This window comes from Schistocerca piceifrons, chromosome 2 (genome assembly GCF_021461385.2).
Source record: "Schistocerca piceifrons isolate TAMUIC-IGC-003096 chromosome 2, iqSchPice1.1, whole genome shotgun sequence".
NCBI classification, from domain to species: domain Eukaryota; kingdom Metazoa; phylum Arthropoda; class Insecta; order Orthoptera; family Acrididae; genus Schistocerca; species Schistocerca piceifrons.
In genome coordinates, this window is record NC_060139.1 from 922,597,967 (window position 1) to 922,670,055 (window position 72,089).

At 41.2% G+C, this 72,089-nt stretch overlaps 1 protein-coding gene across 1 annotated transcript; it reads right to left on the minus strand.

Annotated features, from left to right (window-relative positions):
- Window positions 1-13,013: 13,013 nt before the first annotated feature.
- Window positions 13,014-53,459, minus strand: LOC124777852 (dehydrogenase/reductase SDR family member 11-like). The gene is made up of 6 exons (XM_047253389.1): window positions 53,259-53,459; window positions 47,262-47,424; window positions 42,467-42,596; window positions 35,734-35,863; window positions 26,103-26,249; window positions 13,014-13,368 (listed from the first exon to the last, which is right to left on the minus strand). Exons 1-6 carry the CDS (start codon window positions 53,442-53,444, stop codon window positions 13,327-13,329), a joined length of 798 nt encoding a protein of 265 aa, XP_047109345.1. The 5' UTR covers window positions 53,445-53,459; the 3' UTR covers window positions 13,014-13,326.
- Window positions 53,460-72,089: the final 18,630 nt, after the last annotated feature.

Consider the following 72,089-nt stretch of genomic DNA (forward strand, 5'->3'; position numbering starts at 1 on the left):
TCTACATCTGCATCTACATGGATACTCTTCAAATCACATTTAAGTGCCTGGCAGAGGATTCATCGAACCACCTTCACAATTCTCTATTATTCCAATCTCGTATACTACGCGGAAAGAATGAACACCTATCTCTTTCCGTACGAGCTCTGATTTCCCTTATTTTATAGTGGTAATCGTTCCTCCCTATGTAGGTCGGTGTCAACAAAATATTTTCGCATTCGGAGGAGGAATTTGCTGATTGAAATTTCGTGAGAAGATTCCGTCGCAACGAAAAACGCCATTCTTTTAATGATTTCCAGCCCAAATCCTTTATCATTTCTGTGACACTGTCTCCCATATTTCGCGATAATACAAAACGTGCTGCATTTCTTTGAACTTTTTCGATGTACTCCGTCAGTCCTACCTGGTAAGGATACCACACCGCGCAGCAATATTCTAAAAGAGGACGGACAAGCGTAGTGTAGGCAGTCTCCTTAGTAGTTCTATTACATTTTGTAAGTGTCCTGCCAGTAAAACGCAGTCTTTGGTTAGCCTTCCCCACAACATTTTCTATGTGTTCTTTCCAATTTAAGTTGTTCGTGATTGTAATACCTAGGTATTTAGCTGAATTTACGGCTTTTAGATTAGACTGATTTATCGTGTAAGCGAAGTTTAACGAGTTCCTTGTAGCACTCATGTGGATGACCTCACACTTTTAGTTATTCAGGGTCAACTGCCACTTTTCACACCATTCAAATATTTTTTCTACATCGTTTTGCAATTTGTTTTGATCTTCTGATGATTTTATTAGCCGATAAACGACAGCGTCATCTGCAAACAACAGAAGACGGCTGCTCAGATTGTCTACCAAATCGTTTATATAGATGAGGAACAACAAAGGGCCTATAACACTACCTTGGGGCATGTCAGAAATCACTTCTGTTTTACTCGATGACTTTCCATCAATTACTACGAACTGTGACCTCTCTGACAGGAAATCGCAAATCGAGTCACATAACTGAGACGATATACCGTAAGTACGCAATTTCACTACGAGCCGCTTGTGTGGTACTGTGTCAAAAGCCTTCCGGAAATCCAGGAATACGGAATGGATCTGAAATCCCTTGTCAATAACACTCAGCACTTCATGTGAATAAAGAGCTAGTTGTGTTTCACAGGAACGATGTTTTCTAAACCCATGTTGACTGTATGTCAATAGACCGTTTCCTTCGAGGTAATTCATAATGTTCGATAGCAATATATGTTCTAAAATCCTGCTGCATATGGACGTTAACAATATGGGCCTGTAATTTAGTGGTTTACTCCTACTACCTTCCTTGAATATTGGTGTGACCTGTGCAACTTCCCAGTCTTTGGGTACGGACCTTTCGTCGATCGAACGGTTGTATATGATTGTCAATTATGGAGCTAATGCATCAGCATACTCTGAAAGGAACCTAATTGGTATACAGTCTGGACCAGAAGACTTGCTTTTATTAAGTGATTTGAGTTGCTTCACTACTCCGAGGATATTTATTTCTACGTTACATATTGGCAGGTGTTCTCGATTCGAATTCTGGAATATTTACTTCGTCTTCTTTTGTGAAGGCATTTTGGAAGGCTGTGTTTAGTAACTCTGCTTGTGCAGCACTGTCTTCGATAGTATCTCCATTGTTATCGCGCAGATAAGGCATTGATTGTTTCTTGCCGTTAACGCTTGAATCTCTTTGGATTTTCTGCCAGGTTTCGAGACAAAGTTTCGTTGTGGAAACTGTTGTTGACATCTCGCATTGAAGTCTGCGCCAAATTTCGAGCTTCTGTAAAGGATCACCAATCTTGGAGATTTTGCGTTTGTTTAAATTTGGCATGTTTGTTTCGTTGTTTCTGCAACAGTGTTCTAACCCTATTTGTGTACCAAGGACGATCAGCTCCGTCGTTTGTTAGTTTATTTGGTACAAATCTCTGAATTGCTGCCGATACTATTTTGCCCCTGATTAGGAACTTTCAATATGTCACAAAATAGGTTTACTTTCTGACGCAAACGAAAACGCGAGAACTGTTCCTATTAGATGTTAAATTTACAGGCAGAAACTCAAGAAACTAAACTATTAAAGCACACAGATGATACAATAAAATTCGCTCCTGGTTACGAACTCGTAAATGACACACAAGCGATTTACAGCTGCGCCTGTCTCGGTAGGCTACTGCTGCCTGATACTTCGATTTTTGGTGCCATACGACGTCATATATGTGATCTCCACAGTCAGTATCCTCGTTCATAACTATGAAAGGCGGCTGTTCTATAAGACAGCCTCCATTTCACTTCTCAGACTTTATTTGCACTATTTTTATGCATTTATTAATCCGTCAGTACGTCCTCAGGCAAGGGTAATAACAAAGCATTTTAATAAGAGGTTGACTGTGGTTTGTGTATGTTAACGAGCATATAAGCATGAGTTACTTTCCTGGCCGGGAATACTTTGTGTCTGATCTGAATCAATGGTTGGTAGCCTGGCACATGAGGCAGACGTACAGGAAGGTTTTTGGAGAATTGACCATACTGGACGGCAGGCTTCGCAAAACTTTCGCCTCTCGAATGACAGACTGGCGCCGCGCTCCTCAGGGAGGATGAGCCTCTAATAGTATCTATTTGTCATGCAAGGGGTGGTAGAACGTATTTTGCTCTCAGCCAGTGCAGAGCACTGACTGCGGAGAGAATGATGTGGTTGACATCACAGCTACGTGGGAGCAACAGTGGCTTCGACGACAGAGGGACATCAAAATTTTTTGTGTCACGCTCCCCAGCACTGGTGGAGGCCAGGCGGTATCGTTTAGTTGGCTTTGTTGCAACTGTTTGTCTTCTTCTCGTTTTGACTGGCGCTACTCAGTTTCACAAGCGTTGCCTGTCCACTAGTGGCAGCAGCGGCGGTTATTGATATGTAGTAACTGTCGCCCTATCTTTGGGGCAACGTCGTTGTTTTTTACGGGTCGTGTGAGTGTGCCAGTTCGGTTCGGGACTCAGGAGGAGCCAGGTCCGCGCAGTGCAGGGAACACGCTGGGACTGCTGGCAGAGCGTATGGACTGCCGGATGGAAGGGCTGTGGTCACGAAGGTGCATTACCTCGTCGTAAACCAGATCCTGCAGGCTTTAAGATGAGTGCATTTCAATTCGAGTAGAGAAATCTCGACCTTTGTGACAGCTCGCGATTCTCCAGTGAGTTGGGTTCGTGTTGCTGCGCGTACTGCCCCCGAGGCGAAGAACAGCGAGTGGAGTGCTTGGTGAAAACGGATCTGATTAGCTTTCCTCGACTTCTTATTACTATTTACTGCTTGTTACAATTTGTTAAGTTCAACAAGCGGTATTTTTCCTGCCTGGTGGCCGCTAACGCCCCCGTTACCTGCCTTGGGGGTTAGAGTATGTAATGGCAGTGTACGTTTTCTCGCCTTGTCGCTGCTGTCCAGTAAGGCGTGTAGTTTTGACAGCTTTCTTGATTGTAGGCCGTTTGTGATTCTTCTCCTCGGAGGTTCGTGGTAGTGATTCCTTTCTCGTTCCGGGCGCTCGAAGCACACTATTCTGGGGGCGTAGTGCAGTCCGCCGATTCCGGCTTTGGCGTGTTGTTCCATTCTTGCATTTGTTTTATTGGACGTCAGGTAGCTTCAGCAAGATTATAATTAGTCATTCGTTAGACTGCCACTAGTCTGAGTTACCATCTTGTGAAGTGAATGCAACTCTTGGCTGCCTATCTCATCGCTCGCGAAAGTGTTTGTTGCTGGACCTTCTCAGAGGTCGATTCTTGGAGCACCGTCTGTGACAGATTCTTGTGCTTTATTATTGTATTATTTATTACCATACCTTGTAATGCCTACATTAAAGTTTATGTATGTCTAATTAATAGTTCCGGTCGCCTTCTGGAATAAATCTAGCAGTGTAAGGGTTGTGTTACAAGGTTACCATCATCTTATTTCACCCGTTTGGTAGTCAGTTGCTTGTTTCTTTTAATTACCCTTTGCTTGTATTTGCTGTTTTACAGCAGGTTTCTAAATTGTTTTATATAATTGCCGTTCCTGGCGTGTGTGGCCTTTAGCCATGAGGGTGGTCTTTTGCTTTGAAAAAATAATTAAATATTTGTATTTTAGCAGTAAGCGTTAAAACCATATTTACTGCCGTTCCTGGTGTCTGATACCTTCTGCTGTGTTTGTGGCCCCTTACTCTTTAGTATTTAAATACCTGTAAATTGTAATAGCAGCGAGTTCTTAAACATTCTTAATTTATTGCCATTCTCGGTGTGTTAGGCCTTCAGCCATGATCACAATGGCTTGTTTTTTTTTTTTTTAAACATTAGGTGTATCTATATTTTATGGTGATTTGCTAAATTGCAACGCACCGAAAACACTATCATTTACACAGTTGCTGATTCCTTGATTAATAACGTGTGATATTTTTTATTTATTGTTGAGTCTGCAATTACTGTTTTAAAAATAAATGTGTGTAACTGTAAAAGGCAACCAATAGTAACTGATTACGGCCCCGTCCACAATCGTAACCGAATCCTGCCTTCCCTTGACTACCAGGTTTCAACTGTGTAAGGGGCCCGCGACAGTTTGTGGTGCTTGTTATGCGCAGAGTTTATTCTCACCCATCGAATTTTTGATTACTTGTTTCTGTTGTGCATTCTGATCTCTAGGACAATAAAGACTTTCGTTACCCGATAGCTAATGTGTGATTTCGGTAGTGTGAGACTTTTGTTTCATTATTTTGGATGGGTTAATTATTTTTCGCATTGACTATGACAATCGGAGCCAGTGCACAGCTGGAATGGGCCATCTCTAGTTAGCGTTATCCTTGCGTGTAAGTCTCAATAGGTTTCTGAAGGGAGTTTTCCTGTGCCAAATGAAAGTCTGGGGTAGGAAGCAGTAATAGGTATACAGAGGGTATCATTACAACACCGCACTCTGCATAATGAGGAGCCGTAGGCAAGATCACACCTTTCAGTGTACACATAAAAAGCAGATATCGTTCTTGAGCCAGCTACTCCACTTATATTTTCTCTTTCCATCAGGTGTTTGAGTAGCTGGTAGTGGACAACATCTTCCAACGGAGCCACTCAGAGACAGCTGAGAGTGCATTTAAGTCAGTTCAAAATAAGCTCTGGTAATAAGGATGTTGAAACATAGGATGCCCTTAAATCACGGGTTCTGTTCCTTCACCCCTAGATACTTTCCTTTATTTGAGAGAGAATTGAGCTGTGCACAAGCTCGTATCATCGGCTTTGGGTTTCTTTGCCTACAGTTTTTCTAGTTGTGCGGCAGCGGCGCCTCGAGTGTGATCTAAGCACATGCGCAGCTCACAGTCTAGGTCTGTCTGTTGTGGGTTGGGCAGTCCGGGGTAGCCGAGCGGTTCTAGGCGCTACAGTCAAGAACCGCGCGACCGCTACGGTCGCAGGCTCGAATCCAGGGGCATGGATGTGTGTGATGTCCTTAGGTTAGATAGGTTTAAGTAGTTCTAAGTTCTAGGGGACTGATGACTTCAGAAATTAAGTCCCATAGTACTTTTTTCACTGTCCGTTAATCTTGAACTTGGCAGATTTGTCTTTCCTGCACTACTCGTGCACGTATTTTCTAGAGTAAGGTATCTTTAAAATTTTTGCATTGTCAGTCTACTTTGATCTAGACAGAATTGCCTTTACCTCTGCTCAAAAAATGGCTCCGAGCACTATGGGATTCAACATTTGAGGTCATCAGTACCCTAGACTTAGAACTACTTAAACCTAACTAACCTAAGGACATCACACACATCCATGCCCGAGGCAGGATTCGAACCTGCGACCTTAGGAACAGCGCGGTTCCGGACTGAAGCGCCTATAACCGCTCGTCCACAGCGGCTGGCTTACCTCTGCTACTGGTGCTTGTCCTCTCTGTGTTATAAGTCTTTAATATTTCCCTTGTCACTAAAGATGACAAGACCCATATGTTTACTGCCGTTTATTTATGTAAATTCTGCTGCGTTACCCCAAGAAATTGTGGGTCAAATAGACCCAGTTAATCCATCCTCATTATCTCTGTCATCGTTGTAGACCACTATGCTATTTGCCATTTGTATGTGACGTAAATTTAGTGTATTTACTCTATGTATGTTTTAGAAAGCGTACTGATTCCGGCAATCGTTTTGGTGTGGGCTGAGGTCAAGTCAGCGAATCCATTGTGTTTCAGTCCCTTTATTATATTTGGGTTTGTCCTTGGTTGCTCTTGTGAATGTTTTTGAGTATGATTTTAACGCCTGTATAGAAGCTACATGTTCTTCTATCTTGAAAGTACTTTTTATGTCTAAAGTATATGCACACTATGGTCTTTGTAGTGCTGATTTCCAAGTATCCACAACTATTGTTAGACCCAATAAGTACCTCTGAGACGAATTTATAATAGTTACAGAGTTGAAAGAGTTTGATTTTGATTAAAAAAAGTAATTCTCTGTACTATTATAAAAACTATATTTTGAATGGCTTTATGTGGAGCGTTCCCATGAGCTTGATGGCTCGTAATTGTTTATATTAAACTCAGCCTCCATGGCGAATAAGTGTTGCTCATCTTTGTTGATGTTAAATGCGGCAAATAGAGACGAGAAACGGGTTATTTTATTTGTGCTCAGCATAGCTCTCTACCATTTCAACCTACTTTTGGAGACTGTAAACATAAGACATTAAATGCTTAATAACTACTACAGTGCATTATTTAAACAAATTGTTCTGATATCACATGCATTAAACAAGTGACAGCCTACTGTGGACTTGGAAATTAATGCTTAATAACGATTAGATGTGTACTAACTTGGTGCTTAGGCACGTGCTAAACAATGACTAATACACTACCAGGTCGCCTAAGAGGAGCCTAACACCATAATATTATGGTTGATCTGTAAATAACTCTGGGAACTCTTCTACAGCTATATCACACTCTGCTAGCCGCAGAAATAATGTATCACTAAACTGCAGTTGTCACTAGGATGGGAATGGAAGAGGAGATATGTACTTTATTTAAAACAAGCAACCACAGTATAAGCACGAATGACCAGGGTACTGCATGAGCCCAGCCGTTACCACAGCCAAAAGCCACTGCATGCCGCTGCCCTCCAGCTCGGCTGCATATGAAGTGACTAGAGGCGCATCCCAGCTGCTGTCACATGTGTCGATCCCAGTGAACTAGGTGCAACACACTGCTATAATGACAGGTCACCCTTTTCACGCCCTGTGCTAACCCACCGAACAAAATAAGACGAGTCACAGCAAACCGGCTGCGTCAGAAAGCGGCGGATACATCCTCCCTATTAACGCTGAGCAACACTGCTATCCGACAAATATTGTTCCTTCAACAGGTCCTGAGAAAGAGAAGCAGTGTACTGGGATGGAATAAGTTAGAAACATATTAAAGAAATTATTTCTTAATGGGCAGTTAATGTCGAAAAAAGTGGAAATGGAATAGACTGACGTCAGGAAAAAAAAAGGAACCCACTGTATATGGCGAAAGTGGTTTGCCACAAAGGAAAAATGGAGACTGGTAGTGGAAAAGGGTCAGGCTGTTGCCTATATGTAAAAATAAGGCTTACTTTAAACAGAGTAAATGTGTGAAGAAACTGGGTATATGAAAGGGGGGTTCGCGGTATTTGCACGCACTAGAGATGCTGGTGGAGGATGCTCACATGTTGGTAGACTAGTCGAAAATGGTAGTGTTTACTACTACATTAGGAGATATATCAAATATCTGGGTATAAGCTTGCTTTCCCATTCGGATCTGCGTAAAAAAAGATGCTTATATGTATCAGCTTGTCATGAACTGGATGATGCTCACTTTTTTATTCCATTATCTGATACTGTCCCCCACAAATACTTTTGTTCCATGCGAGATAAGTAGGCGATTTTTATGTTCCACATAGCTCACACTGCATTACAGACATACAGTCATACATCATGTGGCAGAGTTAGCGCAAAGTTCTGTATAATTATATACATCCATATCCATATTGTGTAGCTGTTTTTTTTTTTTTTTTTGTTAAAGTGATCGACCGTACATTAACATTCTATTGAGACATATAGTGCAACTCTCAATATGATTATACATAAAAACGTAGAACTGACAGACAATACAGTCATTACAGCAAAGTAGGCAGTCCTCCAAAAGGTTAAGAGAAAATCATTTTTTTTCCTATAAGGTACTATTGTTTTGACCTGTCGTCTCATTTGCTAACAAGTGATTTGCGATGTGGGAATAATACTCCACAGACAACTTGTACACCTTACTAAGCTAGTAGCAGCTCGAGACCGTGTCAGAGTGTATTGCATGGGAAAATATCTCATTCCGTCATCACACAAACCAACCATAACACATCAGTTATAATTCTCTGCCTACCCCTACATATATCGTACTGCTTTCCTACAGTTACACAAATTTTATAGATACCCCTTGGTAAAGCATGAAGTAACTGGAGTTTGCGGGGGATTTTAATGCAAGCACTAGATGTAGAAGAGGGATGACGCCACATTGAAATTAACTGGGAGGGAGACCAGATATTGCGTCATGACGAAACTGACATTTCTACTGCGCAGGAGAAATACCCTGGCATCCATAAGCATATTGGAAAAACTGTCAAGGAAGAACAGGAAACCATTTCTAGGAAATACAAGACATCCATATAAATCAGAGTTGGTCTACGCTAAAATGGAACAGCCGTCTGGAGTATTGCAGCAGCTTTACGTCAACTACTATTAGTTTATGGACTTGGATATAATGCAGAATTTTTGCAGGGATTTTTAACGGAGTGGGTATTTGCGACTTCATCCTTTTTGATGACCGCCCAACTCATATGATACTGAAACAGAACTTAAGCCTCATCACTAGCAGGTAGCACCCTCATTGAATTATACTGTAGTTGGTGGTGACCGCAATCTACCCTTGATATGTTGGCGAAATGTTTAAAGCCATAAATCTTCGTCCAGAATCGTTATGAATGCTTTCTCAGAAAATTATTTTGAAAATTAGTTTAGGAGACCCATCGAAGTGTAAATGGTTGCGAAAAACAAAACTTTACTCCCAGCAATAAATAATCCCGAACATAGAGATCTTCATGATGGAAAAAGGATTAGTGACCACAAGGCTGTTGTACCGATACTGAATACCGTAACATTCAAACCCACCAAAATTTAAACGCAAAACACATATATTAAAAAAAACAAACAGATTCGCTTGACACCTTCCTAAAAAAAGTCTCCACTCCTTTCAATGTGACTATGTAAGCGCAGATCAGATGTGGTTTAAATTCAAAGAACCAGTATCAAAGGGTGTGGAAAGATAAGTACCTGATAAATTAATGAAAGGTGATACGAATACTCCATATTTGACTAAACGGTTCAGGATACTGTTGGCGGAAACAGCGAGAAAACATGCCAAATTTAAAAGATTGCAAAATCCCGAAGATGAACGAAGTTTTAGTGAAGCTCAAAATTTAGCGCGAACTTCAATGCGTGATGCTTTTAATAGTTTCCACAGCAAAATTCTGTCTAGAAATTTGGCAGAAAATCTTATGTAGAGTACACCAGAAGCAAGACGCAATCAATTCCTTCATTTCGCAATAACAATGGTAATGTTACTGATGACAGAGCCCCTAAAGCAGAATTACGAAACACGGTTTTCCGTCATTACTTCACAAAATAAGACAAAGTAAATACTCCAGACTTCGAGTCAAGAACAACTGTTAACATGAGTTACTTAGAAGAAGGTATTCTCGGTGTGGCAAAGCAGCTTAAATCACTTGATGAAGGCAGGTCCTCCGGTTCAGACTGTATGCTCCAGTTTCCTTTCAGAGTGAGCTCATACAGTAGCTCCTTACTCAGCAGTTATATACAACCGCTTGCTCGTAGAAAGATCTGTATCCAAAGACTGGAAAGCTGCGCAAGACAAAGCAATACCCAAGAAAGGAAATGTGAGTAATCTACTGAATTGCAGACACGTACCACTAACGCCAGTTTGCAGTGGGATGTACATATACTGTTTTCAGACGTTATGAATTACCTTGTAAGGAAACGATTTATTGATAAATAGCCAAAACGGCTTTCGCGAAACAAAAATATCGCTTTATTTTCACGAGATACTCAGTGCCATCGACATGGGATTTCAAGTTGATTCTATATATTTGGATTTCCGGAAGGCTTTTGACACCATTGCTCAGAAGCGTGTTCTCATCAAGTTACGTGCCAATGGGGTATCGTCTCAGCTGTGTGACTGGATTTATGATTTCCTGTTGGAAAGGTCATAGTTCGTCGTAACTGATGTAAAGTCATCGAGAAAGACAAAAGCATAGTCTGGCGTCCTCAAGGAGGTGTTGTACGACCTCTGATGTTCTTTATCTACTCAAACGATTTAGGACAGAATCCGCATAGCTCTCTTAGATAGTTTGTAGATGATGCTGGCATCTACAAGTCATCAGCTGACCGAACCGAATTGCAAAATGATTTAGGCAAGATATCTCTATGGCGTTAAAAGTGAGAATTGGCTGTAAACAATGAAGAATGCGAAGGCACCCACTAAATTTCGGTCCCATGAAACAGCACAAAAACGTAAAGGGCGTAAATTCAACAAAATACATAGGGATTTCAATTACAATTACCTTAAGTAGGTACGATCACATGGATAATGTTGTAGGGAAAACAAACCAAAGGCTGCGATTTATTGGCAGAACGCTTAGAAAGTCTACAAAAGATACTGCTTGCACAACACTTGTCCGCCCTCTTCTGGATGACTGCACTTCGCTGTGGAATCCACACCAGATAAAACTGAGGGGGAGCATCGAAAACGTTTAAAGAAGGGCATCTCGTTGGTCATTAGCTCGAAATAGGGGAGAGAACGTCACGGATACTATACACGAATTGAGGTGGCAATCATTACAACTAAGGCGTCTATCGTTGCGGCAGCTCTTTCTCATGAAACTGCAATCACTAACATTTTCCGCAGACAGTGTTGGCATCTGCCTACACAGGGAGAAATGATCATGATAATAAAATAAAATAAATCACAGCTAGCACTGAAAGATTTAACTTCACGCTTTCCCGCGTGCTGTTCGAGAGTGGAACGGTGGAGAAGGTGGTTCGATTAAGCCTCTGCCGGGCACTTAGCTGTGAATTGCGGAATAATCGTGTGGATGTAACATCGAACCGCGATTTCTGTGTGCAGGAAGAATAATGCCAGGGAAATAATAGTGATATTATAAACAACGAAACGACTCATGGCATGCAGGGTTACATGACTGGTATCTGCGTTATTGCTGATATTTGCTTTATGGGTGTTAGCCCTTCGTCCAAGGCACAATTCTTTGTCCAACCTTTCGTCATTCAACGCTGGAGACATCACCAGAGGCTTTAAAGATTCAGAAAGAAATTACAGCCTCAAACAAGCTCAGCACGCTGGAGTGTTTGTATGTGTCCAAGTAACAAAAGGTTCGTTACTCATCAGACGGCTGACTAACATCACTGAGTCTCACCGACGAATTTTGTAGAGGTTGTAGTGGGGAAGAGTTGCCACTGTTGGTTTTATTTTGCACCGAGGGCCCCAACTTGCTTAATTTCAATCCTTCTTCCTTTCTGTTAAAGTTGTTTGTGCGCTTTTGAATTTCTATGGCCTCTGAACATCCTAGCACAGTAAATATTAAATCTTGCTAAAAGCACAATGTCAGTGAAACGAATTTGGCCACGTGCCTATTAGCAAGTACGCCAACGACTCCAATGGAAGTACAGAATGGTATGAAGCTGATGTATCTGCGAGTGAAACCGGTTACCAGAAAAGTAAACACCATTTGCAAGCTATACTGAGTGTTTTTGTTAAATTACGATAGAAGATCGCTGTTCTTAGAGTTATAACTTCAAAAATAATTATTCTGTAATCCGTATTTCATTGATACAGTTTAATTCTTCCAATAAATGCACTAAATGGAGTATATAAGTAGCGTTAATTTCTACCATGAGGACACTGGAAAGAAACGACTATGGCATTTTTTTGGTATCAATTAATGTGTATTATATGCTCTGTATTTGTAGTCATGTAACTGAATCATAGCTTTCTCAAACTTTGAGGGTAGACTTTGAGCATTGCTGCTTGTCTCGTCTATCTAAGCGGACTGTGGTGTTTACTGATACTTTTGTTGGAAGTTGGTGATTGGTTTATCAAAGTGTCTGAGCAATTTGTCGTAAACATTATGATGCAAACATCTAGATTACGCTGCGATGTAGATGTATCAATAGCGTGACTTACATAGAACTCAGGACGGTGTTTATAGCATTGCCTGTCAGACTAGAACAAGGGCAGTCTGCTTGAGACACGGATATTTTCTTTTCTTTTTTTGTGTGGCTTACCCAAGGCCGCAGCGTGCGTAGGCGCATCCAAAACCAAGAGTCGAGAGTTTCGTTGGTTGTCGGTTGTCTTGATGAAAAATGTAGGAACGGTGTCTTCTTTCATTCGCTGAACTGCTCAGTACCATGCATTTTTTCACTTTAGAAAGGATGACAGTTGCCACAGTTAAAAGAAACAGAAAACTTCATTCGTGCAAGGACACTCTGTGAAGATGTATATTGTAAATGGCATTTCTAGCGATGAATGCAGAACGAAGTGCCATATGGTCTTCAAGTTTTACGTTTTCCGTGTGTTCTACTGTAGTTGGTTCTAGAAAGACTCTCCTCATTTACCTCTCTATGGGAAAGCTCCTTCTACAAGGAACTATAGTAAAACAGAGGGTGAAAGTATTATAATACTTTCACGTGCAACATTCAGATAATGTAATTTGAAAGTAGGGGAAAGTAATGTATATGTATAGGACCTGCACCTTGCCACCATCGTTACTTGGGAACTTAAACAATTAATTACGAGATATCCCCACCTGTTAAGTTCTCACTTATATTAGAAAGTCAAAATTTCTAACAATATGTAAACCATTGAAGAGGATTGTGAGAAGCTGACTATTCTGTTTCACAAATGAAATACATACTATTTTATTTTTATTTGTTTATTTTAGGTAAAACTTGGCAGTAAGACATTACATAGAATGAAAAATGCATACATTTTGTGTTTCTTGAGGTTGCAGGTATAGCTCAGATATGTAGTTTGAATATTCTCAGTTGCGCCTTCATGAATGCTGACTCCCGAACAATCTAACAGTTTTCAGTCATAGAGTGGGATATAAATAAGCCAGGCTAAAATTCTCGTTTGATGTGCAAATAATAAATTATCCACAAAGCAACAATATTACCCAGTGACGAGAATCCTGTATAAGTTAATGAAATGTTCGACGTTATTCAGGAAACTGGTAGCAGCTTCAGTGAGCACTGCCCGTAGGATGCATGATGACATCATGAACCTGCAACAACATTATTTTTATGTAATAGTTAGCATAAAAAGAAAAATTGTACATATAAAAATCCAAGAATGTTAGATATGTATCTTGCAACACCCATGCTGTATTTTAACCTGGGTCCCCAAACTTACAGGTCGTAATGAGTAAAGCGTCCGAACATAATCTTCGTTTTCCCCAGTCTTGCTTCAACGCAGTTACGGATCGAGAGTGTTCGTTTATTTATACAAGGTGAATGTTAATGAAACAGACAAAATGCAGGGACATGTTCCTGACTGGAAACGGAGTGAAGAAGGTCCTACGAACATGTGTCCAGAAATGCATCATTGCCATTGTAGGTGGCGCTGACGTAGGAAAGTTCCTGTGAGTACGTGCCCTGTGTTCCTTGAGTGTTGCAGACTGTGTGACTGACGCATCGTATTTAAGCAGCGGGATGGTCAGGTATTCATTTCTGGAACTAGCCGGTATGGTGTCTGTGTACGGCCAAGCAGATAGAAACGGTCGAGAGGCTGCACAGTTATACTAAAAAAAGTACCTTCACAGACATCAACCATATCACATAACATTTCAAGCACTTTTTGGGCGTTTGTGTGGTCATGAGTCCTTCGAGATAGACGAACGTGCAGGTAGGCGCCGGACTGTGCGTACACCATATTTAGAGGACGAGGTTTTACAGGATATCCTAGCACAAATTCCAGGCAAGTGGCCCTCTAACATGGTGTTCAAATTGATCAAATGGCCCTGAGCACTATGGGACTTAACATCTGAGGTCATCAGTCCCCTAGAACTTAGAACTACTTAAACCTAACTAACCTAAGGACATCAGACACATCCATGCCCGAGGCAGGATTCGAACCTGCGACCCGTAGTGGTCGCGCGGTACCAGACTGATGCGCCTAGAATCGCTCGGTCACCACGGCCGGCGCCAACATGGTGTAAGCCAAAGTACGATTATGTGTAACGGCTACTGTCTCTATCAACTACGACGACTGCAAGGAATATCATTAGCGGATTTCCCTCTGTGGGAAGGATTAAGCAAACGATTTTTGCAACAGAACATGAAAATTATTGAATTCCTTTCATGAGTTCTCTATACCGACGAAGCAACCTTTACTCAACTGGCATCATCAGTCTGTATAATCGTCATGTGGGCTGTAGACAATGATTGAGGGGTCTCAGCAGCATCGGTTCAGCATCGATGTGGGGGGTAGGGATTCTTGGCGACCACATACTTGGCTAGGTTATTACTCGACAAGGCATCGTAGGAGGAACGTACCTAGACTTCCTGCGGAATACGCTGCCTGCGTTGTTTGAGAATGTGCTTTTGGTAATACGGCAGTTTATGTGGTTTCTGTATGACGGAGCACCACCCCACTTGCGCATTACAGTTCACCAACACGTCAAAAACATCTTCCACGGACATTGGATAGGACGCTGAGGCCCTGTAACACGGCCTGCTAGATAATCGGACTTAAATTTCCAGGATTTTTTTAAATCGCTGGGGCATCTGAAAAGCGTTGTGTATGTTAAATCAGTTCCTGGTATGAACACCCTTCAATAGCGCGCTCACAACGCCTGTGACACTATTCGGAGAAAGGCCGGAACGTGCGGAAGAGTACGGCAATCCATGTTGCTACGCGTGAGCGCGTGCATTATATCCCATGGAGACAACTCTGGACATCTGCTGTGACGTGGATGCGATGAAGCTCTGTAGTGTGTTCCGGGACGATTTGTTGTTGTTGCACGCACACCGTCCATTTCCGGATACATGTTCATACGAACAATTTTCGTCAATTTCCAGTCCCTGTAGCTTGTCGGTTTTATTAATGTCCACCCGGAGTATAAACTGATACTGCATTTAGTGTCTCCTGTGTCTGGAATGCTTCTGAAGCCACAGGAAACAAAAAAAACTAATATAAGAAGAGAAAATAGCGACTACTATCGATGGCGCAACTGTTGACAGGATATAAACAAAGATAAAATTTTGACGTTGCAAGAACGCGAATCCGGTTTGTCAACTTCTTTTGAAATGACGGAAACATTCGAAGGAATATCCTCATATTCAATTCTGAGAAAACGAGAAAGAACTTGACTATCACTTTTGGCAATAGTTCGGGGGCTTTTCAAGGGCGCCCATGCGAGGTCACACCCTTCCGCCTCGGTGTTACGTAGGTTTTTAACTGGGTCGAAACTGGAACTATTTTCTACATACATGTCGCCATTCGCCTTCCAAAATATTAAAAATATTCCATACCTCCAGGTCTAGCTACCCCCTACGAATTAACATATGGGCGCCCATGTGGCTTTGCTGATGGAAGTGATCGCAACAAACGAGACAGTCACAATGGGAATCTGTCATTCGGAACTGTCGCCAACGAGGATTGGATTGCAGTCCTTCTGTTAAGTCGAGGTGAACGATGATATGCAGAGCTTTTGTTTTCCATCCTTCATTTGCTGCCCAAGAGGGCTGGGCGGCCTGTTGTATCACTTGGTTCTTTTGGGCTAAATCACAGCAATCTGGGACAAAGAGGTTCCCAGTAGGAGGAAGTGGATTTTCAGTGCTATCATTCGTCTTATAGCAAGGGGGAAACGTCGAATCATTCAGAACTGAAGCATTCGAACAATTTGTAATTATGGGTCCTATTTTTCACTAGAGCTTTGATCTTCCTGTACAGCGATTACAAATAAGTTCAAGCAATCATGTTCTCTTGAAGAGGAAGTGAATATCACTGACGAGCATGAGATTTCGACAAAATGTTTCAAAATTTTTAAAAGCCTTTAAACCCAACAATGATACTAATCACCAGAGATTCAATTGCTGGTAAACTGAATGATAAGTAGAGACATCATTCTAGAATAACGCAGAAACTATTAAGGTTTCGATAATAGTGGAATTATGCAGCAAGGACAAATAGCAACAAGTCAATGGTTTTATTGTAGATGTTGCCTTTGGCGTGCTTTAACATAGATCTACCACATCCACCACAAATATATCTTTCTGCTAATTTTCCTATGCCCTGATCCTCTCGAAAGAAAGTGTGTCGTTTCTTTTCTTTGTTGCATTACTTGTACTTGTGCAACAGAATCAATCTCATATTCCTGTTATACAAAAGAAGGGGACGTGAGTTTTTGTAAGAGCAGCCAGTAGCTGATTGTCTGCAGCTGCAGTTTTGTCAATAGCTAAGTGTAAGTAGAAAGGCAGAGTTGTTTAGCTGTCATAAAAGATGGTACATAGCATTTTAAGATAGAGTTACGTTGGCAGGTAAGCACCTTTCCCGTCTTTGGTGGCTAACACACCCTCCCCCTTCCCCCTACCCCCTCCCACCGCCCCTCTCCACACAAACACGATAGCGAAAGCGGTTAGCAGCTTTGTGCTGATAGAACACTAACTATTCTGTTGGTGACAGGTAAGTACGGACATATTAGTGGATAACAGACGGATGGAGGCATCTAAGTTATTTAGTGTGCGCAATTGAATCATTTTCATGTCAATTATTTTGATAATCAGGGTTAGTAGTGATATCATACCAGCAATTTCGTGTGAGAATTTACCATTGTTCTCGATTTTCTAGTAAGAATAACTTAGTGTGTAGGTGAGTGTAGGCTTGCTGAATAACTTCAGTGTATAGGTGTGCTGATGTCACAGTGTTGGATTTGAAGCAAAGATGTTATTCCACTTTACTAACTGTACATTGATAAGGTATCTCTAAAAAGTTATTTTTCAGAACAGGGGATCAGTAAATTAGTCTATCTTTTGTGTTTCGTCTCGGTTCATGTTTTAGAATTATTGGAGATGAGAGAAGAAATTTTAATTTATTTGCCTCTTCTTCCCAATACTGAGAACTCGTCACCTTCTGGCAAGGGGTGGTAAAATGTATCCTTCCTTTCTCTTAAAAACTTTTAGTTTATAACATCTGAATAATTAAATCTAATTGTAAGAACAGTTTTGCTCATTCACTTTCTTTTTGCAAATGACAGTTAGTTTCCTAAGAAAATTGTTTCCTAAGTATATTGTGTCAAATTCATAACACGATGATAAATATACATGTAGCAGGGAAAAATTATAAATGATGGCATCAACAGTGGTACAATTATACCATTAATAATACACTACTGGCCATTAAAATTGCTACACCAAGAAGAAATGCAGATGACAAACGTGTATTCATTGGACAAATATATTATACTAGAACTTACATGTGATTACATTTTCACTCATTTTGGGTGCATAGATCCTGAGAAATCAGTACCCAGAACAACCACCTCTGGCCGTAATAACGGCCTTGATACGCCTGAGCATTGAGTCAAACAGAGCTTGGATGGCGTGTACAGGTCAACATTGCTGCACATGCAGCTTCAACACGATATCACATTTCATCAAGAGTAGTGACTGGCGTAATGTGACGAGCCAGTTGCTCGGCCAGCATTGACGGTTTCAGTTGTTGAGAGATCTGGAGAATGTGCTGGCCAGGGCAGCAGTCGAACATTTTCTGTATTCAGATAGGCCCGTACAGGACCTGCAACATGCGGTCGTGCATTATCCTGCTGAAATGTAGGGTTTCGCCTGGATCGAATGAAGGATAGAGCCACGGGTCGTAACACATCTGAAATGTAACGTCCACTGTTCAATGTGCTGTCAATGCGAACAAGAGGTGACTGAGACATGTAATCAATGGCATCACGCCGGGTGATGCGCCAGCGTAACGATGACGAATACACGCTTCCAAAGTGCGTTCACCGCAATTTCGCCAAACACGGATGCGACCATCATGATGCTGTAAACAGAACCTGATTTCATCCGAAAAAATGACGTTTTGCCATTCGTGCATCCAGGTTCGTCGTTGAGTACACCATCGCATGCGCTCCTGTCTGTGATGCAGCGTCAGGGGTAACCGCAGCCATGGTCTCTTACCTGATAGTCCATGCTGCTGCAAACATCGTCGAACAGTTCGTGCAAATGGTTGTTGTCTTGCAAACGTCCCCATCTGTTGATTCAGGGATCGAGACGTGGCTGCACGACCCGTTACAGCCATGCGGATAAGGTGCCTGTCATCTCGACTGCTAGTGATACGAGGCCGTTGGGATCCTGCACGGCGTTCCGTATTACCCTCCTGAGCCCACCGATTCCATATTCTGCTAACAGTTATTGGATCTCGACCGACGCTAGTAGTAATTTCGCGAAACGATAAACCGCAATCGCCATAGGCTACAATCCGACCTTTATCAAAGTCGGAAACTTGATGGTACGCATTTCTCCTCCTTACACGAGGCATCACAACGTTTCACCAGACGACGCCGGTCAATTGCTGTTTGTGTATGAGAAATCGGTTGGAAACTTTCCTCATGTCAGCACGTTGTAGGTGTCGCCACCGGCGCCAACCTTGTGTGAGTGCTCTGAAAAGCTAATCATTTGCATATCACAGCATCTTCTTCCTGTCGGTTAAATTTCGCGTCTGTAGCACGTCATCTCCGTGGTGTGGCAATTTTAATGGTCAGTAGTGTAGATATACACAACTTTTTAAGAAAACTGCAACACTCCACATTTGAGTTTTCCGTCTCTGCTTTTTTTTAACACATTAGACAGGCAACACAGTTTTAGAGTTGCATACACTGGTAGTTCGAAACAAGGGATTTCCCTTGGCTATCCAATTGTGTTCCCTGATTGCGTCTTCAGTACTCGCCTTCCAGGTGATTACGCAAGCTCCATTAGATACTGAAGGCACTCGAGCATATGTTGCGTCTTCTGCTCCGATGCTCTTAGTGTCCTACGATCCCAGCAGCACATGCGCAGAGCTGAGAAGCTGGTGCATCTAATACATGACCAACTGTACTTCGTTCAGTGACGCGGGAGGCAGGTATCATTCTAATGGTTTCAGGGGCCTGTGGAAATTCGGGGAAAAGAACAGGTAGATCAAGCCGCCAAGGGGGCATGTAGGGAAAATGATGTGACACAACAGGCTGTTACGTCGGAGGTCCAGGCGGTTGTGGGGGGGGGGGGGGAGGTAGGGGTGAGAGGAAGAGTGTCTGGCAGTGAGAGACTTCGGTTTGTGAAGCCAACTACCCCTCCGTGGCATACTTCAGCCCAGTCAGTATGGCGGGGTGACATGTCCCTGACCCGTTTCCGAGAAGAGCACTGTCCTTTTAACACATGACTTCAGACTCCGGCAAGGGAACGCACCAATCTGTTGTTCTCGTGTTGTCAAATCACTATGCGCCATATTTTCACTGAATGCATTTTATATTGTGATGAGATTGTAGAGAAGATTTTCGGTGGGTATCAGCCTTCTGCTTTAGCTGAAGCCAAGTATTGTGAAGGTTTTAAAGATATATCAAGTGTCTGGACTCCAGCCCAAGCTTTTAGGTTGAAGATTATAGTGTGCTGCAGAGTGGCTGGCTCATGCTTTTTATTTTAGTCATCAGATTACTCTGTGCTGTATTCTTTTAATTCATTCCCCTGTTTTTGTTTTGTTCTTGTATTACGTTTTCAATCCGACAACAAGCTCGGTTTTCGGAGTTTTGTCTGTGCTTGTGTGTGTGTGTGTGTGTGTGTGTGTGTGTGTGTGTGTATGTGTGAGAGTGTGCGCGCGCGCGTTTGTGTGTGTGTGTGTGTGTGTGTGTGTGTGTGTGTATGTGTTTGAGCGTGTGCTTGCATGTTCTTAGGGGTCATTTCTATTTTTTCTTATAGTTTAATCTTTGTTTACCGTTTACCCAGACTCCGTTCCATGAAAGAGAACATATGTCATAACAACTAAATTTGTTCCATAGATTAGGATATGGCAATGCACAAATTATTAGGATTACGAAACGGTACATGTACTCTGACCGCCAGAATTCAGTACAAAATGAAGCAACCATGTGCTGCACAGGAAACCCCTAGGCGTCGTAGCAGGGGATCAAACACGGCCTGTATAAGGTGCTCTAGAACACATTGCCAGGCGGTTTGTAGGCGCGTCCACAAAGCATCAGCGGTGGTTGCAGCAGGACCAGCACAAACAAGCTGCTGACAGATCGTATCTCAAATATGTTCGAAGAGCGAGATGTCAGGAAAATGTGAAGGCCAGAGAAGCAGTGCTTCTCGTCGTTCATCGAAAAAGGCTTGCACGTTTCTTTCATGTGTGGCTGGGTGTTGTCCTGTTGAAATATGGCATTTGGAGCATCCTGTAGAAGGGTCAGTGTCTCGGGATCTAAAATCTTCCTGATGAAACGATTGCTGTTGAGATTGTCCTGAGTACATCGGAGTTGTAATCACGTGCTATAGCCGATGGTTGCCCAAGTCATGACGCATACCGTCTGCTTGCTGTACCTCTTAGTAATGCAGTCTGCACAGTTGCATTCACAACGGTAGTGTCTAGCAGGTACGCATCCTATTGCAGTCCTAAGCACAGGAGTTTTGTGGTCAGAGGAATTCGACACTAAGGTATACGTGCCACTTGCCCAGCACCTAGCAACGGCGTCGTAAGTTCGTTGCAAACGTGTCCACACCTGTTGCAGTGTTCCAACATTGTGTCAACGCTGTGGATGAATCTTTTCTGTCGGCTACGGTTAGGCGGACTAGATGTCGGTCATCCTGTGCTGTGGTCATACTGTATGGTCCGTTGTCCACTTGTCACTGTGTACGACCCCTCTTCTATCCATTGCCTCACACATGCATCACATGAGCCACTATGGCACGAAACAACAGACCCGTTTCCTGGATACTACTCATTCTGCTCCATTCGAACTCATCCACATGCCCTTATTGCTCCCTTTGACATGTCGAAGCGTACCGGCACACCCTCTGAGTTTCTCCTGAGGGATTCGTTAAAGACAACGCTTATCTACCACCATTCACGCAGAACCTGGAAGAACTGAAGAAGGTGATCCGTACTGCCATAAAATCAGTGTCGAAGGACATGCTTGCCCAAGTATGGAATTTGAGTATCGATTTGATAGTGTTCCTGATAAATATATGCATTCAAAATACGTATATTCTTCTTGAAACACCCTGTAGTTGTCTGTGTATATCATTTCATAGGAGTATGTACTCTCTCCATCCTACTGTTTGAAGAAGGTTTATCACTGTGCATATCATATTGCACCACATGGTATGCAACGGTTTGAATATTGTTTGGCAATTTTATTTAAAAAATAGAAATCTAGAGCTTTAAAAATGGCTGCGTTTTCAGCGAAAATTAAAACAATGCAGCCCTCGATGGCGAAAACGAAGTCTTTTTGACCTAGGTTTCGGCCACTTCTAAGAGTGCCTTCATCAGAAGCAAAACATTTAAAACTGGCATGTCACGTATAAAATAAATATGAAGCGATACCGCTTTCCCCATGAACCATGGACCTTGCCGTTGGTGGGAAGGCTTGCGTGCTTCAACGATACAGATAGCCGTACCGTAGGTGCAACCACAACGGAGGGGTATCTGTTGAGAGGCCAGACAAACGTGTGGTTCCTGAAGAGGGGCAGCAACCTTTTCAGTAGTTGCAGGGGCAACAGTCTGGGTGATTGACTGATCTGGCCTTGTAACATTAACCAAAACAGCCTTGCTGTATTGGTACTGCGAACGGCTGAAAGCAAGGGGAAACTACAGCCGTAATTTTTCCCGAGGGCATGCAGCTTTACTGTATGGTTAAACGATGATGGCGTTCTCTTGGGTAAAATATTCCGGAGGTAAAATAGTCCCCCATTCGGATCTCCGGGCGGGGACTACTCAAGAGGACGTCGTTATCAGGAGAAAGAAAACTGGCATTCCACGAATCGGAGCGTGGAATGGCAGATCCCTTAATCGGGCAGGTAGGTTAGAACATTTAAAAAAAGAGATGGATAGGTTAAAGTTAGATATAGTGGGATTTAGTGAAGTTCGGTGGCAGGAGGAACGAGACTTTCGGTCAGGTGAATAGAGGGTTATAAATACAAAATCAAGTAGGGGTAATGCAGGAGTACGTTTTATAATGAATAAAAAAATAGGGGTGCGGGTAAGCTACTACAAACAGCACGTGAACGTATTATAGTGGCCAAGATAGACACGAAGCCCATGCCTACTACAGTAGTACAAGTTTATATGCCAACCAGCTCTGCAGATGACGAAGAAATTGAAGAAAGGTATGATGAGATAAAAGAAATTATTCAGGTAGTGAAGGGAGACGAAAATTTAATAGTCATGGGTGACTGGAATTCGACAGTAGGAAAAGAGAGAGAAGGGAACATAGTAGGTGAATATGGATTGGGGCTAAGAACTGAAAGAGGAAGCCGTCTGTTAGAATTTTGCACAGAGAATAACTTAATCATAGCTAACACTTGGTTCAAGAATCATAAAAGAAGGTTGTATACATGGAAGAATCCTGGAGATACTAAAAGGTATCAGATAGATTATATAATAGTAAGACAGAGATTTAGGAACCAGGTTTTAAATTGTAGGACATTTCCAGGGGCAGATGTGGACTCTGACCACATTCTATTGGTTATGAACTGTAGATTAAAATTGAAGAAATTGCAAAAAGGTGGGAATTTAAGGAGATGGGACCTGGATAAACTGACTAAACCAGAGGTTGTACAGAGTTTCAGGGACGGCATAAGGGAACAATTGACAGGAATGGGGGAAAGAAATACAGTAGAAGACGAATGGGTAGTGAAGGCAGCAGAAGATCAAGTAGGTAAAAAGACGAGGGCTAGTAGAAATCCTTGGGTAACAGAAGAAATATTGAATTTAATTGATGAAAGGAGAAAATATAAAAATGCAGTAAATGAAGCAGGCAAAAAGGAATACAAACGTCCCAAAAATGAGATCGACAGGAAGTGCAAAATGGCTAAGCAGGGATGGCTAGAGGACAAATGTAAGGATGTAGAGGTTTATCTCACTAGGGGTAAGATAGATACTGCCTACAGGAAAATTAAAGAGACCTTTGGAGATAAGAGAACCACTTGTATGAACATCAAGAGCTCAGATGAAAACCCAGTTCTAAGCAAAGAAGGGAAAGCAGAAAGGTGGAAGGAGTATATAGAGGGCCTATACAAGGGCGATGTACTTGAGGACAATATTATGGAAATGGAAGAGGATGTTGATGAAAATGAAATGGGAGATACGATACTGCGTGAAGAGTTTCACAGAGCACTGAAAGACCTGAGTCGAAACAAGACCCCGGGAGTAGACAACATTCCATTAGAACTACTGACGGCCTTGGGAGAGCCAGTCCTGACAAAACTCTACCATCTGGTGAGCAAGATGTACGCGACAGGCGAAATACCCTCAGACTTCAAGAAGAATATAATAATTCCAATCCCAAAGAAATCAGGTGTTGACAGATGTGAAAATTACCGAACTATCAGTTTAATAAGTCACAGCTGCAAAATACTAACGCGAATTATTTACAGACGAATGGAAAAACTGGTAGAAGCCGACGTCGGGAAAGATCAGTTTGGATTCCGTAGAAATGTTGGAACACGTGAGGCAATACTGATCCTACGACTTATCTTAGAAGAAAGATTAAGGAAAGGCAAACCTACGTTTCTAGCATTTGTAGACTTAGAGAAAGCTTTTAACAATGTTGACTGGAAAACTCTCAAATTCTAAAGGTGGCAGGGGTAAAATACAGGGAGCGAAAGGCTATTTACAATTTGTACAGAAACCAGATGGCAGTTATAAGTGTCGAGGGGCATGAAAGGGAAGCAGTGTTTGGGAAGGGAGTGAGACAGGGCAGGTAGCCTCTCCCCGATGTTATTCAATCTGTATATTGAGCAAGCAGTAAAGGAAACAAAAGAAAAATTTGGAGCAGGTATTAAAATCCAGGGAGAAGAAATAAAAACTTTGAAGTTCGCCGATGACATTGTAATTCTGTCAGAGACAGAAAAGGACTTGGAAGAGCATTTGAACGGAATGGACAGTGTCTTGAAAGGAGGATATAAGATGGACATCAACAAAAGCAAAACGAGGTTAATGGAATGTAGTCGAATTAAGTCGCGTGATGCTGAGGGAACTAGATTAGGAAATGAGACACATAAAGTAGTAAAGGAGTTTTGCTATTTGGGGAGCAAAATAACTGATGATGGTCGAAGTAGAGAGGATATAAAATGTAGACTGGCAATGGCAAGGAAACCGTTTCTGAAGAAGAGAAATTTGTTAACATCGAGTATAGATTTAAGTCTCAGGAAGTCGTTTCTGAAAGTATTTGTATGGAGTGTAGCCATGTATGGAAGTAAAACATGGACGATAAATAGTTTGGAGAAGAAGAGAATAGAAGCTTTCGAAATTTGGTGCTACAGAAGAATGTTGAAGATTAGGTGGGTAGATCACATAACTAATGAGGAGGTATTGAATAGGATTGGGGAGAAGAGAAATTTGTGGCACAACTTGACTAGAAGAAGGGATCGGTTGGTAGGACATGTTCTGAGGCATCAAGGGATCACCAATTTAGTATTAGAGGGCAGCGTGGAGGGTAAAAATCGTAGAGGGAGACCAAGAGATGAATACACTAAGCAGATTCAGAAGGATGTAGGTTGCAGTAGGTACTGGGAGATGAAGGAGCTTGCACAGGATCGATTAGCATGGAGAGCTGCATCAAACCAGTCTCAGGACTGAAGACCACAACAACAACACCGCTTTAGTCACAAAATATTAAAGTAGAAAACATAGAGGCAAGCCGCCAAGGGCTGCACCACATGTCAAGCTGCGGTAGCATCGGACTGATGCGCCTGCGTTAGCAATTGCAGGCAGGTAAACATTATACCAAAAGTGCCATCTGGTAGTCGCAAGTACAAACCGGCTACTTAACATTCGAAATATAGACAGTTGAAATATGTAATACATGAAGTAAGAGGCAATATTTTATGTGATAGCATCAGATATGGTAACAATTTGTCTACATGAGAGCTTAGAAGTACAGTTTAATAGCTGAAAAACGCCATTAGAGAATTAGAAAAGGAACTGAATAACTCAGCGAATAGAAAAGCGGTATAACATGAAATGTGGTTAACATAAACCATTTAATGAACAAACAGTTATGAATCGACTTCGAAGAAAGATTTCGGTAACTGCATGAGGGAACATGAAATCAAATAACAAGTAACGGCTTTATACCGTTGACGAAGCTTTTATTACGTAATTGTAGCTGCTCATTAAGAAGGAGGGCATCATTTCGAGAAAGATGTTTAAACATCAGAGGTTAGCATACGAGTAACATTGGAATAACGTCTTCTGGGTACATAGTTCTGGTTATACGTAGACCTTTTATAGAGTGGGAGGTAAATTTTGACTAAATTTCATAGTGGAGAACTTACACGGTTAACTTCGTGCTGGGAGCAGCAAGCGCAGGGATAAATATACAGAGCAGACAAAAGACTAGTATATGGCAAACACTTTGAGAAGACGTTGGGTGTAACAGTTAGAGCTGGGAAGATTTGCAGAGGACAGGAAAAAACAGAGTACAGATTAAACTGATTCAAAGACTGGCTATTTATAAGGATTCCTTCCTGGTTTGTAGGTTCGATTTGCTACTAGATACAACAGTCAGCTGTCGAAGAGAGTGCGCAAGCCTTCCTACAGGCGTGAAAAAGTACTGGTCAGTACGCTGAATCATTTGTCGATAACCCAGGAAGTTCGTTTTAAGCACATGTATTTCGAACAAATTATGTTGAATTCAAAATAATAGAAATAAGGGAAATTAGATTGGATCAAGATATTCGGGAAATAGCGGCGCAAATAAAATGGAACACATTGCAAGCTCTGATAAAATTTTGGAATTAATCAGTGCGGGCTTACCTGGAGTCGCGGATCCTGAGACAGCATGCAGATGACGATCTCCGCTACGTCCTCCGACTCATGGAGGGGTATCAGCTTCAACATCTCCGGATTGAATTGTTTGAAGTTTGAGGCGAACTCCGTTTTGACAGGTCCCGGAGAAATTTCCTGTTGTCATAAAGCAAGAGCGTTAATATGTAAGATGCATATCTCCATGATAAGAGCCAGCCGGGATGGCCGAGCGGTTTTAGACGCTACAGTCTGGAGCCATGTGACCGCTACGGTCGGAGGTTCGAATCCTGCCTCGGGGCATGGATGTGTGTGATGTCCTTAGATTAGTTAGGTTTAAGTTGTTCTAAGTTCACGGAGACTGATGACCTCAGAAGTTAAGTCCCATAGTGCTCAGAGCCATTTGAACCTGATAAGACACACACACACACACACATATATATATATATATATATATATATATATATATATATATATATATATATATATATACGAGGGTTATTCCAAAAGTAAGGTCCGATTGATTGCCAAATTGAAACCACAGTGAACATCAGAAATGTTTTACTGGTAACAATTAGCTACACCTTTCAGCTACTTCTCTACGTAGTCGCCGTTCTGACTTAGACTTTTGTCATAGCGTTGTACCAACTTTTCAATAGCCTCATCATAGAAGGCAGCCGCCAGTGCTTTCCGCCAATTCTCCACGCTGGCCTACACCTCGTTGTCTGTGTCAAAATGTTGTCTTCAAAGACAGCGGTTCATGTGACCAGAGATGGAAATCAGGGGGAGACAATTGCGGACTGTATTGTGGGTAATCTAACATTTCCATTTGAAAACGATGCAGGAGCATCTTCATTGCCCCTGCAGAATGCGGCTGAGAATTGTGAAGACGAAACAGCACGACAGTTATGTAATGTTGGCTGCATAGCTTCAGGCGAAATTTCTCACCAGGCCCTCGTACTTGGCGGCAGACACTATTTTCTAGACATCTTTACGCACTCACTGCGAGCTCAGAAATGAGAAGAGCGACGTGATGCTAACTGGGGTTGTACTAGAGACACTACCCAACACATCTGTGCAAAGCTTTATCGGATTTTCATAGTCGTTTCCATTTCGCGACCGATCGGACCTTACTTTTGGAATAACCCTCGTATATATATATATATATATATATATATATATATATATATATATATATATATATATTCCTCTATCTAGAATAACGAAACATAGATATCCATTTAAGAAAGCTCCAGTCACAAGCTGCACGGCAAAATGTCTGAAGATAGAAATTCTTTTATGTAGCTATCTCAAATTTTTTGGCCCACATTGAAACAGGCTATAGTGGGTCCACAACCGATTATATTCAGATAGGGAACCAGAAATGGATATTTATTGTGTTATAGACAAACTCAGCGTACAGTGCATAACAACAATGGAGCTCATAGTAATGTTCAGAACTACTACCGCCAGTCTGAGCGCATGTACTGCAATAGCGCATGCTGTTCTACCCAACTCTCACAGAGATCCCGCGTCTCTGTTGTAGACAGGAACAGGCAGCGTGTGATAAACGTCATACGCTCCTGACCACAAAAAAGACGTACTGTACATAACTTAGCTAATAGCACGTGTCTCATGTGACGTCCGTATGCATCGCATCGGTGCATTAATTTGTGCCACACGCACACCATTATCCCTGGTGTCACTTGTCTGTTGCATCAGACAGTTTGGGATGTGTCCGAGGTAAGGTCTGTTACTGTGTACAGTGCATGACGCGAGGTCAAAGATGGAACATTACTCGCTACGAGAATTGGCAGGCATGTAGTTAATGTGCGGTGCGGCATGATGTAGTACCCGAAGAGCAGCACGAATGTACAGAGAAAGCTTTCCCAACAGGCGTCATTCTAACTGGAAGACGCTTATCTCCGTGGATGCCAATTTACAAGGGACGAGGTCATTCACGCCATAGAGAGCCAGCCATGGTTTCCGTCAAAGACGTGTTCGAACACCAGACATTGAGGAGATGGTGTAGGATCGTGTGGCTGACCACCCAGCAATAAGCGCCCGTCAACTTGCCCATTAAACTCACACTTCGAATGAAACAGTGTGAAGAGTACTAGTGAAACAGGTATTACGCCCCTTATCATAAAGAATGTGTGGAAATACTGGGAACGACGGAATCTGAGTACCGATCCACTTATGTCAACGGATTATCCAACGCATTGCTGTAGTGCCGAACTTCATACAGTTTTTTGTTCACGGACGAGGTTCATTCAGCCACAGCAGCCATATCTAGAGTGAAAACAATCCCAACGTCACTCACAACGGTGACCTGCAGCAACGATCCTCTGTCAACGTATATGCAGGTATTGTCCATGATCATCCAGTAGCACCTTATTTGCTGTCTCCCCGTTTGACTGGTCCAGTTCACCTCGAGTTCCTGAGAGATGTACTACCACATTTCTTGCAGGCTGTACTTGGGGTCCGCGGAAGGATGTCGTTCCAACACGACGATGCACCAGCCTATTTCGATGATAATGTCCGCGATCACCTGAACAACACGTTCCCTCATTTTTGAATCGCAAGCTGGGGTTCCTGTCCGATGGCCAGCCCGATAGCCGGATCTCACACTTCTAGACTTTTTCCTGTGGGGTTACGTCAAGATGTTGGTGGATGAAACCCGCGTAGAAACGGTGAAGACCTGCTTACTACGGCCGAGTTTCCTGTCTCCTGGTACAACTGACACCAACGATCTTTGAGAGAGTGCAACAGAACGTCAAGCGCCATTTCCATGGATGAATCGAGATTGGCGGTCGTCACTTTGAACAATTATTACGAGCTATGTTGCTGTTATACAGTGTACGCTGTGAACGTCTACAACCCCATAAATATGCATTTCTGACCTTTGGTTCCCTACGTCATTGGTTATGGACCCAATATCACCTGCTTCAATAGAACCCAAGAGGTTTGAGACACCCTGTATGCACTTGCCTGAGAAAATAATGAGTTCACCTTCAGGTACTGTTTTTAAGTTATCGCTCCTAATTGTTTGACTTAGTCGTCAGTCTCTTCTCGTTACTGAGCTATTCTACTGGTTACTAAATTTCTTCTACATTCAGCACCTTCGATAATCGAAATTAAATATTGTACTTTTTTTGTGAATCAGCGTTTCCGTTCCACTTCGACGATTTAGTTCACTATAACTGAATGCTTTAAACATTTTTCACCCTCTCGTCAACTTTAAACATTCTAAGTATATCCAGTTCTCCCCTCAGTTTGTCGACTGTCAATTTATAATTTCTGTACGATTTATTGCTGGAGACGCATAGTGAAAGATAAATCCCATTAAGGTACCATTCTATGAACCGAAGTGTTGAATGTAGAACAATGATTGATGTAAGAATGGTATTATAGTTTGTGTTACTGATCCAAATGTAAGCACGTCTTCATCTTTTTTCAATAAGGTGTAGTTATTTAATTTGGCCTCCAACACAGGTTGTCTCGACTTCAAATGTTAAGCAGAGATTTACGAAATCGCAGTGTAGCTGAGGCAGTCCAGACAAACACAGTTACCGCATTTGGTGGTCAGCGGAAATAGTGTGATCAGTAACGGCCTTCTGCAAATAATGAGTATTTATCATCAGAGAAACTAATGTTTATGAGAATTAAAAGGTAATGCTACAGTTTACAATAGCTGTTCATTGATTTTCAAGGGTGTTACATGATCAGGAAATGGCCTTAAAGAGGTGTTCCGGTCAGGAAGCATAGTCAGACGAAATCCTATGACAGAGATTTTGCTGCTTCCACATTTATAGACGCAACATCTCTGTATTTCATGCTTCTACATTTCATATTGTTGGCTCATCTTATTTTGTGTAACCTTCTATAGCACCACCTTTCAAGTCATCGATTATTTTGTTATTTTGTTTATGGTCTATGTTTCAGTTACATATAGTTCTGCACTTAAAACATGGACTTCGCACTTCTACCATAATTTATTAACAATATTTGAAACAATACCTATGTTTTGTTGCAGAGAGCTTTCTTTCGTTGCGCCAATTCACGCCGGTCCACAGAAATTTTGAACAGAACTGAGCGCTGGACGGTATTCGAATCCGTATGGGCAATATTCTCACCGACTTGAGACGTGGCAGTAATAATTCTCTATCCACACTCATTTCAGAACATAATATTATGTAATCCATTAAGATTGGGGAAAGCATAAATTATTCTATGGTAGATTGTATAGTATGCTGCAGGAAATAGGCAGTTTAGTGATGTAATCTGCATTTAAACCTAACTTTTTGTTTGATTACTAAAGAATTTTCAGTCGAGTAGAAGATCAGAATTCAGAAAAGTGTAGGGCAAGTATGGCTGGCCATTGTTAAGCAACGAGATGATGAACGCCAGCGTTAGGAGCAAGGCCGCTAAACTGTCATGGTGAGAGGCAAAAGTGGCGTCTAGATTGTTACAGAAGGCTGGTACCTGCAGCGAAACTAAAACATAAGAAGCACCCTTTGCCCCTTAGTCCCTCTCGCTGAAATGGGGAGACACTATATATCCTCGTCAGGCAAAATACTGTTTGAATAAGAAATATGCATGGGAAAATTCTCTCAATAGTTGCTCCGTGTGAGTATAAGCGTTAGTTACCGTTGGAGCTAACAAGAGTATATTAATTACAGTTGTTATGAAGAGATACATGACTGATGTCACAGGTGGAGAAAAGTTTCAAATAGGGGAAGGATCCCATTATTTGAGGCTTATCATGATGGGGATTGGCTGAGAACATATCACACCACTGAAGGTGGTCCAACATCAGTAGCACAGTACGTTGAATTTGTAGTTTGCCTGATGTTGAAAAGTAAAACCGCGTACAGTCACGTAGAAAGTTTCTTTGATTGGTGCACAAAAGCTGTATTTTGAGTGGTCGAAATGGCTACAGACTTAGATGGGATTAGCTCAGATGATCAAAGCTTATTCCACTCTACTACATCATGACTTCCCACTGCGCTGGTAAGCAGCGCTGTACTCACTATCTTTATGTGTATATTCTTTGTTGTACATAGTCAGGAATGGTCGTAAGAGGGTACTCCGGTATGTATTCAAGATGATGAAAATACTGCTGCAGAGTTGCCTAGTGTGAGATCGGTAGCTCATGTTATAATAGAATCAGCTGCTCTCGAGCTGAGTAAATCAGCAACTACTTATACTACTGACATTCCCATAATGGAAGAATGAATAGTGGAGAGACTGTCTTCTGATGTGAAAACTGATGGGTAATATGTTTTGATCTTGTCAGTAATGGGTTAGCAGTTACAGATTAGAAGTGGATGCTTTCAATGATGATAATTGAGAAATTACGATGCCACTTCATTAATTAACGATTCAGCTGAATTCTCTACGTTGAAATCGGAAGCGAAACACGACACTGAAAACAGTTTGCCAACTGCGGAGTACAACACGAGGAACATGTAAACTCAGAATTTAATGCTATTATTTCTAATTTCAATTAAGACGTTAATTCAGTGATAAATTGTGCAAAGCATATGCACAAGGATCTAAGACTAAAATCAAGAGCAAGTTGGAACTGAATGAAAATGATTGTCCCATTTTCACTGAAGAGCCAGAGGTAAAGCAAGTAACACGCAGTGAAAATGTGTGTAAAAAGTTATCTAGTATAAGCGCTAACATTATAAAAGAGAAGTTTACTAGGTTTAGTAACTACTCGTATATAATCGAGACGAATCGTATGCTGGACACTGAGTGCAAAGCGCACGTCGTATGGAAGTGTACAGCTGTCACGTGATAGTGGTTTGGATGAAAAATGGGTTAAAACTCCCCAAGAAACTCAACGTATTTTGTCACAGACGATACAGCATTCATTGGTTGCCTTGGCAGAAGCTACATGTATTAGATGTCATAAGCACAATCTATTTGATTCACAGGGGACAACGCAGCCAAAACTGTTTACACAGGTGTTTATGAGTGCGTTACTGATATCTTGGCCAGTGCAGGAACAATCTTGTTTCATAGTGGGACATCTAAAAGGCAATGCAGATCGGGGAAAAGTGAAATTTTGCATACCTGCACTTATCTTAAACAAGTTTGTAAAAAATTTCTGTATAAATGTTGCCCTGGGCGCTTTCAGTAGCAATTGTTACTTGAATCTTGGAATGATAAAAAATATCATTCGATCCATGGCACAATGAAAGGTTGTTGTGAACATCAGCGGAAGAAGCTTAAGTACAATAAAGTGGGAATAGACACTGAGGTGTTTGAGGCTGGTATCAAGATAATATTACCTTTCTACATCTATTGCGAGTTAATGTCAACACTCTGAGATAATTATGACAAGTATGTCACATTCTGGAAATAGGTACATTACTGCCCATTAAAATTGCTACACCAAGAAGAAATGCAGATGATAAACGGGTATTCACTGGACAAACATACTAGAACTGACATGTGATTACATTTTCAAGCAATTTGGGCCGCAATAATGGCCTTGATACGCCTGGGCATTGAGTCAAACAGAGCTTGGATGGCGTGTACAGGTACAGCTCCCCATGCAGCTTCAACACGGTACCACAGTTCATCAAGAGCAGAGATTGGCGTATTGTGACAAACCTATTTCTAGGCCACCATTGACCAGACGTTTTCAGATGATAAGAGATCTGGAGAATGTGCTGGCCAGGGCAGCAGTCGAACGTTTTCTGTATCCAGAAAGGCCCGTACAGGACCTGCGATATGCGGTCGTGCATTATCCTGCTGAAATGTAAAGTTTCGCAGGCATCGAATGAAGGGTAGGGCCACGGGTCGTAACACAACTGAAATGTAACGTCCGCTGTTCAAAGTGCCGTCAATGCGAACAAGAGGTGACCGAGATGTGTAACCAATGGCACCCCAAACCATGACGCCGGGTGATTCGCCAGTATGGCGATGACGAATACACGCTTCCAATTTACGTTCACCGCGATGTCTCCAAACACGGACGCGACCATCATGATGCTGTAAACAGAACCTGGATTTATCCGAAAAAATGTCGGTTTGCCGTTCGTGCACCCAGGTTCGTCGTTGAGTACACCACCGCGATCGCTCCTGTCTGTGATGCAGCGTCAATGGTAACCGAAGCCATGGTCTCCGAGCTGATAGTCCGTGCTGCTGCAAACGTCGTCGAACTGTTCGTGCAGATGGTTGTTGTCTTGCAAAAGTCCCCACCTATTAACTCAGGGATCGAGACGTGGCTGCACGATCCCTTACAGTCATGCGGATAATGTGCCTGTCATCTCGACTGCTAGTGATACGAGGCCGTTGGGACCCAGCACGGCGTTCCGTATTACCCTCCTGAACCCACCGATTCCATAATCTGCTAACAGTCATTGTATCTCGACCAACGCGAGCAGCAATTTCGCGATACGGTAAACCGCAGTCGCGATAAGATACAATCCGACCTTTATCAAAATCGGTAACTTGATGGCACGAATTTCTCCTTAGACGAGGCATCACAACAACGTTTCACCAGGCAACGCCGGTCATCTGCTGTTTGTGTATGAGAAATCGGTTGGAAACTTTCCTCATGTCAGCACGTTGTAGGTGTCGCTACCGGTGCGAACCTTGTGTGAATGCTCTGAAAAGATAATCATTTGCATATCACAGCATCTTCTTCCTGTCGTTTAAATTTCACGTCTGTAGCACGACATCTTCGTGGTGTAGCAATTTTAATTGCCAATAGTGTAGAATGTTTGCATGGACATGACAGTGGCAGCAAGAACTTTTTACAAAGGCATCTTTTGTGTAGCCATGGTAGGCATCTAAACTCAGGTGGTGCACAAAGTAATGAGAACCGTGGACTAGGGAACCGTGGCATCCCACCTGAGTAGTTAAACTAAACAGTATGGGATCGACTAGAGACAACAGATTTTGATATCTGAAAATTTATTTTAAAGTTAAAAGACGAAGAAAATTCATTTAAAGAGAAAGAAAAGTAAGAGCGGAATGGAGACGTCATGTTTAACTTTGAAGTATGCAATGCTGTTTAATGAATCAGAACAAGGTGCAGTAGGACAGGAGTCGAATGACAGAACATTTGGTTGGCACATATGTGATATCTGGGACCCAAAAAATAATTTAGAAGATGATGCTGTCTTCAAAGCGCCCATGGGAGGTAGTTAGCAGCTTAACAATGTACAACAATGGAAATGTACGTACGTGTCAGATGACGAAAGAGATTCGTATTCCATAGGAAATCCGAATGCAAACTGCCTTTGAGGGTAGATGATGTTGCTACTTTTCTTTTAGACACACATAAAGAGTGGTGCGAGGCACAGCGTTTATATGACATATGTCTTGACAGGCAGCTGAAACAGTTTCAGTGTTTACCTTCGATGCGAGCGCAAAGTGGAAGTTCTTCTGATAACAAGGATTTTGATTATAGAATCGTTATTGAAGATTTGTTGGACGAAGATGGTCGTATGTGAAGTATAAGTCATATCAGTGCTACTGAACACGCAAGAATACGTGCTGTTGATTCCGAAATCCGAAGTGACAGTAGTCTGGAAATCTCTACGGTAGTGCAAGAGTATTTTGAGGCTTTTACAAATAAAGAAGGAATATCTGTATTGCTTGTGTTGGTCGTGAAAGTTTTTGGAGCAGCAGGAAAACCATGCAGCACTATTAATAATGAGGTACTGCTGTCTTTGAAATTTACTGGCGTTGAGCCGGCCACGGTGACCGAGCGGTTCTAGGCGCTTCAGTCCGGAACCGCGCGACTGCTACGGTCGCAGGTTCGAATCCTGCCTCGGGCATGGATGTGTGTGAAGTCCTTAAGTTAGTTAGGTTTAAGTAGTTCTAAGTTCTAGGGGACTTATGACCTCAGGTGTTGAGTCCCATAGTGCCCAGAGGCATTTTTGAATGGCATTGAGATGGAGCACTATGAAGAGGAATAATTACATTCCTCTTCGTAGTGTTGATATGATAGTGAGTACTGAGTTCCTGATCTATTATTTCTATGAGCTGATTTTGATGTATTCAAATTTTCAAGTTCAATAAATGTGAAACTCTCCTCATAATGTCATTTGTAAATAGTGAAGACAAGAATTAAGATAGCTCACAAATCGATAACACCTCGCAGCTTGATGAAGGACCAGAGCTAAGTGTGATTAATTTAGAGTGATTAATTTCATGACGAGTAAATATAAGTAGTCATCTAACTGACGAACAGGAACAAATTAGGGCAGAGATAGGCTAAAGAATTCATGCTATAGACATGTTTTCATAGCAACAAAAACCGACTTTAAAGGAAGTGCTGGAAAATTGTGAAGTATTTTTCGGTCTCACACGGAGTAGTTAAAAACATTTGGTGGTGTTTGGCGACCAATCCACCTGACAAGTCAGAAACGTATCCAGTAACCTTCGCGCAAAGAGACGCTGTACAGAAGGAAATAAATAAGGTAGAATGAGGTACTATCATTGAACGTGCTTGAAATGAGTGTATCAACCACACTGCTTGGCGTTTCAGAAGAATTCTGAAGCCTGTTACAGCGTAATTCCCTAGCCTCATACTTTTATTGTGAAAAAATGTAGCTACATTACTCAACAATTACGGCAAATGTTCAGTATCGTCAGTGTGTCAATGATGACTTACGCCAACGCGTATCTTGCTCTTCTTCTTAGCGAGGTCCTTCCGCAGTCCGTCGAGCAGCGTCTTGACCATGTGCTTGCTGGCAATATACATTGCGATGTTGCCGGCGGGAGGCGACATGTGGCCCAGATCACTGTGGACAGACAAAACACTGTAGACATCCTTCATATGTTTTGTGGTAGCACTACACAGCCATTGCAGGGTGCCGAAATACTTCGGGTCTTATCCCTCATATACAGGGTGTTACAAAAAGGTACGGCCAAACTTTCAGGAAACATTCCTCACACACAAATAAAGGAAAGATGTTATGTGGACATGTACCCGGAAACGCTTAATTTCCATGTTAGAGGTCATTTTAGTTTCGTCAGTATGTACTGTACTTCCTCGATTCACCGCCAGTTGGCCCAATTGAAAGAAGGTAATGTTGACTTCGGTGCTTGTGTTGACATGCGACTCATTGCTCTACAGTACTAGCATCAAGCACATCAGAACGTAGCATCAACAGGTTAGTGTTCATCACGAACGTAGTTTTGCAGTCAGTGCAATGTTTACAAATGCGGAGTTGGCAGATGCCCATTTGATGTATGGATTAGCACGGGGCAATGGCCGTGGCGCGGTACGTTTGTATCGAGACAGATGTCCAGAACGAAGGTGTCCCGACAGGAAGACGTTCGAAGCAATTGATCGGCGTCTTAGGGAGCACGGAACATTCCAGCCTATGACTCGCGACTGGGGAAGACATAGAACGACGAGGACACCTGCAATGGACGAGGCAATTCTTCGTGTAGTTGACGATAACCCTAATGTCAGAGAAGTTGCTGCTGTACAAGGTAACGTTGACCACGTCACTGTATGGAGAGTGCTACGGGAGAACCAGTTGTTTCCGTACCATGTACAGCGTGTGCAGGCACTATCAGCAGCTGATTGGCCTCCACGGGTACACTTCTGCGAATGGTTCATCCAACAATGTGTCAATCCTTATTTCAGTGCTAATGTTCTCTTTACGGATGAGGCTTCGTTCCAACGTGATCAAATTGTAAATTTTCACAATCAACATGTGTGGGCTGACGAGAATCCGCACGCAATTGTGAAATCACGTCATCAACACAGATTTTCTGTGAACGTTTGGGCAAGCATTGTTGGTGTTCTTCCACCCACGCTCAATGGAGCACGTTATCATGATTTCATACGGGATACTCTACCTGTGCTGCTAGAACATGTGCCTTTAAAAGTACGACACAACATGTGGTTCATGCACGATGGAGCTCCTGCACATTTCAATCGAAGTTTTCGTACGCTTCTCAACAACAGATTCGGTGACCGATGGATTGGTAGAGGCGGACCAATTCCATGGCCTCCACGCTCTCCTGACCTCAGCACTCTTGACTTTCATTTGAAAGCGTTTCCGGACACATGTCCACATAACATATTTTCTTTGTTTGTGTGTGAGGAATGTATCCTGAAAGTTTGGCCGTACCTTTTTGTAACACCCTGTATATAAGGGTAGTCAGAAGTGGCTCTGAGCACTATGGAACTTAGCATTTGAAGTCATCAGTCCCTTAGAACTTAGAACTACTTAAACCTAACTAAGTATTTCACACACATCCATGCCCGAGGCAGGATTCGAACCTGAGATCGTAGCGGTCGCGCGTTTCCAGACTGAAGCGCCTAGAACCGCTCGGCTACATAGGCCGGCGGTAGTCAGAAGTGCCGGTTGGAAAAAAAGTAAGGAGACTGCTTATTATTTCGAAAGTAATCGGAATAACTGTTAATACATTTATCCCATTGTGAGACTACACTTTCAGTGCTTTCATGGAAAAATGTTCGTGGTCGCCTACGGAACCATGATGGTACCAAAGCGTGCACCCCTTCCTCCGAAGCGACTCGACGGCCACTAATGTCTTTCTTCGGGACTCTAAAATCATGGAAATCGAATCGGGAGAGTAGGGTCTGTATGCAGGATAATTAAGGGCTTTCCAGAAAAACTTCTGCAGCGTAGTCGAAACAAGCTTGGCAGCATGCCGTACGTCAACAGTCCTGGGCGTTGCACTTTAATTTTTGCAGTGTGTCCACATACTGCTATTCTTAAATTGTGGCTCTTTCTCGGAGTTTGCGTGCTTGTAGTTTCAACTACACTGCAGAAGTTTCGCTGCTAAGCCATTTACACATCCCACATACTGTCTCTCTCTCTCCCCATATGTGTTCCATATTTTTGGAGCCCTGAAGAAAGACATTCGTAGCCGTCGATTTGCTTCGGTGGAAGAGGTGCATGCCTGGGTACAATCATGGTTCCAGAGACAACCGCAAACATTTTTCCATGAAGGTACTGACCGTGTTGTCTCAGAATGGGCTAAATGTAGTAACAGTTACACACATTTCCCTTATTTGCTTAGTATTACCTTACCGTCTTCATATTCATATAAGTGCTTCCCTTTTCTCCGAAGATCTGTTTAATTTTATTTTATTTCTACTAGTCCAGCCATTGTTGCCTGGACATTTTGCACTTTCTGCTAATCTCCTTTTTTTAGGCATCTGTACTCACTTTTAGCTGGATCATTTGTTGCATTTTTGTATGTCCTCCTTTCGTCAGTTAATTTCAACATTTCGAGTGTTAACTAAAGATTTCTGCGTGGCCTTGTGTTATTGCCTCTTTCATCCAATACAGCCCTCACTATTTTATCTGTGATACGTACTCAGTCATCTCCTGTCGTATTCCTTTTCCCTTTTCAGTCAATCGCTTCTAAGGATCTTTTCGAAACTCTCAACAGCCTCTGGTTCTGTCAATTTATCCAAGTCCTATCTCCTTAATTTCCCAGCGTTCTGTAGTTTTATTTAGCCTTAATCTCCATTAATCCCCAATAAATCTGGTTAGAGTTCAGATCTGCCTTTGAATATGTTTTGCAATTTAAAATCTGGTTTTCAAGTGTGTGTGTTATCGTGACATAATCTGTTTGAAACATTCCGGTGTCATCCTGTCCGCCGGCCGGTGTGGCCGAGCGGTTCTAGGCGCTTCAGTCTGGAACCGCTCGACCCCTACGGTCGCAGGTTCGAATCCTGCCTCGGGCATGGATGTGTGTGATGTCTTTAGGTTAGTTAGGTATAAGTAGTTCTGAGTTCTAGGGGACTGATGACCTCAGATGTTAAGTCCCATAGTGCTCAGAGCCATTTGAACCATTTTTTTTTCATCCTGTCCTTCCTGCGTATACAGCTATTTTTGATAATTCTTAACCTAAATATTAACAATGATGAAACTATGTTCTGTGAAAAATTGTAGTATGTGGCTTCCCTCTTCGTTACTTTCCCCCTCCAAGTACATGTTCACCGTTCCTTCTTCTTCTCTTCCTTTTGGTTCTATAAAATTCAAGTTTTCCATCGCAATTAAATTTTCGTTGCTTTAATTTTCTAAATAATTTATTTTACTCCTGATACATCATTTCAATTTCATCATCTGCGAAGTTATCGGACAAATGTGTGGTACTGTAAAGCGTGTTGACTCCACGTCAAATCTTTTCCCTAAGATAATGCGTTCACTATGATGTTCGTATTAGCTTAACAATGTTCTTATTCATTGTTTGACCTACTTCTTAATTTTGTATGTTTAACCCTGTATTGACTTGAACAGAAATCCTTTTCTTCTTGCCGCCGCATTTCGTTAATACTCACTAAAGTTAGAGCTATCAATTTCTCTCTTTAAATTCTCTGGCGTGCCTTATCAGTGATAAGAGTCGCTGACAGCATTATTCTCTTGAGCGAAGGTGAAGAATTACACGACCTGTTGAATAGAATGAATAGTCTAATGACTACAGAATCTGGATTGAAAGCACACCGAATAAAAACAGAAGTAGCAGAATAGCGAGAAACTTAATATCTAAATCGGCGATCACGAAGTAGACAAGGTTAATGAATTTTGCTACCTTGGAAGCAAAATAACTCATAAATAACGAATCAAGGAGGACATAAAAAGCAAACGAGACAGGCAAAGAGGGCTTTCCTGACCAAAAGAAATCTACTAATATTAAACAGAGGCCTTAATTTGAGAAAGTAATATCTGACAAAAAGCGTTTGGAGCACAGCATTGTGTTGTCGTGAATCATGGACTATAGGAAAATCGGATCAGAAGAGAATCGATGCGGTAAAGATGTGATGCGGCAGAAGAATGTAGAAGGTTCAAGTGCGCGAATTCCCAAGGGACCACACTGCTGAGGTCATCGGTCCCTAGACTTACACACCACTTAAACTAACTTATACTAAGAATAACACACGAATCTGCGGCGTCAGGGGCCGCGCAATCCGTGACATGGCGCCTCTAACCACTCGGCCACTCCGCACGGCAAGAATGGAGAAAATTTGGTGCTCTCAGGAGACACGGAATGAGTTGGTTCTCTTCACAATCCGCGAAGAAGGAACACATGAAAAAAAAACTGGCAAGAAGAACGGCAGGATGATAGGACATGTGTTAAGACCATGGAATAACTTCCACGGTATTAAAGGGAGCTGTAGAAGGTACAAACAGTATAGGAAGACAGAGATTGGGATATATCCAAGAAATAAATGAGGGCATAGTGTATAATTGCTACTCTTTAGATGAAGAGGTTGGCGTAGGTGAGGTTGGGGAATTGTGACGGCCGCATAAAATGTGTCATAAGACAGAAAAAAATAGAAAAGAAAGGCGATGAAGGGATCTAATCTTTCACTCCTCGCCCGTAGACACTAGTTTGTGACCTGTTTTCGACAGCCTCCTTGTAGTCCCCGACCACTGCTGAGTGCGAGACTATTTTACCTCCGGAATATTTTAATCAAAGGCTGTAGACTTCATGAAGCCGTACAGTACAGCTCCACGTACGAGGAAAATGTAACGACTGTGGTTCCCCTTTGCTTTCAAACGTGTAGCATTAGAAACGTACTGAGACTATGTTTGTTAGTGTTTCAGGGCAGATATCTCAATCATCCAGACTGTTGCCCTTGAAACTACTGGAAAGGCTGCAGCGCTTCTTCAGGAAACACACGTTTGTCTGGCTTCTCCCCAGATCCCCTTCGTTACGGTGCACCTAGGAAGCGTTTATACATTACGTCTGTCTGGTTACTTCTTAAATGCCAGCCGTTGCAGTTGTTACGAAATGAATCCTAGTCAAAAGATATCTCTTCTTTGCATCAAATGTATCTTTTTTAGTCAGAAATGTACGTTTTAGTTACTTGTTTGTCACAGGTGAATGCTTGTACAATGTCTTCTGAAACATTCCATCATTTGTAAGGAAATGAGAAGAAGGGACAGAGCAGAGCAGTTAAGGGCTTAAAACACTATCACAAAGCATCTTCGATGCCACATAGTTTAGTGCTGCAGAGGAAAATGCATGATATTGCTGATGTATTCAGTAAATATTGTCACATGGCTGTCAATAAAACAACATATTTTTAAAAAATGAAACAATCATAGAAAAACAAAAAAATGCTTTTATAGATTTTTGAGAAATATTTCGAACCAGTTCATAAAAAAAATTATGAACAATAATGAGTGACAATGGCTATCCAACACACCTCATAAGGGCAATGTAAAGCTTACATCATGAAACAATTACAGTGATAAAATAACGTAATAGATGAGATAAAAATGAACCAAAGTGCGAGGCAGTGGTGTTCTCTCTCATTCAGTCTTTTATAGCATTTATGTTGACAATGTTCTTGAAAGTTGGAAATCACATAATTGTCCAGCAATTAAATTACATTAACACACTAATGTAAGTGCACGAGTATTTACAGATGACGATGTAAAAATACAAAATGTGTAGGTGACCTCCAGTTATCAGTACAATGCCTACACCAAATATATAAACAATACAGTTTTAAAATGTCACTAACAACACCAAAGTTACGGCGTTTAAATATAAATACACAGTGGTATGGTCTATGGTAGTAATTAACAGCTAAATAACTGAACCGGTGACACATTTTTAACATGCGTGCTGTGACTCGCTTTATGTTTATGATCATTATGTAGATGAAACACGAATTTGAAGCGATATGTCGAACAATAATCGGAACAACAAAACACGAAAAACACAAAAAAAAATTTTTTTTTTTAGTGTGGCAATACCTTTACTCTTGAAGGAAGTGACTGTTAAATAAAAAGAACACGACAGCAAAATACAAGCTGCCGATATGAGAGTGTTGAGAAGAGTGAAGGCCTGCTCAGAAAGAGATATGGTTAAAAATGAAAACGTTCGAACTGAGGTGTTTGCGATTTCTGTTAGTGAGGAAATAATTGAATACAGAGGTGATTGGTTGAAATTAGCTTGTAAACAGATTGAGAAACGTCAGACTACCCAAAGTCTGAATTACTACCTGTAAGGAAGGAAAGAGACTGGTCGACCAAGGAAACGATGGACATAAATGTGAAAATGTCGCAGAAATCAGATGTCCAGCCCCTGCGTGTAAGGGGATGACGAACGAGACACACTCTATGTAGAAATGGAAATGTGTGGTAAGAGCCTATGGGACCAAACTTCTGAGGTCATCGGTCCCTAAGCTTACGCGCTACTTAATCTAACTTAAACCAACTTACGCTAAGGACAACACACACACACCCATGCCCGAGGGAGGACTCGAACCTCCGACGGAGGGGAGCCATGGAGTCCGTGACAAGACGCCTAAGACCGCGCGGCTACCCCGCCCGGCTGTGTGTAGACCACAATGAGACCAGTAAGGTAAACATCCTGCACTGTTAGACGTAGCTGCCTACCTGCTGATGTGGATAATGACGCCGTCGTCGATGCCCTTGGTCATCATGTCCTGCACGGCCTCCCTGGTACAGATGCTCAAGCCAAGCACATTTACGTCCAGAATACGCTTCCAGTCTTCTGTTTTACCAGCTGTTAAAAAATGTAGTTAGTGAGTGCTGAGTGTTTATAAAGCAACTGCAAAGCTTACACTAAAACATCTTAGAGAATCGACTTCAAAAGCGACCGTACTTTTACTTCGAAGAGGTCACAGTCAGTGAGCAGGTTAAAGAATCTTCCTGGCATTTGCAGCGACACTGATCAAGGATGGTCATTGGTCAAATTTACAACTGTCTGCTCGCGAGTGCCAATGTCACCAGCTCACTCTGCGGATGATCACTGAGACGTATTTCTCGGGAAACTCGAGGTTGTTCTCTATTTCCGTAATAAATCCCATAACGAGACAAACGATTCGATATTCTTCACTCTCCGAGCGGCGTTCAATGAATAGTTCAACACTTTTCTTCAGAAAGCGGGGTGGGTTTATTCAGGATTCCAATACATCATACTACTCGCCACTTTTTGGCTACAAAATCCTATTTTTCAACATTATCCCCGTTTATTGAGACGGTCTTACGCCACCTAACTGGAAGGGACTGTTTGCCGGCATGGTACCATTCTACTAGTTGAGGTGGGAGCCAGCATCTTACTGCATCAGTAATCGCCATCATCCACATATTGCTTTCCGCGGAGTGAGGAGTTGATTGTGCCAAACAGATGGAAGTCGGAAAGTGCAAGATCCAGGCAATAGGGTGGATGACCCCGAAGAACAGTCCAATGAAGTTTTGTGAGCTCTGAAACATCCCCTTAGAAAAATTTATAAATGACAGTGCTGGAAAACGTCTACGTTATTTGATTTTCAAACAGCTGAGCAAAACTGAACGTACTCAGACATTTCTCTCTTTGCTTATTCTGATCAACACTAAACTGACACACAATGTTTTTTGTAGCACAACGCAATCTGACTTTCAATAATCCCTACAAAATAACGGCCATGACTAACAATAACCTATACCTTTCATGAATCACTGACCTCACAAAAATCTTCGTTACTCAAATTACTGCAATATAGCGAGCGCCAATACTGGCAGCTGTATAAAAGATTCTAACTATGAAGGCACTAACTACTGATAGGCATAGTTAGCAAATGAAATATTTTGATGGAGAACAAGCAATGTATTTACCTTAATAGTGTTCAAAAGTCATTATATATATATATATATATATATATATATATATATATATATATATATATATATATATATATATATATATATATATAAGTTCATGACATACAGTCTTACAAATTTCCTTTTTCTGACGGACACACGTCCAGATCGTCCGCTGTCAAAACTCTGCCATCTCTCTCCCTACATCCACCACTGCTGGCGGCTCACCTCCAACTGCGCAGCGCAACGCGCTGTTCACATCCAACTGCCTAACACTACACAAGCGAATATTCCAACAATAAGTCCAACCAGCCACAGACTGCACACAGCACAGTCAGTGATTTTCATACAGAGCGCTAAGTGGCGCTACCAACATAAAAACCTAAACAGCCTACTTACAGCTCCTCTCGGCTGCATAATCTTGTGTGTGGCCTTGGGTTGTCATGGGCAAGGAGAAGTTAGTTTGTATTTTTGTAGTGACGAACACGCTGAAGTCATTTCTTCAATTTCCTGAGATACCAACAGCTGAACGTTGCACCGTGAGAGAAGACACCGAAGAGGGCAACCCCTTGAGACTCCCAGAAGGCATTCGCCGTGACTTTACCTGCTGATGGTGGGCTTTGAACTTTTTCTTCGGGGGAGAGATGTTGTGGCGCCACTCCGTGGATTGCCGTTTTGTTTCCGGTTCGAAGTGATGAACCAATGTGTCGTCGGCTGTGACGATGTTTGACAAACATTGCCACGATCAACCTCGTAGCGCACAAGCAATTCCGCATAGAACGTCGTTCGTTGCTCTTTATGGTCTTCTGTTAGGCGATGAGGAAACCAGCAGAAAGACACCTTTGAGTACCTCAGCTGGTGGACGAGTGTGTCAGCACTACCAACAGAGACGACAAGCTGAACAGTGACGTGTTTGTGAACCGTCATCACCTCGAATGAGAGTGTCTGCATGTTCCAACATTGCGTATGTCACAGATGCGTGCTGCCGTCCGGCCGGCGGGAGATCGGAATTGGTGCTGACATCTCCTGGTAGTTAGCAAAACTTCAGAGGGACTCAATTTCAAATTATCATATAGTCACTCTGATTCACGTTCTTTGTGCTTTTCCAAACGCTCTTGAGGTAAATGACTTGATGACTCCTTCTGAAATAACATATTCGACTCTCCCAAACATCACAGTACAACTGAGATTCAGCTGTACGAGTTGACGTCGACAGTACTTATAAATGTAACTTTTCACAATTTACATGCTGAAATCACGCTCGTAACGAACTGTGTACATTCACGCGTATTTCAAATATATATTTTACAGTAAATATCCGCACTTGTGTATTTTTATCTTGTAACTGAAACAAAGATTTAGGATCTCTGGGTTGAGTTCGGGAAATATACCGTGTTTTCTGGAATTTTTGCTAGTTTTCTGAGCTTACTGTATGGACTGAAAGCGGCATAGCAGCATGTTCGTGGTCCAAGAGTCACCAGGTAGTGGCTGTAGTGCGTTAAGTGATAAACGATGCTTTATATTATACGTTATCTGGTACAAACTGTGCACGATCAAAAGAAAATTATAGTGATCAACAGATGAGACAGTATACAGAGTGGTCCATTGATAGTGACCGGGCCGAATATCTCACGAAATAAGTTTCAAACACCGGCCGGAGTGGCCGAGCAGTTGTAGGCGCTACAGTCTGGAACTGTGCGACCGTTACAGTCGCAGGTTCTAATCCTGCTTCGGGCATGGATGTGTGTGATGTCCTTAGGTTAGAGAAATTTGACCCATTTTTTAAAGCGTCAAACGAAAAAACTACAAAGAACGAAACTTGTCTAGCTTGAAGGGGTAAACCAGATGGCGCTATGGTTGGCCCGCTAGATGGCGCTGCCATAGGTCAAACGGATCTAAACTGCGTTGTTTTAAATAGGAACCCCCATTTTTTATTACGTATTTCTGTAGTACGTAAAGAAATATGAATGTTTTAGTTGGACCACTTTTTTCGCTTTGTGATAGATGGCGCTGTATTAGTCACAAACATATGGCTCACAATTTTAGACAACCAGTTGGTAACAGGTAGGTTTTTAAAATTAAAAAACAAAACGTAGGTACGTTTGAACATTTTATTTCGGTTGTTCCAATGTGATACATGTACCTTTGTGAACTTATCATTTCTGAGAACACATGCTGTTACAGCGTGATTACCTATAAATACCACATTAATGCAATAAATGCACAAAAGGATGTCCGTCAACCTCAATGCATTTGGCAGTACGTGTAACGACATTTCTCTCAACTCAGACGTTTCGGAGATTCCCGATTCTCGCGCAGTTTGTCTGCTACTGATGTGCGGATTAGCCGCGACAGCAGCTAAAACACCTACTTGGGCATCATCATTTGTTGCAGGTCGTGGCTGACGTTTCACATGTGTCTTAACAATTTCTGTTTCCTTAAATAATGTAACTATCCGGCGAACGGTTCGGACACTTGGATGATGTCATCCAGGATACTGAGCAGCATACATAGCACACACCTGTTGGGCATTTTGATCACAATAGCCATATATCAACACGATATCGACCATTTCCGCAATTGCTAAACGGTCCATTTTAACACGGGTAATGTATCACGAAGCAAATACCGTCCGCACTGTCGGAATGTTACGTGATAGCACATACTTATAAGTTTGTGACTATTACAGCGCCATCTATCACAAAGCGAAAAAAGTGGTCCAACTAAAACATTCATTTTTATTTACGTACTACACGAATATGTAATAAAAATGGGGGTTCCTATTTAAAAAAAGCAGTTGATATCCGTTTGACCTATGGCAGCGCCATCTAGCGGGCCAACCATAGCGCCATCTGGTTTCCCCCTTCAAGCTAGACTAGTTTTAATCTTTGTAGTTAGTTAGTTTGATGCATATTTCGTGAGATATTTGGCCCGGTTACTATCAATGGACCATCCTGTAGTTGTTAAGAAACTGCCCTCTAACTCGAGATGACCGGTTAGCTTGATCCGTGTTTTCTGTGGTGTTCCTAAATCGTTCGAGGCAAATGCCGAAATGATTTCTTCAACAAGACGACGGCCACCCCTCTCCTGTTCTCGTAAAAACATAGGTGTTATACGTATACCTTTAGGTTTACGTTATCCGTCCTCGGTAGCGAAGTGGTCAGCGCGATAGAATATCAATCCTGCGGGCCTAGGTTCGATTCCCTGCTGGGTCGGAGATTTTCTCCACTCATGGACTGGGTATTGTGTTGTTCTCATCATCATTTCATCCCCACCGACGAGCAAGTCGCCGAAGTGGCGTCAAATCGAAAGACTGGTACTCGACGAACGGTCTACCCGACGGGAGTCCCTAGTCACACGACATTTACATTTTTAGCTTTACGTTTTCATTGTATTGTGATGGCAACTCTTATATTGTTGCGAGATGATCCCTGGATGAATAAATAAATAGACTCTGTTTACTTAGTTAACGATAGTGCCTTTTGAAATCAAATATAACAGTGAAATTCTGGTGCAGCTGTGATAACAGGTCGCAGATCTACGATTGTAATAGCCCTCGATGACTATAGGAATGATTTTGGATACTTACTAATCAGATCAGCGTCATTACCAACACCAGCGTTGTTAATCAAGATATCGACACCTTTTAAGTTCCCTTTAACCCATTTGAATGCCGCCAGGATGCTTTCCTCATTGCTGACGTCACACTGAATAGCGTGAAGCTTGCCAGGGGCGTCCTTTAGCGCAAGGGCCTGAAATGAAAGCGTAAATTAAGCGCTTAAAAAAAGAAAAAAACTATTCCAGAACCAAAATCAGTCCACCACTGCACATCACAGCCCCTTATATGTGAGAATCAGAAAATGTGGGCGAAATCTAATTAGTCAAATACGTGAAAGGGAAGAAAAACACAGCTGTTATGGAAGAGTGGAATAAGAATGTTATGGAAGAATACAAGCGAAGGGACAAGGACGGGAGTTCGATGGTTATATGAACCACGTTATTAAAAAGCTACAAGCCATATGGATCTACATTATTAAGCAAATAGTTACTAGTCTGCAAAATTCAAAGTCGTACAAATGTGAAAGCTTATTAGTGATGAAATAGATACAGATGTTGAACCGAATATTAAATTTTTGGCATGCTCGAATATAGAATTGAATCACCCTATATATAACTGTGAAGTGATAAGAAAATTTAGAAAAGATGCTTCACAGCGGCGGGAAATAAACTGTAGCTCTTTGAGCCTTGGCCAAAATGAGAAACACGGCACAGAAAAAGGGGAGAAACTATAAATACTGGTAGTAGTTTAGGAAAGCGTAAATCTGTAAGTACCAAGTAGAATGAAACGAAATTCTGAATGACTTGGAGATAAATTTCGCGAAGCTGAAGGGGGCGGAGCTTTATGGAGAGGTAATAATGCAGCCGGATACGTTGTAAGAGAAGCAAATTACGTAACGAAACGTTAATAAACTCTTACTGAAATGCAGATGATATAAAGGCAGTAATTATAGCTGTGCTGCAAATATCAGACAGCTACGTGAACGTCAATATACAGTAACAAGGTATATATATATATATATATATATATATATATATATATATATATATATTTATTTATTTATTTATTTATTTTAACTGTTAATATTTCTATCGGTACTTTTATTAATGTAAATAGTTTAAGCCCAAAAACTGTTACATATTACAGGGCTTCAGTTTTTTACACTTAATTTATCAGAGAATAAGTAAACCTACTAAGATGGAGAAAGTTCTTCTAAACATTTCTGGGAACTAACACCAGAAAAATTGTGGTTCCTCAAGGATGAACCACATTTCCTTATTAAAAATTCAGGATACTTTCCGGCGGATAGTAGCACCGTCAGAGAAGAATATTAATATTGTTGCTCATATCTCGCATGAATATTGAGATCTGAGATCCTATTATACTTGTCTGAGACATACACGTTGTTATATCCCCCTCCCCGTGAAGCATTAGCCTTTCAGATCACTGTTCTGAGCTTTACTAATCAAATATTCATCGAGGCAGTCACACATGTGCGAAGAGTCTCCATATAAAAGTACACTGGTTAGTGATCAACGATGTGAAAATTGCTTCTGAATGTTCCCCGCTAAATTAAGATCGTCGTACTGAGTTCTGTTTTCTAGCATGTCCCCAATGAATTCGCAATTCTCTGATCGTATATTCGGTATAAACCCATCTTGTTTAGCGGAGTTCTGTACATAATTGGGTCTACAGAATGTAAACGTGCCACTGTGGTGTACAGGCCGCCGATACGAACAATGTCATACAGGACATTTGTCGTCCACTTCAAACCGGCTTACAAGAACCTCTAAGCTACAACGCATGAGCACCGCGCGGGATTTTCAATCTCTCGTCTCTCCGCGAAAAATTTTAGCTGTAGAGAAAAATTAATTTTCGTAGGGAATTTAAAGTAGTATAATTTTGTAATAGGACACGTTTTCGCTAAAGGCCGCGAGTTTAGAGTTACTCAAGATAAACATACAGAAGTGTCCTTCAAACGAAACCCCACCACCACACTCGCTTCCACCGGTCGGGAGTTTTAGTATGTTATTCATGACACTCCCTCCTATCAGGATATAAACATTTGCGACCACACGAATTAATTCCCATATTCGGCCATTTGTGGTTTTCACTGAGTGGCCTATTACGCCAACGCCTTAGTCGTGCACATACGAATTCTAAAATTTATCTTTGTGTGAATATTACAACGAAACTACTGTGCCTGTGAAGCTTAAGTTCAGATCAAATTGTAAATGTAAGTAGCCTGTGGATAACATTCACGAAAGTTTTATTTCTTCCATAATCCTCAAATTCGGAGCTCTCCAGCGATAGAGGATTGCAACTTGTGTAGCGAAGCGGGAATGTCGATCGAGTATTATGAATGAAGTACAACACCTCAACCGATATTCAGAACTGAGCAACAAATTCTGATACATTATTTTCCAGCACACTTTCGTATTTTTCCGACTTGATAGACTACACATAAACTATGTCAAAATGTTTTTCTCGGCTTCCTCTACACCAGCAGTTTACACGAAACGCTATGAGACTGATCTGTTGACCACAATTATCGTTTCCGAAATCGTCTTACGTGTTTCGACAGTCCGTCATTTTTAAAAGCTTCAAAATACAAATCAAAGCCGGCGTCAAAAGGATTTTTCAATATGTCAAGATTACTGTTGTTTATCCTTTAACCCTCACCCCTTCTTTAATTGCGCCATGGCATTTTACAACGTTTGCTATTCACAGAGAACTTTCTCATGGTCGTTATTTTACGTGTGCCAATTCTACACGTATTCCCTTCCCAGACCCTGCCAAACCCTATAATTTTAAGTTTTTTTAATTGCAATATCTACAGTTACAGCTTATGTTTGCTATACGTATTTCTGTAGGAGTTATCTTTGATTCTCGGAAAAATTGTCACATGTAACATAATTAAAGGGGAACAAGTTACGTATGGTAGTACAATTTCCAATGAACCATTAGCAGTAATACTGAACTGGTTTCGACATGATTGTGTTTACAATTGTGCTTTAGCTACACTGATGTTTCGCGGTTACCGAGTTTCATTTAGGTAAGGCAATCTGGGATGGTTACCAAATGGTTCAAATGGCTCTGAGCACTATGGGACTTAACATCTGAGATCATCAGTACCCTAGAAATTAGAACTACTTAAACCTAACCAACCTAAGGACATCACACACATCCGTGCCCGAGGCAGGCTTCGAACCTGCGACCGTAGTGGTCGCGCGGTTCCAGACTGAACCGCCTAGAACCGCTCGGCCACACCGGACAGCGATGGTTACCATATACTGTTTATGGACGTGATGTAGGAGTTCCAAGACTGTGCCTTCTCAACTTGTTTGAAATTCCTGTATGTATACGTATTTGGTTCCATTGGCCGAAATAGCAGTACATGGGCGCCACCTATTCTTCATAAGTGAACGTCACATGCCTCAGCTGGTACTTCTAGACTTAGTAAAGTCTTATAAAATGGTATTTATGAATTTTTATTGCAATTTATGCGCTCTCAGTAGTCAAAAACTGTTTGTTAATTGACAGCTGGCGTCCGTACCCTAGCGCCACTCAGCGGGCACTTCCAGTGTATTATTTTCGACATTGTTTTGTAGAGAAACACATTTTTGTAAAACATTGTAAAGTGATTTCCATGAAATGTTTACTGGTGAAATTGTTTTATACGGTGTGACGATGAAAATGGCGATTGCTACGGTCGCAGATTCGAATCCTGCCTTGGGCATGGATGTGTGTGTCGTCCTTAGGTTAGTTGGGTTTAAGTAGTTCTAAGTTCTAGGGGACTGATGACCTCAGATGTTAAGTCCCATAGTGCTCAGAGCCATTTGAACCATTTTTGAACGATGAAAATGTGGTTGTACAGAAACAAATGCAGCGCTCGGATGGGGGAGAGAGGGAAGCTGCGAACGGGCCGCATTTAAATGGCAGTGCAGTCATACTACAGTACGACTTGGTTTTATATTTCACATTTCTCAACAATATATATCAGAAACAGAACAAATTTTCACTTTTAAATAATAATTTTTGGCGCGGTGAAAACATAATACAGTTTTTATCTGTAACAAAATGTCAGCATACAGACAGATGCAGACAATTTAAAAGATTTTTCCCATTCAAGGTACCACGTAATTCTGACTTATTTAGCTTCATGATCGACCAAAGGTCTTTCACACACATATATGTCAACTGAAATACGGTAGCGCACTGATACAACCTCATTATGCAGACTTGGAAACTGTACTTGAGGAAAGCACTGTGGACGTCGTGCACAGTTTTAAAGCAAAAGGAATTGTCATTAAAATGGAAATTACCTTGCAAGCTAATCAGTTACATCTGCAGATCTACAGGTGCGCTCTTAACTGAAATGGCAAACGATCTGGAAAGCAGCTCGAAAACAGATGAAAGACTTGCATTGTCCTGGAAACCTTTAGGAAACTATCGTTGTAATCACTTAAGAGCCACAATGAATTCCTCAAACATTGCGTTTCTTTTAATGCCAGTGATCTCAGAGATGTGGGAGGTGTTTTTTTGTTAGAATGTGTTCTTCCTATAACGCGATTTACTTTTTAAATGCATCATCATCAAACCAGGAGGGAGATGTTTCTCACGTTTCAAATTCTTACTCCGGGCAGTGTGCAGTCATGTTCACTTTAAATACGAAATTTGTAATCCATTTTGGATGTTATAATTTTTGGTTCCTGCACTTTTTTCCTTTGTAAGTTTGACAATAGCGAGTTGTAAGTCCAAAAATAGGTCCAGGCATGCCCCTTGACTAAAGCAACGTACCACGCAGTAATGCGTAAAGTCTCCATACTCTTCACTCATTTCTACCGAAAACTGTTGCACCTGATAGTGGAAATATGTGTGCAACTTACGAAATTTTACTGCTCGTCCCACCAATTTCTTCACGTGCTGCATGTCTGCAAATTCAGCACGTGCTTCTTGATGTACTGAACAACGAATCCCATATGTCAATCATTGAAGTTTTTTACTCTTTTATTGTCAACCAAGTCTCTTAATTCTTTTTTCATGGTATTGTAATATGCCAACGACCTTACTGCAGTTGTAACACCGGTTCCCGTCAGATCACCGAAGTTAGGCGCTGTCGGACTGGGCTCGCACTGTCTCTTAAACTGACATACGGCCGGGAGAGCGGTGTGCTGACTACATGCCCCTCCATATCGGCATACAGTGACGCCTGTGGGCTTAGGATGATGACACGGCGGCCGGTCGGTAGCGTTGGGCCTTCCAGGGCCTGTTCGGAAGAAGTTTAGTTTAGTATGATGTTGTAACATCATTTCAGGCGATTCTGCAGTACCCGTCTTTAATGCAGCTACATAATAGGTGTTGAGAACTCTCATCCCTATTTCTGTCATTCCCATTCATTTTTAAAAGCTGGTGACGGTAGATCACTAGACTGCCTCTTTTTGTGCAGACATTCACTGGACCTGTGAACGTGCTTCATACCATGAACAAACAGCAAAGGGTAAACAGCGCTAACACTATGATTCTGCCGAGCTGAAGCGAGATGTGCCGACCGAAATGTACAACATAGCGTTACTAAATGAAATGCCAGCACTGTACCCAGTACTTCCGAGAAGGAAGCAGAGCAGCCGACGGTGGCCTGCACGCGTCCCGCACACCCGGACCGCATGAAGTTTGGCACACCGTGACTGGCCCTGCTTTACACTCTGCATTTAGTTCAAAAATGGTTCAAATGGTTCTGAGCTCTATGGGACTTAACATTGGGGTCACCAGTCCCCTAGAACTTAGAACTACTTAAACCTAACTAACCTAAGCACATCACACACATCCACACCCGAGGCAGGATTCGAACCTGCGACCGTAGCGGTCGCTTGGTTCCAGACTGAACTGCCTAGAACCACTCGGCCACAGCGGCCGGCTGCGTTTAGTTGGACGTCCAAATAATTGGAGCGAAGGACAAGCCGCAAACGGTATCTATTTCAGCGCCGTCGCGTACTTGTAGAACGCGAGATGCGCTTGGATGCCTACCTTGACCCTGTCGACCCTCCTGGCTAGCCCTACGACGGTGAGCCCCTTCCTGAGCAGCGCCTGCGTGATGGCCGCTCCTATGCCAGAGCTGGCGCCCGTCACCATGGCGACGCGTCCCGCGTACCTCTCGATGCCCATCGCGGAGCTCTGTTGTCCTCTGTTGCTCTTGGGGCGGCAGAGTCTCATCGCGGTACTCTACTCTTCTCCACTCTACTCCACAGTACTGACGGCACCAGCCGCGTACCGTCCCTCTTTATACGTTCGCGGCCTCGAGTTTCTGCTTCATCACGCCATCTCCGCTCCCAGCGGGTCCGCGGGACTGTGACTCACGTCAGCCCGCGTCGTACCTCCGCGCCAGTTTTCCTGGCTGCAGTACGTGCGCACTTTTATCTTCTGTCTATGGTGCGTATGGTTTAAACTGTGATTTTCCACTATAAATGATTTCTTTGAGTGCTGCTTTTCGGTAACTGCTATTTTTAGCTGCGATTTGTCACGGTTTAAAATCGCAATTCACAACTTCCATCCCTCGGCAACGTTAAAACCTGATTTCTCCGATTTATCACCGTAGGTGTTACACTGTGACTAGTCACAAGTAGCGCGTAATACAGAGTGGTTAACTGGTATCGAGTGGCTATACTTAAAGAGCAGCTACTTGCAGAGGTCCAGTGAGGCTATAATTATGGCAGCGAAACTTAGCAGATATTCTTGTGCCCTATTGGGAAACCTATGTAAGCTAACAAAAATTAGTTGCAATTTTGGCCTCCAGGTGCACATCTGGCGATGCACAGCCTCTCGTCGACTTCCCAGGTACTCACACTGAAGAAACTGTAACTGGTGGTTAATATGGTTAATAATAACATCAACATTATGCATTTGTCACTTGTTTGACCTTTTCTGTCCACGACCCATCCCTAATCCATTACATATGGAAAATTTCTATACGTTTTTCTGGCAACCACAGCGCCGAATTTGCACATGACGGCCAAAACTGGAACTAATCTTTTTACAGCGTAAATCGGTTCCGCAATGATGCATTAGAGTATCTAACACGTTTCTCTGCCATACTATAATAACAACCCACACTGGAACTCTGTCAGTAGCTGCATTTTCATCGTAACCGTCTATTGTATATGACCAGGTGAATTGTGTCATTACAGCGGAAGAGATATGTTCTCTCCTGCAGAGTGTGCAAACTATTTCGATAGTGGTCATGCGAGTTCAAATGGTTCAAATGGCTCTGAGCACTATGGGACTTAACATCTGAGGTTATCAGTCTCCTAGAACTTAGAACTACTTAAACCTATCTAACCTAAGGACATCACACACATCCATGCCCCAGGCAGGATTCGAACCTGCGACCGTAGCGGACTGAAGCACGTAGAACCGCTCGGTCAGAGCGGCCGGCTTGTCATGGGAGTCATTATGCAATGTCATTTTGATGATTTGAAATGTTCTGTGAGTGAATAACGAAAATTCAATTTTCCCTTTGTTAAAACAGTACCATATCCATAAGTTTTCTGTCAAGTAGTTATTGATAAAGACGTGGTTATGCTTTACATGGTTGAAGATCAGCAAGTCTATAAGAACAGGAAGTACGAATTTTCCGGTTAAACTATAAAATTTGGAATAGTTAGGGATACACGCAAACGTTTACCTGCGTATTACAGTGTTGGAAAACAGGTCCATTCTGAGGATACACGACTGTTAAGCTCCTCTTGCATTTTTAGTAGGTTTATGCATGTCTATAGTGCGGATCAAAACACTCGTTGGAACGTTGTCCACTATCTAATATTGTAGGTGCGTCTGCAAAGTTCGGCGAATGATCTCAGAAAATAAAGGAAGCAAGAGTTACAATTCAAATGCCTTCCTGTTCGCCAAAGGGATCACCACTAACTGCAATACACTCCTGAGAAGAGTTGTAAGGCTTTTGGAAACCGTCAGCAAAAGCTCCTTGTAGAATCGATCGAGACACCATAGACACGCGTTGTTGGATGTCCGCAACGTCTGCTCTCTCAAATGTCTCGCTCATCGCAAGGTGACTGTTCTTCAACACCTCATTATTCTCCTGATCTGGGGTGCCTCTGGACACATCTTCTGTGGTAATCGGGGACTGGAATCTCATTGACGGTAGTAGAACTGTGTTTAGTGATAAGTCTGCTTCGAACTGAGACGCGATGACCAGCGAAGACCTGTCTGGAGGCACCCTGGACAGCACTGGGATACCAGTCTAGCAGACGCCTGCCGCACGACCTGACAACCAGTAGTAGTCTGGGGTGCCGTTCATTCTCACAGCCAAGACCCCTGTGGTTGTAGATATTCTACGCCCTTCATGGCAAGCTATCCTGCGATTATACTTCACCAAGACAAAGGCAAGAGTTTCTACTGTTTTTCGTCGTGCTTGCCAAACCCTGATTTAGCCAGCAAGGAGGCCGAATCTCTTCCCAATTGAAAACGTTGGGGCTGTTATGGGCAGGGCCCTCCAACCAGCTCGTGATTTTGACGCTCTAACGTGTCAGTTGCACAGAATTCGGCACAAAAACTCCGGGAAGACATTCAACAAATTTATCAATCAATTCTCAGCCGAATAACTGCTTGCATAAGGGACAGAGACGGACCAACACGTTATTGACTTGTTGGATAAGTGAATCTTTCTCTTCTGAATAAATCATCCAATTTTTCTAAAATTGTAATCATTTGTTAGTCTGTACATGCAGAACACATCTGCCAGTTTCAGACTCATTGGGACAATCCTTTGTGGTATCTCGTTTTTTATTTAGGTCTCTTCCATATAAACAATCTTCTTTCATGATTCATAAACTGTTAGATACAACTGAATGATGGTCTGTGCCAAATTCTAATAGGTGGCTGACCCTGTCATTCCTTCCCACCAATCCACATTCTCCAACTATTTTTCCTACTATCGATTTCCACTTCTGCATCAAAAATAAATTTTTCTCTCCACTAACTATCCGAATAATTTTCTCTGCCTCATCATACATTCTTTCACTCTCATCCTCATGTGAAACTAGATGGCATATAAGCTTGTACTGCTGGGAGGCTGTTGGCTTCAGTCTATCTTGGCGATGATTATGCTTTCTATGCTGTTCATAAAAACTTACCCGCTTTCCTACTTTCTAATTCATTATAGTCCTGTACTAGCCTGACCATAAGTCTTACTCTCCCTGCCACCTAGTTTTACTAATTTCCGCTACATATCAAACTACCCGTTTTTTTTAAATTCTGTACACTACCTAATGAATTAAGGGCTCTAACATTCCACAGTACGAACCACAGAACGCTAGTTTTGTTTTACGTGACAACGACATCCTCCATATGGCCCCGCCCAGAGAGCCAGTTGGGCAACCATTTTACCTCCGGATTATTGTACCCAGGAGAATGGCATCATCATTAAGCCATACAGTACAGCTACATGCGCTGGGGGAACGTGAATGACTGCAGTTTCCCTTGATTTCAGCTTTTGAAGTACCAGTACATTACAAGGATAGATTAGTCAGTCACTCATACTACTGAAGACACTGCTGTCACACTTCAATAGCCGCGCGTTTGATTGCCCTCTACAGTGATGCTCCTCCATCATGGTTGTGGCTATAGTAAGGCTGTCTGTGTCAGTGATGCTCCTCCATCATGGTTGTGGCTATAGTAAGGCTGTCTGTGTCAGTGATGCTCCTCCATCATGGTTGTGGCTATAGTAAGGCTGTCTGTGTCAGTGATGCTCCTCCATCATGGTTGTGGCTATAGTAAGGCTGTCTGTGTCAGTGATGCTCCTCCATCGTGGTTGTGGCTATAGTAAGGCTGTCTGTGTCAGTGATGCTCCTCCATCATGGTTGTGGCTATAGTAAGGCTGTCTGTGTCAGTGATGCTCCTCCATCATGGTTGTGGCTATAGTAAGGCTGTCTGTGTCAGTGATGCACTCAGGCCACCCTACCTAGGGAACATTCAAGGATCTTTTGGTGATGGTTATAGCAAAGAGAACGAAACTACCAGAATGAATCGCAAATGTGACAGGGCGAGTGGAGCTGAGCGAGGCTTTCGTCTGCACAGAAATTGTCTTAATGATGTTCAGGCGATTCAGCGCCAAACAATTAGTACAGTGTGGGAGATTATGTCCAATAATACTTGTCTAGAGAGAGAGCCGCGCAGTAAAAATACAGTACCGATGTAGAAACTATTCTTTCTGTGAACGAATCGGTGGACATGCTGTTACTCTCACCTTACGAAGAGAAGTAAATCAAGGAGCAAAGAATCGACTCATAGGTTCTTGAAGATTCATGTTTCAAAGTATGAGAACTGATAATACTGATCACACGAATTAGGAGAGAGTTTTGGGATTTTCTGACTTGCTACATATCCACGGAACTTGGATCTCCATGCTTGATATCTCCTTAAACTTTTTTAATTAATAAGTTAAGATATTTTAGGTGGTTATACGCAGGAAAAAGCATTGATCTGGTCTTAGTAAATAGTGGTGCAATAAACTGAAGTGTAAAAGTGAAAAAGAACGTTTGGCAAATGCTGAGTGAGAGAGTGTTCATGGCATCGATGCGGATAAATCAGTATGCTATTTGACTAAATGCAGTTTCATATTTGAATATCACTTACGCTGTAGCGAATATCACAAAGCGTCCTTAGTTAATCATTTTTGAGAATACGCTATAGTTCGCTTTAGAAGGTACACTTCGAATTTTTGAGCAAAAACATATTTAAACGGACTACATATACTGATGTGACAAAAGTCATGTGACACTTCCTAGTGTCGTGTTGCACCTCCTTCTGTCCACTGTAGTGCAGAAACTTGTCGTAGCATGTACTCAACTGGTCGCTGGAATCCCCCTGCAGAAATACTGCCTCTGTAGCCGTCCATAAATGAGAAAGTGTTACCGGTGCAGGCTTCTGAGTACGAACTGATCTCTCCATTACACTCCACAAATGTTGGATAAGATTCATGTCGGACGATCTGGAAGACTATATTATTCGCTCGAATTGTCCAGGACACTCTCCAAACCAGTTGCGAACAACCGTGGCCCGGTGACATGCAGCATTCTAATGAATAAATGGTTCAAATGGCTCTGAGCACTATGGGACTTAACATCTATCGTCATCAGTCCCCTAGAACTTAGAACTACTTGAACATAACTAACCTAAGGACAGCACACAACACCCAGTCATCACGAGGCAGAGAAAATCCCTGACCCCCGCCGGGAATCGAACCGGTAACCCGGGCGTGGGAAGCGATAACGCTACCGCACGACCACGAGCTGCAGACTCTAATGCATAACATGAAGTCCATGAATGGCCCCAAATGGTTACCTAGTGACTGAACGTAACCATTTTCGGTCAATTATCAGTTTAGTTGAACCAGAGGACACAGTCCATTTCACGTAAATACAGTCCACACCATTACGGAGCCACCACCAGCTTACACGGGAGAGGCGTTGCAGACGATATCGTGCCGTTAGCAAAGGCAATGGCGTCGGTCGTTGCTGCCATAATCCATTAACGCCAGGTTTAGCCACACTGTCCAACTCATACATTTTTCGTACGTCGCAAGTTGATTATCGCAGTGTTGCTTGTCTGTTAGCACTGACAGCTCTACACAAACAGCACTTTTCTTGGTCGTTAAGTGAAAGTCGTCACGCAGTCCGTTGTCCGTAGTCAGAGGTAATGGCTGAAATTTGGCATTTCGCCACGTTCGTGACGTTGTGGACATCGAAATATTGATTTCCTTTGAAACACGTATGTAACGCAGCAGCGATGGCGAGGCATTGCAGCGTCTCTGACCAGAGAGTATGCGCTTGACCGCGCGAGTGTTGCGAGCAGTTCGCTAGTTGTCGCTATGCAGAGCAGTACTCTGTAGTCGTGGAAGTCTGTAGCTCGATTTAGTTACGAGCAGTCGGTCAGTAGTAGTCGTGCAGTGCAGTTCGCTACTAGTCGTCATGTAGTGCAGTACGCTAATAGTCGTCATGCAGAGCGGTCGGTCAGTAGTAGCAGCCCAGTGCGGTTGTGTGATGTAGGCGGTCGGCAACACTGGTCAAGATGCTGAATGAGGTATACTGTTAATTAATATAATCATTAGATAATGTAAAAATTTATTTATTGTAATTAATTTCCAACAAATGCCCCAATAATAATTTTTATTTCAAAAGCATTTTTTTCAAAAATTTTATTTTTTATTGAACTAAAGATTTCGTTGCACTTCCCATTTCACTCCACTTTTTTTAAAGAAAAATTTCAGTAAAATCACCAAAAAAAGGAATATTATTATTTGCAATGCAGTTCCTCCAAGCCGTGCGCAAAAATAAGAGTAGAAATTTGACATCCAGTTATTCTGAGGTAAGAGTTTAATTTCTGATTTGCACAGGGCCAAAGACCGATATTTCGGTTTAATTGAATTTCCTTATTACTGAATTGACCTTAATTTTTTTATGAAGAACTTATATTTGAGTCAGATTGCCATTATCAGTTTTATTGTCATTAAATTTATTTTGTGGGGAGGTTACACTTGGCTCCCATTTGTAAAAAAATATTGACATTTTTCTTTTAAATTTCGGTGGGGAGGTTACACTCGGCTCCCATTTGTATTAAGTATTGTCTTTTTCCTTTTAAATTTTTGTGGGGAGGTTACACTTGGCGACACCCAGTCCAGGATCGTATGTCGTTGAGAATCTTTTGAAAAACAGTCAGATATCTGCTCTTATTTGCTTAGATATAATTAGGATTTGGCGCAACGCTTTTACTAATCTTGTGACTTTCTTTCTACAGGTCAACGGCAATTCGTTGCTCTGTTGTATTTGTTTGTTGCCTTTCTGTATTTGTGCTTATTTCTTTTGTGAATAATTGTGACTATTGTGAAAATGCCGCGAAAGACTATGAATAGTGTATCGCGAGGTATTTTGAATGAAATTACCGACTTAAACAGCGTGACCGATAGTAATTGTGACACGCAGTGTAATGATGGCAATCCTGCGTTCACTAACAATCAGTGCATCCCAACCACTAGTGATGACTTTTACCTTGATAATGAACAAACGAACTCAATTGTCTCGTCTGTTAATTTGACGACAATTGATGACGCAGAACGCTCTATTGTAATGAGCGCTGCCGAGCTTAACACACCCGATTTGGAAGATTCAAGTAACATACAGACAAATTTTTCGAATGAAAATGGTCAGTGTAGTGAAAGTACGACGGATTTATTTAATTCCGAAATAGGGACTGACAGTGTATGTTTGACTGACAAACCTTTTTGTAAATCTCAGAATAACCAAATGGTTACAGAAAGCGAGACAATTGCAGATACGCCATTAAACAGTACATATAATAGAAATGGTAATTTTGGCTCGGATCCAATTATGGCAATACTGCTACAACTTAGGGAAGATAACAAACACTTAAATGAAAAACTTGACAATAATGACAAAAAACAAGACAAACTTAGTGAACAGGTCAGACAACAGAGTGAAGATTTTAAACAACTTAGGGAACAGAACAAACAAGATAATGAAAATCTGAAACAACACTTAAATAAAAAATTAGACGACAATTCCAGACAGCTTAGTGAACAAATTAGAGCCGTTGCCGCGCAGTGTCATGACACTAAGGAGCAGTTGCGCACGGAAATTGAGGCTTGTTCACGAAAAAATAGCGAAGAAATTAAGTCTGTTGCGCAAGAATTAAGGGAAATGCAAACAGCCGCAACAGAAACACTTAGAGCGGAAATTAGTACAGTCGCTAAACAATGCTCTGAAAAAGCTACACAATTACGGGACGAGTTTAAAGCAATGACGGTAGAACTTTCGCGCACAATGGACGCAAAGATAGACGCGAAATTCGAACAGCAGGACACTCAGATTAACGAGCGCTTTAATCAGCACATACAGAACAGTGATACGCGTTTCCGCAAATTTATTCAGGATCAAAATAAAGTCAAACGTCAGGTTATGGAAACAATCACGGCTCAGAGACAAGAAGACAAACGTAAAATGTTTGCGAAGGCAAAAACGTATGTAGACAATAATATTGCTACAGTGTCCGACGAAATTAATTCCATCAAACAGTCGAACACAGAATTACGTGACGAAATTTCCAATCTTAAGTCGAATACAGACACATACACAACCGATTTTCAAACAGTGACCGACAGACTAGAACAATTAGAACTAGCACAGGATTCCGATGTCGTCAAATCTGACGTTAAAAAACTGAATGAAACTACGCGTAAATTGCAAAAACAGATTAATGCTACTGACACTAAAACTGACGATCAGGCAAAAATACTGACTGAAAAATATGATCAATTGGCCAGTCGTATTGATGTTATCGAAAATACTAATGACAATAAATCAGACGATACTTCACCGGTTTCATTTAATCAAACACCTGAATTTCAAAATTTACAGCAGACAATTAATGAGATCGATTCATCTAACAACACGTTACGTAGGAAGTTGTCAAATTTACAACAAGAAGTAACAGAGATGAAAAACATTTCAGTTAGTAACGCATCACAGCAGACGCCACTTTGCGAACATTTATCTGACTCACGCAGCGTGTATAATGTGAGCAATTTACAGCAACTACGCGACTTAAAATCCGAAAAGCCACGCGACTTAAAATCTGAAAAGCTACGTAACTTGAAGTACGAAATGACACAGACAAACAGATTCACACACAAACCTGAACGTGTTTTCAAATTCAATGACGAGAACGTAGATTACGAGCAATTTTTATCCGCCAGAAAATGTAAAGAATTTAATAATGACAGAACACAGGTACACGCTTTGAGCTGTATACGACAATTTGTTTTTGTACTTTCACCGCTATTATCTGTAATGGAGAGACTAGCTTTGAATCTGAGGCGACAATTTGCTATTGTATTTTCATCAGCATTATCTATAATGCAGAAACTTGAACTAACATGGATACAACTATTTGCTTTTGAATTTTTACCGCTATTGCGTGCAACGCAAAAGCTAAAATTGATTTGCAGTGCGTAATTGACCTCAGGGGATTCATTACGCTTTAATGAATATGTGCCGTAGCGAGCATAGGGCCCCGAGCTGTAGTAGTGCTGTTTCATCTTTAGTTTTCTGCACTGCTGCCTTTTCTTGTACTATCCTTTATATCTATCCAAACTGCTCTTTAACTATTGCTCTCCCGAGTATTAAGAAACGAGTAATGAAAACCGGATATGACAAATATTTTACCGAATGTGACAATTTTCAGTAGGCACTCCCGTAATGACAACTACCGCCGTAATTTTAATTACAGATAAAATCGTAATCATCAGTATGTGTAAAATTAACAGCAAACGCATTTTTTTATAACAATAGATGTTTTTCACCACAACAGCATGAAAGTCAGCCGCTTGGCATACGTAACCAACAATGCAGTCTACAAAGTCAACCAAACTTTAATGTTTCGCCGCGTGCACGTATAGTCCCAGCCCCAACAAATAGTAACGCATGGCAGCAAAGAAATAACTACGTACAGATAACACACTATTTCAACTCGCATCGCAATGCGCCGTATAGAAATTACTATCATGACAGACGTAAAAATAACGAGCACAATTTTCAGCGTACATTTAATAACAGTCGATCTTATGAGCAGCAACAACATCAGCAACAACAAATAATCATGAATGAAACAGACAATAGGTGTCATCGATAGCGTAATACGTCAGTAAGAAATAACAGAGCAGTTCAAATAGTCGAAATGCCACAGCATCCTCCCGTAAATAATAGCACGTACGACAGAATTTCACCAGACACAGTACAGGTTTCATATTCCAGTAACGTAAGCAATAATTTTGACACGCAGAATCTTCTTCACGAAAATGTTATTAATTTTGACGCCATCCGACACACGTTTGCATTAAGGACAGAATTACGACGTATGTAGACGATATTCTTATCGCAGAAGCTAACTGGTCTGAACACAATGTGATTTTAGAACGTCTGTTACAAACTTTGCATGCACAAGGACTTACAGTTAACCTCAGTAAATCGCATTTTGGCAAAACTTCTATAAAATTTCTTGGACACGTAATTTCAGCAGAAGGCATTGCACCTGATCCGGAAAAACTTCAAGCTCTACGTGACATTACTGTTCCTACGACGAAGAAACAACTACGCAGTTTTTTGGACTTAATTAACTTTTTTCGTAAATTTATTCATCACTCTGCTTTAGAAACATCCAGATTGTGCCAATTAACAGGTAAAAACACAATTTGGTCTTGGGATAAGCAAGCACACTCTGAATTCATGAACCTGAAACATGCTTTGTTGAATGCACCACTATTATCGCACCCAGATCTTACTAGAAATTTTTCCATTGCCACCGACAGTTCCAATACCGCTTTGGGCGTACACTTTCCAGGAAATTGAAGAAGATGGTTCAATAGTAATTAAAAACATCGCATTTGCAAGCCGCATTTTGTCACCCGCTGAACGAAATTATTCCGTTACAGAACTTGAAACATTATGTGTTGTATGGGCTTTTACGCGATTTCGGCACTTTCTTTATGGCAGACATACCACCGTTACACAGACCACAGAGCGATACAATTTTTGCTTTCGGCTAAGTTCACTCACGACAGATTAAGCAGATGGAAACTTTATTTACAGGAATTTAATTTTACAATAGTCCACATTCCCGGCACACAAAATGTTATAGCAGACGCACTATCGCGTTCTCTCAGCAACAATCAGCAAGACGTAGCAACCAACTTCTGCAAAACAAATTTCAGTGTCATGTACATTCAGCAAGTTGCATTTGAAAACTTTATTTCATCGTCATTACAGGACATAGCGCAAGAACAAAATAAAGACAATGTGTGGAAAGAAATTAAACACCTTTGGCAAGATAAGAATAATGTTACGATTAGAAACCATTACACTGTACGCAATGACATTGTGTTTCGCCGCTCTCATCCTGACAGCAACAATTGGTTATTATGCATTCCTGACGAACTGGTTAACAAACTAATCTGGTACACTCATTTAAGTTACGCACATTACGGAGCACGAAAATGTTTTCTTATACTGAGACAAAACTGTTATTTTACTAACATGGAGAAACGTATACGACGAGTTTTAGCGTCTTGTAAAATTTGCCAGAAAGCAAAATCAGACACCACTTCACATATTCCTCCTTTATATCCCATTATACCTGTTAAATTAAGACATATGGCCGCAGTAGATATTTTTGGTCCGATTCCCAGAACTAACAGAGGTTTTTGCTACATCTTTGTCGCTGTTGAGCTCACTTCAAAATTTGTTACTTTCACTCCATTACGCAAAGCTACTGCCAAAACTGTTTCGAAGGCATTTGTAAAACATTTTCTATTTCATGTAGGGCATGTAATGAAAGTAATTTCTGACAATGGATCTCAATTTCGTAGTAGCGTATGGACACGCATGTTACGAGCCAGAAACATCTCTCCGATTTATATATCCAAGTACCATGCTTCTTCGAACCCCTGTGAAAGATTAATGAAAGAAATTGGTAAGCTGTGCCGAGTATACTGCCACAAAAGACATATTGATTGGGATACACACATACTCTCATTCCAAGATGTAATTAATTCCATTCCAAATGAATCCACTATGCTATCTCCGTCTGTTATACTGAAAAACGTTGAACCACCAAACAAAATTAAAGAATTAGTAAAATTTCCCAAAAGTCGTCGCCTACGACACCACGAAATAATTAACATTGCGCTGAACAACATCAAACGTGCCGCAGAGCGCCGGAGAAGACAGCAAAAACAGGTTTGTACACGCCGCGACTTTCACGTTGGACAGAAGATATTAATACGTACACACTATTTATCCAGTAAATTAAAAGGTAAGTGCAGTAAATTTGAACTTCTATACGCAGGTCCATATCGGATTCGCAGCATCCCTCACCCCAATGTTGTACACGTCGAAACTTTGAGAACTAGAAAATCGAAAGGCAATCACCACATCTCAAATATTAAACCGTTTATTGAATGAAGACACTTTATGATTCAACACACTATGATGCCATTTACTAATGCAATTACTTCACCTGACTAATTACTAATGATTATCGTATTTTTTCTTGGCAAGTGCCCGGCAAGGTAAGGTTAGCAGGTCGCTTTTCTTGTCGTTACACATCAGACCGTGCATACTTTTCCAGACGAACTTACGTATTTTATGACTAATTATGCAATATTAGCTAATGACATGTTAATTTCATTACATTTTTTTTATTAAAGTCTTTAATTCTCGCCTTGATTAATTACACTACATACAAGCTGAACACAACGAACGTCACATTTGTCTTTTTATGTACGATTGTATTCCAGTTTTGTTTATATGCACTGTGAAATAGTTAAGATATAACACACACCAGTCGACTTTGACATTTTTTTTGCCCTATGACATCTCAACATCGTGACTGTTTTACATTTTTTGCTGCTGCATTGTATTATTCTGTGTACATTTTTGCATCTGAACGCTGTCAATGTCTTTGACATATTACGTTTTCTGTCATGTTATGCTGTATGGTTAATTGTGTCACCATAAACCAGTCATTATTTAGTGGGTATAGGATTTAAATGCAAGACATTAATCTTTGTTCATCAATTTCAGAAAGAAATGAGGCGTGTAAGAGATAAATTCAACAGAAATGGGAATTTCACCTACGGAATAAACGAAAGAAGATGCAATAACTTTATGAGGAAGAGTAAATGGATCAGGATTAACAGGCATAACAAGAATATACTATACTCATCATAGAATAGCAGTCTTAACTAATTTTTTCTTTCAGAATACAAGGTGATTGATGCAGGCTGTCAGACTGAACTACACATCTTAGTTTTAGTGATGAAATATGCTACAGATAAAGAATAGTTGTATAATGAGTAATGAAGTGATTTTTTTTTTGCAGATGATAATGAATGTTGATGAAGGATATGGTATTATGAATAATGAAGTTTTTCTTTACAGGTGATGATAATAGTGAAGTTACGATGATATGGATAATGAGGTTTTCTTTACAGATGAGGATAATGTTAATGTTATTTATTTATGCTACGTAGTTATTTAAGTATTTGTTGCAGTTTGTTTTGACAGCAGGCGTTACATTGCTTAGTAGGATGTTTTGGAAAGGACAGCTATGGAACACATTTTATACACATTACACTACCTGTTAATTCGAAGTTCACTACTTTTCAGCATAGTGTGCGTTTCTTCTTTCAGATCAATAATCCATTTTGTATATTTTTCCAGGAGAAGCTTTTCATGATACTTACTAAACCTGTTACTTATTATACCTGTTCTAGTACTTGCATTTTATTTTTTACCCATTTGTGTCTATCATTTATAAATGTGATCACATATACTGCCTTGTTACATAACCTTGCTACAGCTGACTCATGACGAATGATGTTACCTATCCTCATTTGCAGCAATAGGTCAAAAACAAATACTGTTATGCCTCAGCAATTAATTATCGATCCCAACGTAATGCATTGCTAACAAAAAAAAAAAAATGTGTTACCAGTCCCACATAATGTCACTAGTTTATGATAATTCTGAATAATACTGATTAGCTCTGAATAGTATGTCGCTTGAGTAATGACTTCTTAATGAGACAAAAAAAGGTATATATTTAAGATAATGCTTTGTCACTAGCTAATAACTGCCACTGTTTATTGTAATGAGACTACTTATAATGCCCACGATTATTAATGCTATGATTGTAATTAACTGATTTTAATAATAACTTTGTAATGATCTGAATACTACTGAATGAGGAACACTGTTTATTGTAATGAGACTACTTATAATGCCTGTGATTATTAATGCTTTGATTGTAATTAACTGATTTTAATATTGACTTTGTAATGATCTGAGTAATACTGAATGATGAACTATGTTTTATTCTATTCAATACTTGCTGGCCACTGAGTGCCAATAATTAATGTCAATCAACGAATTATGTTATTAATTATGCCATTAATCAGCTCTTGTTTTCAATGTTCATACTTTGTTATTGGAAATGAATGTGACTGTTTAATAATGCTTTGTAATTAGGAGAAGACTAATGATTCTTACTATTGGAATGACAAATGATTAATTAACGACAAATGATTAATTAACTGTAATTAGGAAAAGGCTAATGATTATTATTGGAATGACAAATGATTAATTAACTGTAATTAGGAAAAGGCTAATGATTATTATTGGAATGACAAATGATTAATTAACTGTAATTAGGAGAAGGTTAATGATTCTTAATTATACTCTGTAACTGGAAAAGAATGTGATTGTTTGATTAATTAACCATGCTACATTTTGTAACTAGGAAAAGAAGACTACTGATTCTATGTAAAACAATTAATGAACATTTTTCTGTAATACAGAAATGATCAATAACTGGGCTATGAATGCCACAAACTGCTAATTAAGTCTGTAATTGTCAATATTATGTGACTTGATGTCCTTCACCTCATAAGCTAACTACCCTGAATTATTGCAATGTCCATTTGTCCTGTTTATCCTAGTGATCATGGAGCACTATCTTTGGTTTTGCACTAATTCTACATTGGTGTGCCTTGTAAGAGCGTGGTGTTGACACGACATGCTGTCCACCACCGTGAGCGGTGAAGACGTTATTATGGTCCCACTGTTTGGTGTACCTAATGTACTGCCAAAATGAAAACATGGAACATTACTACGACAGTTCAGTGTCTTGGCTACACTGATAAATTCTGATGGGAAAAGAACTTCAAGTTGTGTCACTTGGTGTTGTACTTCTGTGGAAAGATATGGACTTTCAGAACAGCTGTGTGCAATCTAAAGTGCTACAACCATGATGCAATCCTTCCCTTTCCTATCCTAATTCTTGTCACATAATGAAAATCATTTTTTGGTAACATCATTTATGTTCATAGGTTATACATTTTTCGATTTGTTGAACTCCAGTGCGAGTACACTTATGGCACTGGTCGACATAATGTTTTGCCATTATGTTTATTTGTTGTGAAAATGCTAAAGACATTTCTTCAGTGCGTGTGCACTTCGGACATGATTTTTTTTTTTTTTTGCCATTATGTTTATTTGTTGTGAAAATGCTAAAGACATTTCTTCAGTGCGTGTGCACTTTGGACATGATTTTTTGCCATTATGATTATTTATTGCGAAAATGCTAAATACATTTTTCGATTTGTTCTGAAGTACAGTATATGTACACTCTTGTCTTTTATATTGTATATACATTTTTTATTTTAATGATATGTTCTGAACTACAGTACATGTGCACTTATGTTAGGTGTTAATATGTTTTCTATTGAACTTCAGTGCCTGTGCACTTTTCTCATTTTTCAATATGATTTGTACTATACTGTATATTCAATACTTCGATGCGGATGCACTTATGTCATTTGTTACTAATTGTATATACATTTCATCATTTACTGATATGTTCTCAACTCCAGTGCATCTGCACTCATTTAACTTGTCAACATAATATTTTTTGCCAGTCTGTTTATTTGTTCTGAATATGCCAAAGAATTTTTTCAGTGCCTCTGCACTTTGTTTTCTGTCAAATAATTTGTATATACATTTTTCTGATTTGCTACTATGTTTTGTACTCATATCTTGTCTTTGTCTTATATATTTTGTACTTAGTGCGTGTGCACAACATTTAATTTATGTACTACATCTAAATATTCTGTAAATTGTAGAAGTTTATTAATTAGAAAAAAATTTGCCGCGATTGGCAAGTCCAAATGACTCACCATCGCTGCCAAATTTTTGCCCCCCCAGTGGAGGGTTATGAAACACGTATGTAACGCAGCAGCGATGGCGAGGCATTGCAGCGTCTCTGACCAGAGAGTATGCGCTTGGCCGCGCGAGTGTTGCGAGCAGTTCGCTAGTTGTCGCTATGCAGAGCAGTACTCTGTCTGTAGTCGTGGAAGTCTGTAGCTCGATTTAGTTACGAGCAGTCGGTCAGTAGTAGTCGTGCAGTGCAGTTCGCTACTAGTCGTCATGTAGTGCAGTACGCTAATAGTCGTCATGCAGAGCGGTCGGTCAGTAGTAGCAGCCCAGTGCGGTTGTGTGATGTAGGCGGTCGGTAACACTGGTCAAGATGCTGAATGAGGTATACTGTTAATTAATATAATCATTAGATAATGTAAAAATTTATTTATTGTAATTAATTTCCAACAAATGCCCCAATAATAATTTTTATTTCAAAAGCATTTTTTTCAAAAATTTTATTTTTTATTGAACTAAAGATTTCGTTGCACTTCCCATTTCACTCCACTTTTTTTAAAGAAAAATTTCAGTAAAATCACCAAAAAAAGGAATAATTTTATTTGCAATGCAGTTCCTCCAAGCCGTGCGCAAAAATAAGAGTAGAAATTTGACATCCAGTTATTCTGAGGTAAGAGTTTAATTTCTGATTTGCACAGGGCCAAAGACCGATATTTCGGTTTAATTGAATTTTCTTATTACTGAATTGACCTTAATTTTTTTATGAAGAACTTATATTTGAGTCAGATTGCCATTATCAGTTTTATTGTCATTAAATTTATGTTGTGGGGAGGTTACACTTGGCTCCCATTTGTAAAAAAATATTGACATTTTTCTTTTAAATTTCGGTGGGGAGGTTACACTCGGCTCCCATTTGTATTAAGTATTGTCTTTTTCCTTTTAAATTTTTGTGGGGAGGTTACACCTTAACGATTTCGGAAAAGGAATGCCCCACTCGTCTAGTACCCCAACTACCATTCCGCGTTCAAAGCCTGTTAATTCCCGTCGTGCTGGTATAATCACGTCAGAAACTTTTCACATGAATCACCAGAGCATAAATGACAGCTCTATCAATGCACTGCCGTTTCATACCTTGTGTACGCGATACTACCGCCATATATATATATATATATATATATATATATATATATATATATATATATATATATACATATATATATATCTTTCTCCCATGTCTTTTGTCACCTTGATGTATATGAGTAAATGACATTAACAGCTATCACGAAGCCACTGAAAAGAAACTGATGGGGTACTTCTGATTTTTGGAGTTTTTATTTTGGTAAATGGATGTTTTACATGGACTGTATGTGTAATATATGTATTCGACACATAGCTTTCTTAATCCTTGGGGTATCTTTGGGCCACGCTGCTTGTTTCGTCCACATAATCGGATTCACAGCATCCTTAATCTTTGAGGTATCTTTGTGCGTCGCTGCTTGTCGCGTCCATCTAATACGAATGGAGCGCGTAGTGACTTGTTTATCTAAAGTCGGCGCACTGTTTATCAAAGTGCTTGAGTACTTTATAGTAAACACCACGATACAATCGGCGTCATAATGTTGTAGATGTACCAAGTGAAATGGCTCACGTAAAACTCCGGACGGTGTGTAAAGGTAGGACAAGATAGTCGGCGCCAGGCACGGGACTTTTTCGTTTTGTCCTTCGCTATGGTTGAAGGCCGCAAGGCGAATAGAGGCAGACAAAACACCCGAGTCATAACTTACGTTGGCAGCTGGTTTAATGGACAATGCATAAATGTTACTTTTTCTTTTTATAGTAAATCTTCCTAATCGTATATCCGACTCAGTTACAAAATTATCCTCGAAATCGCTATATTTACCACAAAGATTCATGAAATGGTCTAAGAGTAAATACTTTCTAAAGAAAAAGAACGACGCACCATGAAGGAATTATCCGAATGGACGGAAATCGGTGGATGTGATGTACATGTTCAGACAAACAAATGATTACAATTTCAAAGAAAGTGGATGATTTATTCAAGAGAGAGAGGTTCCCAAATTAAGCAAGTCAACAACGTGTTGGATCTCCTCTGGGCCTTATCCAAACAGTTATTGGGCTTCGCATTGATTGATAGATTTGTTGGATGTCCTCCTGAGGGATATCGCGGAAAACACTACCCAATTGGCGTGTTAGATAGTCAAAATTCGGAGATGTTTGGACGGACCTTCCAACAATGCTCCAACCGTTATCAATTGCGAAGAGATCCGGCGACTTTGTTGGCCAAGGCAGCTTATGGCAAGCACGGAAACAAGCAGTAGAAAATTTCGCCGTGTGGGGGCAGTCATTATCTTGGTGAAAATGTAAACCCAAGATGGCTTGCCATGAAGGGCAACGAAACGGGGGGGGGGGGATATTGTGTCGACGTACCACTGTGCTCCCAAGGGTGCCACGTATAACAATCAGAGGGGACCAGCCCGCCTGTGAATTGCTCCGATGTCTTGCTTCAAGCCGATCAGGTACGGATCCCAAACAGTCGAGGAGTACTCAAGAATAGACCACATTAGCGTCATGTGTGCAGTCTCCTTTACAGATGAACCACACTTTCCATAATTCTCACAGTGAAGCAAAGTCGACCATTCGCGTTCTGCAGCGCAGTCCTCAAATGATCCTTCCATTTGGTATCGCTTTACAACATTATACTCAGATATTTAATCGAGATGAATACGTCAGGCAGGACACTACTAACGTTGTATACGAACATTACGTGTTTGTTTATCCTACTCATCCTCATTAACTAACATTTTTGTACATTTAGAGATGGGCTACCATTCATCACACCAACAAAGTTTTGTCTAAGTTATCTTATACTCTCTTACAGTCTCTCAGCTTCGACACGTTACCACACGCCACATTATCATCAGGAAACATCTGCAGATTGCTGACCACATACTGCCGTCTATCCTGTGTCACAGAGCGTAAAAACCTCTGACCTCCACGTTTTCGATGACGGAACATTGACGTCCAAACGCTTGTGACCTACTCG

Coding starts and splice junctions, on each gene's coding strand:
- LOC124777852 (XM_047253389.1), bottom strand. CDS start 53,444: ATGAGACTCTGCCGCCCCAAGAGCAACAGAGGACAACAGAGCTCCGCG. Junction 47,425..53,258: donor GGAGGGTCGACAGGGTCAAG/GTAGGCATCCAA, acceptor CTTTCATTTCAG/GCCCTTGCGCTAAAGGACGC. Junction 13,369..26,102: donor CTCAGGATCCGCGACTCCAG/GTAAGCCCGCAC, acceptor ATGTTGTTGCAG/GTTCATGATGTCATCATGCA.